This window comes from Procambarus clarkii, chromosome 33 (genome assembly GCF_040958095.1).
Source record: "Procambarus clarkii isolate CNS0578487 chromosome 33, FALCON_Pclarkii_2.0, whole genome shotgun sequence".
Classification (NCBI taxonomy): domain Eukaryota; kingdom Metazoa; phylum Arthropoda; class Malacostraca; order Decapoda; family Cambaridae; genus Procambarus; species Procambarus clarkii.
In genome coordinates, this window is record NC_091182.1 from 11,877,209 (window position 1) to 11,943,365 (window position 66,157).

Here is a 66,157-nt window from a genome sequence, read left to right on the forward strand (position 1 = left end):
AAATTTTCCCGGAAGTGGGGCGTGTCGGACGGGTGTGAGCGTCCGGTGTTTGGGTATGTGGTCAGGAAAGATGAGAGGTCATGTTATTGGGGGGTGTAGGAGAGTATGTGGACTATGTGGTAGAGTAAGAAATACAAGGATATGAGTGGAATATGTGGAAAGAGTAAATGAATATGTATGTGTGTTTGCCGTAGACTTAATCCTGTGAGTAGATAATAGTTTTGATGATAGTAAGTAAGCTATGTAGAGGCTGTGTGTAGGTGTGAGGGATCCCAACATAGGTGGATATGTCGTTTGGGGTTGGTGGAAGGGTGTTGGAAGGGTGAGGGGGCTTCCCCTCGGCGTGAGAGTGCTTAGGGGTCATTTGTGGTTTTGACATCCATTATTTTCTTGGAGCTATGCTCACAGCTGCAAGTGGGAGAGGAGGAGGGTAGGAGAGAGCAGAGTCCAGCAGGAGGGATGTGGTCCATTTGCCTTAATCGTTTTTTCAAGTCTATTTTCTTTGAGTTAAGCAGCTGTGTTTGGAGATGATCCATGAGGGTAATAGTTCGACCATACATGGTAGGAAGTGTGGAGGAGAAGGAGGATGAGAAAGAGAGAGCAGTCACTCTTAAGTTGTGAATGAGATGAGGCAACAGTTGGTGGAGAAGGTCTGTTTTATGTAACAATGCATGGTAGTGTAAAGGTGACAGACCTGGACGGATGTGAACCATTACCCACTTACCCTTAAGCGTTTTTCAAAGTCCGCAGAGGGGTGTGTGTACTGCCCACTGGTCAGAGGGTAACTGAAGAGCATTTCCAAGTAGGTAGTTATATCTTCCCCTCCCAGAGGGTACGCAATGACTGCCATTACTTCCTCAGACACGGGCAGAAGTGGCCGGGTATCCATTACCCACTGCGTTTTGTTAAGGAAAGGGAGATGTAGTTACGGTCAGCGACTCCGTCTGTTCCACTTACCACCCCCCTCTCTCTCTCTCTCTCTCTCTCTCTCTCTCACTCACTCTCTCTCTCTCTCTCTCTCTCTCTCTCTCTCTCTCTCTCTCTCTCTCTCCCTTAGACGAGCAATGTTCCACACATACAAAGTAAACATATATAAGACAATGCGGAAAAACAAAGTTTTGAGACTATTATTAAATTGACTTGTTCATTATCCTCGAGTTCAACTCTCACACACTCTCTCTCTCTCCCTTAGGTGAGCAATGTTCCCCACATACAAAGTAAACATATATAAGACAATGCGAAAAACATAGTTTTGAGACTATTATTAAATTGACTTGTTCAGTATCCTCGAGTTCAACACTCTCACTCTCTCTCTATCCCTTAGGTGAGCAATGTTCCCCACATACAAAGTAAACATATATAAGACAATGCGGAAAAACGTAGTTTTGAGACTATTATTAAATTGACTTGTTCATTATCCTCGAGTTCAACACTCTCACTCTCTCTCTCTCTCTCTCTCTCTATCCCTTAGGCGAGCAATGTTCCCCACATACAAAGTAAACATATATAAGACAATGCGGAAAAACATAGTTTTGATACTATTATTAAATTGACTTGTTCATTATCCTTGAGTTCAACACACACTCTCTTTCTCTCTCTCTAAGACCTACATTATCCAATGTAAACAGACCGGATGAGACGATAGTGAAATAGCTCTGGGTTATGTCTGTTTTCAGTTCTTATAACATTTGAAAATGTATGCGTGGTTACTCATTCCGTCTCGTTAGGGTCTGACCTTGTGTCTTTCCAAATCGTGAGTTTTCACTCAACATCAACCATTAGCGATCGTTCGATCCAGCAGAAAAAAAACAGAGACTGCTGACTGTGTGATAGTTTCAGCCCTCTGTAACGTAACGTAACGTAACGTGGAAATCATCAGCATCATCTTTCTGTCTGATGTCCAAATAACATTTTTGTAAATTTTATTTTTTAAACAAAGGTGAGCCACCAGTCCACGAACTAAGAGGGGAGAGGTGTTCACCACACCTACAAATTCTAATATATTGTTTTGTTAACTGCGTGATCCCAACATATACCTCCTGATCTCTTGTTCTGCCTCACACTAGTCAATAAACACAATTTTGTGTCATTTCTTGACTAAAATAGCACTCCGAAAACATCTTTGCCCCTTTTTTTATTTTAAAATTGTTAGCTCTAGTTATGACTGTTTTAGCAGACTATCTGATAGAAAAAAACAGAGACTAGTGTTAGCATAATAGGTGAAAAATAGTTGATCATTCTCTTATTACGTTTTATTCAATAACTGGTAGACATAACATATATCACATATTTATCTTGGTAAAACATAATAACTGACAGACATAACACACAGCATAATGCAGTCACATGGTGTTAGCATAATGGGTGGAAAATAGTTGATCATTCTCTTATTACGTTTTATTCAATAACTGGTAGACACTTACATATTTATCTTGTCATTTTTTTTTCAATATTATGAGTTGTTTTCCATGTTTCTTTAACACCATGGCTAAGTGAGCCAGAGCTGAGTAGTAGTTGACCTCCCATTCAAGCTTTTCATCTGGATTCAAGTCATCACTGTCAATCATTCCCAACCCATAAGGAATTTTGACGCGCTTGATTGAATTATGTCGCTTAGTCATGCTTAAAATTTGATTAATGCATAGTTTAAAGCTCCATCGTCTCTTGATCTTAGTATCGTTGCGGAGACCCTCCATTATACAATCTATATCCTCCCCACACTGCTCTAATATAATTTTTTGGCTAACAGCGTTATTTTCTATTGGCGGTCCTGCGCTATACCAGGTCACAATAGCTATAACATGTGGTAGTCTTTCTGGTGAGGGAGAAGGAGAAAAGACAGCTCCTCCTACTTTGACGCGATCAGCCACCACCACATAGTTACTTAATGGTTGGATCGCACGCTGTAGTCGTGTATAAGGATACCTTTCCCAGGTCTCGCAAGACATTCCTCCTGAATGGGTGTGAATTGAAGGAATATCATACACTATACAGTCACCAGGATGGAACTCATCCGTTGCCAGATAATCACCTTCTACTTTGCAGTCTTTAAGACAGGATAGCTTATGAAGCATATACCTTGAACACATCTCGTCAGTTATTAATCGCGAGTTTGCGGATGTAAAAATTATATACAGTATAGAGTTACCATTTACTCTTTCATTCCTTTATTACATCTATAAACGCACTCAACAAGTGGGAAGATAAACACAGAGTATAATATTATTTTTTTATTATTATTAATTGCAGGAAGGGAAAAATGGTATCAATAGTTTATATATATATATATATATATATATATATATATATATATATATATATATATATATATATATATATATATATGTCGTACCTAATAGCCAGAACGCACTTCTCAGCCTACTATTCAAGGCCCGATTTGCCTAATAAGCCAAGTTTTCATGAATTAATGTTTTTTCGTCTACCTAACCTACCTAACCTAACCTAACCTAGCTTTTTTTGGCTACCTAACCTAACCTTACCTATAAATATAGGTTAGGTTAGGTTAGGTAGGGTTGGTTAGGTTCGGTCATATATCTACGTTAATTTTAACTCCAATAAAACAAATTGACCTCATACATAGAGAAAATGGTTCCTTTATCATTTCATAAGAAAAAAATTATAGTAAATATAATAATTCAGGAAAACTTGGCTTATTAGGCAAATCGGGCCTTGAATAGTAGGCTGAGAAGTGAGTTCTGGCTACTAGGTACGACATATATATATATATATATATATATATATATATATATATATATATATATATATATATATATATATATATATATATATATATATATATATATATATATATATATGTCGTACCTAGTAGCCAGAACTCACTTCTCAGCCTACTATGCAAGGCCCGATTTGTCTAATAAGCCAAGTTTTCATGAATTAATTGTTTTTCGACTACCTAACCTACCTAACCTAACCTAACCTAACTTTTTCGGCTACCTATCCTAACCTAACCTATAGAGATAGGTTAGGTTAGGTTAGGTAGGGTTGGTTAGGTTCGGTCATATATCTACGTTAATTTTAACTGCAATAACAAAAAATTTACCTCATACATAATGAAATAGGTAGCTTTATCATTTCATAAGAAAAAAAATTGAGGAAATATATTAATTCAGGAAAACTTGGCTTATTAGGCAAATTGGGCCTTGCATAGTAGTCCAAAAAGTGCGTTCTGACTACTAGGTACGACATATATATATATATATATATATATATATATATATATATATATATATATATATATATATATATATATATATATATATATATATATATATATATATATATATATTTCTAGTCGACTGTTAAATCAATGAGTTCGATATCTCCTGTAAGGTCTATTATAGGCACGGCTTTGCAAGGGGGGGTTTTGTACTTTCACCTCCAGCTTCGACCACATCTGCGTTCAAGTTGTTGTTCTTCATCCGATGATAAGCAGAGGCAACTCCTTCACTTAACTTATGTGTAAGCACACCGTGTGTAGGCAATGCTGCAGGGATTGCATTGCTTGCGGAGTCAACCATCACAAATTTCAACCCGCGACGCTGGTAATGCCGCTCCAACTTCATCATTATGGGTAGATATTTCAGTCTCCATACTTCCTGATTGTAGCTCTTCCAGTACAGACCACAGCCCATCCCAAGTCCAAAAGGGAAAATTATGTGATTAATTTTATATTCTTCTTCTCTTGTTAAGATGACTGCAAAGGCCTTACGCAAAGATTTTGTAAACCAATAGCGACGCATTTCTTCCGTACCCAACTGTAAGCCTCTGTAGTAGTTCGGGTCAGCAGCATATAATGTCTTGATTTCCTTCATCGACATGTTTAGGGGTTTAGATGATTTCCCTCCGGCGTGATGTTATTAATCCGATGAGATGAGGTAGATGAGGGTCATCACCAATTCGATTGTTGAATTGAGGGGGTTCACCATAGATAATCTCTCGAGGCAGGGCTCGGTCTCTTCTCTCTGCACGATTTTTGTAGGGTAGTTTGCTCCGATGAATGCAAGCATAGGGATAACGAGTCCATAATTCTTCAACCACCCCACTCATCATCACGCTATTGGCGTCCATATCGTAGATGATGCAGTCGGAGTAAGAGTACTCCGAAAAAGATGAAAGGCTACCAGCTATAGTCGTCAACATCTTATCTGATGAGTAGAGTAGAGGAAATGAGTCTGAGAGCGGAGAGCAGCCACCCCTTTATACGGTCATGCGAAGGTTAGTGGGTTTCCTGTTTTGTTTCGTCCCTGTTTCCCTGGGGCGGACTAAAATCACTTTGACGTTATAAGGTTTTAAACTCCCCTGCATATTTTGAATAATTGGGAGGTGAGTACTTTCCCACTCTGCATCTTCACACCGACCTGTCATACCTACACCCCAGGGAAGAATAACTTTCTTGATCTCCTCAGTATCTTCAATATACAATAAGAGTTCTTCTAATGATTTCGTCAAGTATAACAAGCGGTTTTCTTTCGTATCAGCACACAAACCTTTAACCATAGAGTAATCTTTTGATTTATCGGTAATGGCTTGAGCAATATCATTCCTCTCAATAGGCTTCCCTAATCCATACTGAGTTGCCAAGGCTACTATGATTGGTCCTTGACTGTCTCTGCTGATGTGAATGGATCCCGGTGTTGGACGGTCTTCTCTGATGCATCTCTTTAGATTATACAATTGCGTTCTGGCGTAAGCGGTGGCGTGAGAATATTTATCAGCAATGTCCTGGGACATGCCGTAGGGGGAGCATGATATACAATTTACAGAGTAGACAATGCAGCACTCTTGATTGTTAAACTCCTCATCCGTCATGTATCTGTGATGAATTTTTACAGAGTTCATTTTGGCTATGGAGTTCATTTTTTTCCCCCAACGCAATATAGATGAAACACAGGGGTGCGATGAGCGGGCAGTAATGAATTAGTGTGATCTACCCACTCCCTTTTATCCTCATCGCGTGTGTGGCGCGCGTGCGCGCATGCTCCCAGGATAGTTTCCAATTAATGATTAACCACACTCCGTAGCTACGTATTTTATATTATTTATTTATTATTTATTTATTATTATTTAATAAACGTGGATTATAGTCCATTCTAGCAGTAAGATAGGTGTAATACTATAATCTCAACAATGAGGTTTTATATTGACTTTGTACCAGGCTACGATTTTTTTTTCTAAGTTGAGGAGAGCTTGATATATCCCTTCACATCTCGTTCACTATAGAAATTAGTCTAAGGCGGTGCTGTATATATATACATATATTTTTAAAGACTTCACAAATACACAACTGATTAGAAACGCAAGTTCTAATCAGTTATATACATATATATATATATATATATATATATATATATATATATATATATATATATATATATATATATATATATATATATATATATATTGGTGTATACTGGCAGCAGGTTTTCTTTCAAACATGTTTCATTGAATATGACCGCATATTCTGTATTTATTATTTTCTGGTTTAGGGCTTCTATCCCTCTAACTATTTTCTTAGCATCAGGGCTTAATTTCAATTAAGCCCTGATGCTAAGAAAATAGTTAGAGGGATAGAAGCCCTAAACCAGAAAATAATAAATACAGAATATGCGGTCATATTCAATGAAACATATATATATATATATATATATATATATATATATATATATATATATATATATATATATATATATATATATATATATATATATATATATATATATATGTAGTGAACATATAAAAGAGGAAAGAATAATGAAAGAAATAATCCGTAAAGGAGTAAAAATCACTACTCCTAACCAAAACATAGACCTGATAATATTGTACACAACCAAGAAGACTTCCGAACTCCTTATCAAAACAGCCCGAAGCCGACGGAGAACCCTCTACAGCAGTCAAGCGTTGTATACATGTACACTTGCCCCCCACGAAGGATGTAACCTTCAATCTAAGTACATAGGTATGACGCGACCAAGCTGACGAGGCGTTTGACCTGCTAATCTTCAATCCGGTGCCCCTAGGAAACACATGAGACAAGCCCATGAAATCACTCTAACAAGAGAAATGTTGAACAAGAATACCTGCATAATAGACAAAACCCAAGATGAAAGAAGATTACAAATTCTTGAGGCAATTCACATAAGAATAGAGCGACCTACCATGAACACCCAAATCACGGAACTATTTACTCTACCCACCATGAGAGTAAGGACAAGACAAGAACATATCGATGCCAACACAGAAGACAATGTCCAACATAACAGGCCAATTACACTGGATTAATCTTTGTGTTTAGATAGGAGATGCCTCGTATGGGCCAATAAGCCTTCTGCAGCCTCTATGTTTCACCTCACATTTATCCCTTATGTATCCCCCCATGTTTTCACCTTCATTGTATTATCACCTGACCTAATGCGGGTATAAAATCAACTAGTATTGTAAGATCTGTTCACTTGAGAATGAACCATGGAGGTTCGAAACGTCGTGCAAATTATACAAATAAGTGTAATACACTCTATAGTAAATCACTTCTTTTCTTCACCTTAAAAGTACGAAAATGAGTTTTGGAGAACTCCTATTTCAATTAAGCCCTGATGCTAAGAAAATAGTTAGAGGGATAGAAGCCCTAAACCAGAAAATAATAAATACAGAATATGCGGTCATATTCAATGAAACATGTTTGAAAGAAAACCTGCTGCCAGTATACACCAATATATATATATATATATATATATATATATATATATATATATATATATATATATATATATATATATATATATATATATATAATATATATATATATTATTATTATTTGTTTTAATAATTGCAGGTGCTGTGGACTGGAGCGCGGAAACCTCGGGAATTCTACCATTCTCTATGCCCATATACCCGGAGATGGCGGAGTATAAGTCTTGTTTGGCATCATTTGGAATCATCTGGCCTGATATGTGTGGTCAGTCTCCAGCAGAATTGTCCCGTGCTGGCTTTTTCTCTTGTGGTGAGTAGTGGAAGATAATAATAATATTATTATTATTATTATTATTATTATTATTATTATTATTATTATTATTGTCTTAATGTAATCACACGAGCCAAGTCTGTCTGAGACGTACTAGTATTTGCTTTCTCATTTATTTATTTATTTATAAAAAAATATTTATATATTTTTCTTTTTTTCTTAGGAGTTGGAGACCATATACGATGCTTTTATTGTGGTGGTGGACTTGTTAACTTCATACCTTCGGACGACCCCTGGATGCTCCACTTCCGTTATTACCCCAACTGCATCTACTTAAACTTGAAGAAGGATCGAACTTTCATTAAAAATGCGGTTCCTTTCTCCTCTCCTCGACTGACAAAACCCATTGACGAAACACTGATTAACGCGCTCCTGCATGTACTTGATTATTTCAATGGACTCGCTGCTACAGTAAGATTTCCGTACACCGCCCTGCGAGGTGCGCTAAGAGAATACCTCAAGATTAAAAAGGATATATTACCTCTCCTTGGCGAATCTAACTGTGAAGAGGTGTTGTTATGGTTTTTAGATCGAGTGGATGAAAGTGAGGACACAGATGCGGTAACTGAATCTCCCTTAGAAGTATTATCGTCCCAAGGTGTTATTTTCCCCCGCCCAGTTCCCCCAGTAGTGGAGGTAGATGAACGTGTGGAAGAGAATGCAATGCCTGGTGTAGCTAGGTTTTATTGCAAGGTGTGTTTCACTCAAGAAATAAACACTGTTCTCATTCCGTGTAGGCATATGGTAATATGTTTGGATTGTGTAACAAGATGTGACAAATGTCCTGTATGTCGAGGAGATGTAGTACATCTACTTCTTCCTATTATCTCTTAATAAACAAATCTAAAGTTGATTCTTTTATATTATCCTTATTAATTATTTTTATTATTATTATTATTAACGCTGTGGGAGGTGGAGGTGTGTGGTAAGGAGGCACCCTCTTGAAAGGGGGTATATAGCTCGCCCCTGACCTGGTAGGGTAAACACTCATCCAAAATCCAAGATGACCGCACGAGCCTCTGCCGCCGGTGTAGCCTCTCCTCCTCACTCAGATGGCGATGAACGCTTAGGTCAAGCCCTAGCAATAATACGTGGTATGTTTCCCTTAATTCGAGTTATATTGTGCTAAGATGCTTCTTGTTGTTGTTTGCTAATATTGATGTAACAAATAATAACAATAATGGGAAGAGTGAGTGAGTGTGTGTGTGTGTGTGTGTGTGTGTTTTATGCTAGTAATGTAAACTTTTATTTTTTAGATTACCTGGAGAAAGCTAGTAGCCGCGGTGTGAGCAGCAGCAGCAGCAGCACCACCAGAACCACCTCCGGAGGGAATATCTTCATATTCTTGGGAAACACACACATACACACAAACACCGAGGAGGTGGTTGTGTCCTCCCCCCTACTCCAGTCGATTACGGTGATAGCCTCCCCTCACACATTGGTGCAGGTGACCGTAACGACCAGGACGTGGCTGGTGTAACCCCTGCTGGTGCCACACGCACTGCACGTGCTCGTCTCCCTACACACACCACTACCACGCCCGCTACTGCTCCTGCTGATGGAGATCGTGGTGATAGAAGTAGTAGTAACACCATCCCTCATTGTGTACTAGCTGGTCCGACTGCTGATCAGAGGGGGAATAACGCATTATATTTTATGAATACCGTTGAAGAGGTGCTGTCCCCCAGCCTTTTAACTGGGGGGTGTAGAGTAGGTAGTGACACTACTATTAGTAGTACTACTGGCAATAATAGGACTGAAGAAGAAGTTGTAAGAATGAGTGTGGATATTTCACAGGTGTGTGTTGAACTCGAGGAAAATGAACAAGTCAATTTAATAATAGTATCAAAACTATGTTTTTCCGCATTGTCTTATATATGTGTTTACTTTGTACGTGGGGAACATTGCTCGCCTAAGGGATAGAGAGAGAGAGAGAAAGAGAGAGAGAGAGTGAGAGTGTTGAACTCGAGGATAATGAACAAGTCAATTTAATAATAGTCTCAAAACTATGTTTTTCCGCATTGTCTTATATATGTTTACTTTGTATGTGTGGAACATTGCTCGTCTAAGGGAGAGAGAGAGAGAAAGAGAAAGAGAGAGAGAGAGAGAGAGAGAGAGAGAGAGAGAGAGAGAGAGAGAGAGAGAGAGAGAGAGAGAGAGAGAGAGAGAGAGAGAGGGGGGGTGGTAAGTGGAACAGACGGAGTCGCTGACCGTAGCTACATCTCCCTTTCCTTAACAAAACGCAGTGGGTAATGGATACCCGGTCACTTCCGCCTGTGTCTAAGGAAGCATTACGTACCCTCTGGGACGGGAAGATATAATCACCTACTTGGAAATGCTCTTCAGTTACCCTCTGACCAGTGGGCAGTACACACACCCCTCTGCGGACTTTGAAAAACGCTTAAGGGTAAGTGGGTAATGGTTCACATCCGTCCAGGTCTGTCACCTATACAATACCATGCATTGTTACATAAAACAGACCTTCTCCACCAACTGTTGCCTCATCTCATTCACAACTTAAGAGTGACTGCTCTCTCTTTCTCATCCTCCTTCTCCTCCACACTTCCTACCATGTATGGTCGAACTATTACCCTCATGGATCATCTCCAAACACAGCTGCATAACTCGAAGAAAATAGACTTGAAAAAACGATTAAGGCAAATGGACCACATCCCTCCTGCTGGACTCTGCTCTCTCCTACCCTCCTCCTCTCCCACTTCCGGCTGTGAGCATAGCTCCAAGAAAATAATGGATGTCAAAACCACAAATGACCCCTCAGCACTCTCACGCCGAGGGGAAGCCCCCTCACCCTTCCAACACCCTTCCCCCACCCCAAACAACATATCCACCTTTGTTGGGATCCCTCACACCTACACACAGCCTCTACATAACTTACTTACTATCATCAAAACTATTATCTACACACAGGATTAAGTCTACGGCAAACACACATACATATTCATTTACTCTTTCCACATATTCCACTCATATCCTTGTATTTCTTATTCTACCAAATAGTCCACATACTCTCCTACACCCCCAACAACTTGATCTCCCATCTTTCCTGACCACATACCCAAACACCGGACGCTCACACCCGTCCGACACGCCCCACTTCCGGGAAAATTCCCCCCAAACCCTTTGCGCCTATGACCGCGCGCCACACCTAGACCAGCTGGCTCTCATAGAGCCACCTGGCCAGATGGTGCGCACAGTCGTAGGCGTATATTTCACTACTTACATATAGGTGCAGTACTAGGAATGGAAATTTTTATGTTTTGATTTTAGCTTTTTAGGGACTGTGAAATTAATATTTTAAAAATTAGTTTACTGTTAGTCCATCACTACATAATGGTACTGTTGACCAAATAGGTACAAATAGGTAAGAATGATCAGGTAGTGAGGAAGGTGGAACAATGCAACAATCTGCACCAACCTATTTTGTTGCTGTGTCACACTTATAACCGTTCCAACTTTTGTCTAAATTAAGGCAATGATAAATTGGCCAACAAACTATATATCTCTATTAAACCTAATACTTTGGAGAGTGGAAGGTAAGCTTGGAGTGTTCTTGGCTTTGGACGTACCTCTGGTTATATATAAGCTTCCTCACTACTCAAGTGGAATTGTCTGGGTGTGAAGAAATAGTTTTATTGGTTTAGGTAATTCAGTTGGCTGTTTTGGCTATAGAATTACGACAATATTCTAGGTTAAATTAACTGTTAACCACACCGCATCCTGCCCTTGCTCAGGTTGTTTACAAGTCCCACTTGGTGAGGTGAGAGCGCCGAGCCAGCGAGCATCTTTTTTTATATATATAATGGAAAAATACAAATAAATACAATGATAAAAGCAAGGGTGCCGAACCACCAGAACAAATAAAGACAAAACCGTGAACAGTACAGTAACATGACAATAACAGAACAGCAAGTAACACAAACAGAACTGGGAAGCGTTAACACAAACAAAAATACAAAATACATACACATGATTAGCAGGCAGAAGCAAGGCACATAGAGTTAAGCATACAAGAAGAGGCACCAGAGTGCCACATCATAATTACAGAAAAATAACAGGAAGAATACACGAATACCATAATGGCAAAGACAAAAACTACAGTAAGAGCAGGGCACAACCTGCACATAGTCACCCATATCCATACTACTCTGGAAACAAAGTTCCTGGATATCTCGCTCAATTCACATACCATAACTCCCAAGGTTTTTTTTTTTTTATCCTATAGTATTGTGTTTGTGAGAAGACATTACCATTACTAATAATAATAATGTACAATGAAATCACTTTAACGTAATGTAACAATGAAAAAATCCTTTGTACATCATGCTTGAAACGCTAATTTTGCTTCAGTTGTAAGCCTCAGGAACCTTAGAGGATTCACTGGTATCATAAGTTGCATTGCTCTTGACCATGTTGTGGCGTGGCTTTTTTATGGTGATAGCTTGGGGGTACCAAGTTAGTGGGTATAGAATCCTCCTCATGGCTCCTACTCATCTATATAAATGAAAATGTAAATGTCCGTTTGTGCATAACCGCTAATCTCCAAAAGTTCTTCACCGATTGATTTGAAATTTTCACACAACGTTCCATTCGCATCTGAGCAGGTTTTATATATATACCATATAGATGTCACGTCTGTGACGGTAAAAAAACATGCTTTTTCTGAAAAGTTGTGTTTTTCATGTGTTTTTCATGGGAGGGAAATCTTCGAAACCTCTTTACCAATTTTTTTTGAAATTTTGACACAATGTTACATTTTCATGTCATTTTTTAACTGATTTTCTTATATTTCAGTGATGAGAACATCAGATCACCTGATGTTCCCAATTTTCTGATGGGAACATCAGACCACTTGGGAACATCGGACGAGGGAGTGGAGAATGGTGGGGATGACGAGGGGACGGAAGTGAGAGATGGTGGGGAGGAGGAGGGGACAAGGGAGGGGGTAATGGTGGGGAACGACGAATGGGCGGAGGTGTTTGGGATGGTGGGGACGAGGGGATGAGAGGAATGGAGAATGGTGGGGAGGAAAAAGTGGACAGAGGAGTTGGGAATGGTGGAAAGGAAGATGGGGATGGTGGAGTGGGGAATGTTGGGGGGGACAAAGGGACGGTGGAGTGAGGAATGGTTGGGTGGCTGAGTGACTGAGGAGACGGGTAAGGGGGAATGGTGGGGAGGACTGGGGGGACAGGAAAGGTTGCTGTGGCTCAGCAACGCGTGACCGGGTACTGCTAGTTTTCTCAATAATAATCAAAATAGTACAAATAATAATAATCAAAATAATTATCAAAATAATATTTTATTCATAACCCGGAGGCCTGGTCAGGGACAGGATCGCGGGGACGTTGATCCTCGGAATCACCACAATGCAGGCTGATAACATATGCATACATCTATACTATGAGAGGAAATATCAGTTTGTGAGTCTGATATCTGTGTGTCTGACCAAAGTTGGCGGCCAGATACTTGGGTTACCCTCACCCCACTTTGCAGCGGGAATAGTTTGGGATATGGGCTGGATGTAGGATGGTCGGGGATAGATTAAGTTATTTTTTTAAAAAATATCAGTATTTAAACCCCTCAGGTAATACGTTTGAATTTTAAAATGAAATCGTTGACGTGTTTTCCATAGAGTTTATCGTAAAAATTGTGACCCAGGAAAATGTTACACTGATGGGGAGACATGAGATAGATGAGGGAAGATTGGGACAAGGGAATAATAATAAAAGGAGAGGTAGTCAGGAGGAGGGGCGGGAGGGAGGGTAGGTGGGAGAGAGGGAGGGACGGAGGGAAAGGGGGGAAGGGGGAAGGGGAGGTAAAAGACAAAGACCCCTGCCTAATTCCCCTTTACATATTGATATGAATGTAAATAGCTGTCTGGTGGCGATTGGAGGCCAGACGGAGGAAAGCGGGAAAGAAGGGAGTGAAGTAAGGACAAGTGTGAGGAGGGGGATGATAGGGACATGGGGTGGGACTGGGGAAGATGCGAGGGAGACGGGGAAGACGGAGACAGAGAGAAGAAGGAAAGAAAGGGGAGGGGAGGGGAGGGAAAGGGTAAAGAGGGAAGGGAAGGTGTAGGAATAGTGGGGGATGTGAAGAGAGGTGGAAGGAAGAGGGGAGGAATGGTGGTTGGGGGTATGAGATTATCCTGGACACTGCCGGGCGCCCCTCTTGTAATATTGTAGTAAAGAGGCAAGTGAGAAGGAAGCCAACCTATGGAGACTAACCACACATCACTTGATATATGTAAAAGGGCCAAATCAAAACACTAACTGCCAGAATATGCCTAGAAGGAGTGGGCGTAGGCGTGTCCGCCCTAACCAGCGTTCTCAGCCTCCACACCTTCAGCCACAACATAACCATCACCAACCTCAACATAGCCCTGAACAATGTCAACACCTGCCTTCACACCCTCAACCACAACATAACCATAACCAGGCACTGCATCACCAACCTCAACATAGCCCTGAACACCGTCAACACCAGCAGAACACACATCACGGGTCTCAACTCGGCCTTGCTCAAGGGGGACTTGAACAGCCAAGCAAAATCTTTCACCAGTCGTATACTGGTGAAAGAGTTATATAAAGATCGGCAAGCATATTCATCTGAGCACACAATCCTGCCTTTATACCGGGAGGATGGAACTGTTGCAACCAGCAATCAGGAGAAGGCTGATCTAATGACAACCCACTTTGCTGCCAAGATATCGAGCTTGGGAGCTTTTAGGGTGTGTGTGTGCGATACATTACAGAAGCATAGAGTATGTGGGGCTAGAACAAAGAGAATTGTGTGTTTGAGGGAGATAGCTTTAGCAGTATGAGGAGGGATGAAGTGTAATCACATGCATAGATGAGAGAAGAGGGTTCTACCAGAACAGCAGTAGCAGACAGAGTTAACTATCCATTCATACAACTAACCATCCAACCAACCAACCACTCAACAAACTGAACACTTCCCATCACATTTCGCTCCCATCGTTCGCCTGGGATGCCTTCTTGCTTAAATCTAAAGTAGAACTCGATGTAGTGTCAGATCCTCTGGTATACGACTTAATCCTGCGGAAACTCCGCAGCGTGTTCCCCCAGCGTGCCTAGACAGTATACAAATGTTGTGGACCAACATACCAGGGCTGAGCCGAGTGATGACAGCGGTTACAATATTTACTTGGACATTAAGGCCACATTTGACCAAGAATGTTAACCTCAACAGTAAACAGTTCAGTAATAGCACGACCTGTACAAGGCCAGTGGACGTGGCATAAAGTGCTGGACTTAACTTTTCTTAGTAATAATTATTTACTTACAAGAAATTTAATTATATTCAACAATAAAGGCAACAAAAACAAGTACAAAAGGCTCATCTCCGAGCTTCAGCATCTCTCATATTAAGAAAGATTAAGAACATAATTGGATAATGGACAAAAAAGACACCAAGATTAGCCTGATGAGCCACATTTATAAGTATATATATAAGTTCCAAACACATATATATGTGGGACGCCGTAATACAGTTGATAGAGCGACTACCTCGAGTTCTTAGATCTGAAGATCAGGTCCCACCCCGAGGAATCTCTGTCACTGTCTCTGGCATAAACAGTGTTGTGACCACAGTAGCCATCATGGACCGCCGCTATGAGGTGTTCACCGTTGGCGATGCCCAGCGCCAGCTCGTGAGGCATGCTCTTCGAAAGACCAAGAGCCAGCGCCGACGCAGCAAGGAGCGAACCCAGGCATACTGGATGGCAAAGGTCTGTGGCAAGGAGGTCCAGACCCTTCCCTCCCGCGCCACCCACTCTCAGTGAGTCTCCTCTCCTCTACACTCTTGTAAAAAAAAAAAAAAAAAAAAAAAAAATCCCATAAAAATTAAAAAAAAAAACTTATATACCTTAAAAAAAAAATTAATTAAATTTATAAATATTTTTTTATTTTTGTAGTCATGCAAATTATGACATATACCACTACGGGCTCACCATAGCCGATGCTACTTGAAACTTTTTGTTCCAGGTAGCAAATCTTGAACAACAACAAATGACATATATTATTATTTGTATATTTGTCTTAGTTTATTTACTGATGAAGCCAGTGTGTAAATCCTTACAATAATTAAGAGGTAAGTAAAGGATGTGGTAATTGTAATAGCCGTAGTGTGTAGTGTATGGGGTTATTGTGATGAAGGTAGTGTGTAGTGTATGTGGTTATTGTGATGAAGGTAGTGTGTAGTGTATGTGGTTATTGTAATGAAGGTAGTGTGTAGTGTATGTGGTTATTGTAATGAAGGTTGTGTGTAGTGTATGGGGTTATTGTGATGAAGGTAGTGTGTAGTGTATGTGGTTATTGTGATGACGGTAGTGTGTAGTTTATGTGGTTATTGTGATGAAGGTAGTGTGTAGTGTATGTGGTTATTGTAATGAAGGAAGTGTGTAGTGTATGGGGTTATTGTGATGAAGGTAGTGTGTAGTGTATGTGGTTATTGTGATGATGGTAGTGTGTAGTGTATGTGGTTATTGTGATGAAGGTAGTGTGTAGTGTATGTGGTTATTGTAATGAAGGTAGTGTGTAGTGTATGGGGTTATTGTGATGAAGGTAGTGTGTAGTGTATGGGGTTATTGTAATGAAGTGTGTAGTGTATGTTGTTATTGTGATGAAGGTAGTGTGTAGTGTATGTGGTTATTGTGATGACGGTAGTGTGTAGTGTATGTGGTTATTGTGATGAAGGTAGTGTGTAGTGTATGTGGTTATTGTAATGAAGGAAGTGTGTAGTGTATGGGGTTATTGTGATGAAGGTAGTGTGTAGTGTATGTGGTTATTGTGATGATGGTAGTGTGTAGTGTATGGGGTTATTGTGATGAAGGTAGTGTGTAGTGTATGTGGTTATTGTAATGAAGGAAGTGTGTAGTGTATGTTGTTATTGTGATGAAGGTAGTGTGTAGTGTATGTGGTTACAGTAATGACGGAATAGTATTAATTATTACATATTTATATTATTATAATAATAATTGTTTTAATTAATAAATATTATTCTTCCTTGTGCTGGGTCATGAAGGAAGCGGGCCTCGGGTTAAAGGGGGCTGTGACCATCTATGTCTGGAACCCATAGGTGCTCGGTTCGAACGTCCACCTCCTGGGGCTCGTTTGGCCCAAGCTCTTCAAGTGGCTGAGATCGTTCTTGGCCTTGCTGGGGTGAGTCTTCTCGTCGGCCTCGACCACCGCGGTGTCCGGGTTTGTAGTCCCTGTGCCTCCTTTACCAACTACGAGGTAAACTCCGGTAGTGTCTTCATGCTTCACAGCATCACTGGAAACACTGACCTGGTCAAAATCTCAATAATGCCACCTGGTCTTCAGTACTATTGTCTAGGGTTAAGTAAAAGTAACCAAAATTTACCGGTTTACTGGGGCATATCTAGGCAAGACACTGTAATATAAGTAAACATCTCTACAACTGCTACTCCCAAAGTATATAATATAGCTTCAATCAAAGCTTTTCGGAATCATTATCATGCACACATCAATTGTACACCCTATGAACTAGCTGTCACTAGGCTCCAATCCTAGTACAATGGTACACTAATTCTAGCATGCTACAATATCAAGGATACAGGATGGTGGTGCCACAATAATCAATTAGTGGGTGAGGAATCAGTATCAATCAGGATACATAATAATCAGTCAAGGTCCTTAGATTCCCACCACATATATGTCATTCAAAAATATCACCTACCACCTGTTCCACAAAAATGGTGTAGACCGGTAGTTACGATCCATCACACATAAACATGGTTACATTACACCCCAGAAGCTTACAAGGTCCTTAGACCGAAAATATGTGCCACAACCAGGAGCAAGATCAAGTGCACCTGCCCCGGCTGACAAGCCTGAGAACAGTAAGCTGGCGACGGGCGCCGAGCCGCGATAGGCACTGTATTACGTTGCAAGTAGACCATTAGTACTCTTTAAAATATTTCAACCACAGAACAAAACATTTTCAAGTAAATAAATCCTTGAGCATGCACCGAACTAATTAAATATCACAAAATACAACTGCTGGTATAACATAAGAGCAGTATATAAACACACAAGAGAACACATAATCATATGCCAAAATATACAGAGATAATTTCTATCTTCAGAACTTGGTACTATTGACTCTGACCGGTAAACATTGGGGGAGGGAGTTGGGGGGAAGGGGGTTAAGGAAGGATTCAGAGAACTTTCCAAGTCAAACCGCCGCTCTATATAGTGGCCAAACCGCCACTCCACAATGATCACTCCAACTACAATACCAAGTCACAGAACCCAAGAGCTCAGACTGTTCACACCACATCGACTGGAGAATCTCAAAGCAACTTTCTAACCCAACCAAGTTAGCCAGTACTTGTGCCCCTCCCTGTTTATTCAGTAGCTGCCCAAAACAGATTTGAACACTTGACAGAGGAGGACACTGACAAAAGACGAGTTGAAGATGTTGACGAAACCCAAGTGAGTTTGACCCCAGACAAGACGCAGACACCCTAAGCAACGTAAGTTACAAACAGTGAATTGTACAGTTTTTAGTGATGGTCTTCAAGTGTCGGGTCTTGTCCATGGTCTTCGTAGATACAGGTGCCAAAATAAATATTGTCAAGACTTCAGCTCTTAGAGATATTGCAAGTAAGCACTCTGTTACAGTGAGTGAGTCACCAATGACTTTACTGAGTGGTGTTTCTGGGAATAAAGTAACAGTCAAAGGGAAAATAAACCATCCACTCATGTTAAAGGACATCATGCTTTCTATAACATGTCTAGTTGTGAACAGTATCAGCTTTCCTGGTGACATATTACTAGGGTTGTACACCATAATTGATGAAAATGTTGCATTGTTTCCCAATCGTTGGAACATTAGTATTAAAGACAATGTCATTCCATTGTGTAGTATGTATAGAAGGGATCATGAGTTCAACCATCAGGAAAATTATGTTTATTTTGTTGACAGCCGACTTGCCAGCGTTGGTTTGTCAGGCCCATGTCACAGTAACATACCCGAAAAGCAGGCATTCAATTGAAGCATCGTAGTTGTGTGGTTGCTCAGGAAGTGAGTATGGAGACTTTCTGGACGGGACGCCCTAACGTATTGTCAATGTCTTGCTTGCCTAGCGGCTTCCATCTCTGATTTCAGTGGTTCTACGGCTGCTGAAACTGTGTTGCACTCTCACTCGCTCACAAGAGTTAAAGTTAAGATTGAGGGAGTGCATGAGTTATTGGATATCATTGCAAACAGTGAAACGTGTAAGTATGTTGAGCCTTCCTCTCATGTAGTGCAGGATGGTACAGTTACATTGTAACGTTGCAAACACTAGCAGTGCCAACATCCATCTCCAGTCTGGCACCCACATTGTAGATTTTTCCCATTACTGGTTAATGGTGCGAGTGGTGAATGATGTCTCCGTGGAGCATGTTGTGTGTGCACTGACATCAGGAGAATGTGGATCTCAGACAGAGGTGCAAGTGCAACACCTCATTCCTTCTGATGTTCCCTGACTCCGTGATTCATCTTATAGGAAATTATAAACAAGAATAGCGCAGCTTTAACTTTACTTTACCTCTAACTTTACTTTAACAGTAACTTTACTTTATCAGTAACTTTACTTTAACAGTAACTTTACTTTAACAGTAACTTTACTTTAACAGTAACTTTACTTTAATAGTAACTTTACTTTAACAGTAACTTTACTTTAACAGTAACTTTACCAGGCGAAACGTTTGATCTTACATCTCTTATTACTCATAAAATTCCCCCTGTGCCAGGAACTAGACCAATTACGTACCAGCTTATCGTTTACTACATTCTCAGAGAGCAGAAACTGATAGACTTATATAGGAAATGCTACAGGATGATGTAATATAGCAAAGTAATTCACCAAGGAACACTCCATTGATTATCGTTCTAAAACAAGATGGGACATAGAGACCAGAAACGACTATCAGAAGCTGAACAGAGTAAGTATACCTGACTGTTTCCCACTTCGTCCTAAATGATTTGTTGCAAAACATAGGTCGAAAAAAGGTATTCTCAACTTCAGATTTGTTGCAAGGATTCTGGCAAATCCCATTTGATGAGGAACGTAAACAGGTGAAAGCCTTTCGTATTCCTAATGGACATTTTCATTCAAAGAGAATGCCATTTGGTTTGCAGAGCAACCTAATAACCTTTTCCAGGCTCGTGACGAATCTATTTCATAGATTGATAGGTAGTACTCTTCGAGTGTACCTCGATGATCTCATAATAGTGATGCAAGATGTTCAGACACACTTCCAGAAGCTTGAGAAAGTACTTGCAAAAGTAGCAACAACAAATTAAAAAAAAACTCTCAAAGTGCTAATTTTTAAAGAAGATTAACTTCTTAGGTCAAGCAGTTAATCTTCAGGAAATACCTTGAATGAATACAAAATTATTGCTGCCCATGATTTTCCATAGACATGTAATGCAAAAGCCGTAAGACCTTTCACAGATCTTTTGGATTTTATCGTTCATTTATTACTGGGGTTTCTCTGTCATAGCAGCCCAACTTTACAGGTTGCAAAGAAATGACGAACATTTTGTTTGGGAAGAAGCTCAAGAACAGTCATTCAATAAACTCAAAGCAGCACTGATCACTGCACCTGTCCTTAGGTACCCAGATTTTTTTAAATCTTTCATGTTAGTCATAGATGCTAGTGATGTTAGCTTGGGTGCTGCATTACTTCAAACAGGTCACAGAGATCATGCAATAGCTTATGCTAGCCGTACAATATCTAAAGAAGAGTAAAATTATAGGGTAACTGAGCGTGAAGCTTTAGCGGTTGTGTGGACTCTGAAATATTTCAGGAATACAATTTATAATTATCCTGTCCATGTTCTTACAGATCATCAACCATTAATTCCTTTTTTTCAAGAATAAGAATCACGTGGAAAAATTTGCTAGATATTTGCTCACAATTCAAGAGTTCAACCCAACATTTGGTTATATCCCAGGAAAACAAAATGTTGTAGCTGATGCTTTTTCTTGATATATAGCTGCAATTCATGTAAATTACCCAGCATTAGACGCTACAGAAGTTGAGACAGAACAGAGACAAAACCCCATATGGGCACATATCATTATGTTTCTGACTAAGCAAGATTCTCGTCTAATTCACTAACCCCCCAGTACCATTGAAAGAGTTAGTGTTGACAGACAATTTACTGTGTAGAATAGTGAAGCTAGAGACCCCCCAAGGAAGTCCTGTCAGTTAGTCTGACAGTCTGACATCTGTCATCAACTAATATCTGTTGTTAGTCTGAGATCACTATTAGTACAAAATGTATTAAAGATTATCAATGATGCTCCTGCTAGCCATGCTCAAATGGCTAAAAAGATTGCTTATTATGTTGATAGATGTTTGAACTGTTGACAGCATTAAAGGCAAGTCATGGGACCAAACCCTATTCATGTGTACCGAGCGACTAAAGCACCATGGGAACGAGTATCAATGGATTTGTTGAAAATTTTTGCAGAAACAGAAAAGGGGAACAAACACTTGCTCGTAATGGTTGATAACTTTTCCCAATATTGTAAATTAGTTCCTATCCAGAACAAAACAGCAGAAACTATAGTCAGTGCAATCCATGATCAAATAATTTGCAGATACAGTATACTTAAAGTTATCCTTTCAGACAATGGTCCTGAGTTCAGTAATATTATATTAAACAGTTTGTGTGATTTATTAATTAAACAATCAAAAAATATTGTATTATGCCATATAATACAGCAAGTAAGGGTTAGCAGAGCGTACTAACAGGAAAGTGTTAGATGTTTAGAGAGTCACTTTGAGTTTTCATAACAGTAATTTGGATCAGTTCGCTCCCATAGTACAGTGTGGCATAATTTTTCAATTAATGCCTCAACAGGAGAAACCTCTCATGCTATTCTTTATGGCACAGATAAGATCCTTCCTAATGTATTGATTAGTGCACTCAGAGTTCCTTTGTATAACTCAGATGATTATGATCAAGTAAAGCGTAGACATATGCAACTAGTTTTCAAGAAAATACGAGAACACTTGTCTAATGCAACAACAGAGTTTTCTCGAGCAAGAAATTCACAAGCTAAGCCCAGTAAGATAACTGTGGCATCTGTAATAATGGAACTTGACCAACACAGGTCTGGCCCTGTGTTCAAGATAACTAAGAAATTTTTGGGTCCATATAAGGTAATAGAGCTAATCAAGAGTAATAAGTACAAACTTAAGAATCTGTTAAGAAGAGAGTATATAAATGAACACCTAGACTACATGAAGTAGGCTAAAATGACTGTTGATGAGGCTGATGCAGAAGATGATAATGAAGTTACCCAGACAGAATCTTCTATTGTGACACCATCTACAGTGGTTGACAGACCAGTTGACATAAAGCTACCTCATGCCAGCAACTATAATCTTAGATCTAAAGCTTTAGTCTCTACTGTGCACACACCCCAAGTCCACTGTCTAGATGCTAACGAGATTAACTACCCAGTTGAGAGTCTGACACATGCAGTTTCATAAGTTCCTGGCCTTCAGTCAGAGCCAGAGTTGTATAGTGCTCTTGAACTAGGTGTTAACATTGACAGAATGTGTAATTAAGTGCAGTCATCGTTCCGTTTTTGTTTCGCCAAACTAGAAAACTATAGTCTCCTGGACGACTGAGTTCTCTTGTTTGTTGCCTTACTTCCCAGTACTCTACCTCGTGTCCTATTATTGTCGTGAAAAGCATTTACTTTTGCTATGTATTTAATCTTTCAACTTTGTTTTGTTTCTTAATCATATGCCAGTGTGAAGTCTACTGTGCCATTTGTATTGTTACAGTTCATGTCTTCAGGAGTTTTCTTAGTGTTCAAGCAACCACATTAAGGCTTGGGATTCCTGACAAGGAATAGCTCCTGTCACCCCAGAGTTGACTGACTGACTGCTTTCACCAAGATGTTAGCCTTCTCGGTCCAGTCCATGTAAATATTTTGTAGGGTACATATTTGTTTTCTTTCTTGAAATATTAATTCATTGTAGTTATTAGGTCATGCTCGTGATCCATTTAGTTTCAGATTAGTGTCTTGTATTATGTCCATACACAGATCATTGACACAAGATGTGGATAATTTTTTGGACACAATACTTTCTGAGTATGTATTGTTCATACCTGATGATTAGACATGCATATTTTCTTCATGCTCTTGTTCTAATTAAGCATTGTTACTATCACCTTCTGTCACAAGGTGTTTCACTGAGTAAGACTATGTTATAAGTTTTATGTGAACATGCCAAACTGTCTCAGTATAAACACACACCTGTCCTGTCATTTATTGTGTTATTTGGTCTTTTACATTGTAAGACATTAAGCAAGCCACCGAGGTCCTTCAGAATCTATGTACTAGATAGCCAGAGATTTGTCGACAAGGGACGTCGACTTGGTAGTGTGTCCGAGAGGTGTCAGTCTTCAAATTTTAGGTTGAGTATAACCAATCACAGAGGCGGTAGGCCTCTAACGTCACACACCATAGAGCTGGTGGGTGCCTGCTCAAGTGGACGGCACCAGTACTTAGCCAGGACTAGAGCACGTAGAACCTAGGTTGTGCTGGACCTATATTATTATCTCCTCTCAATAAAGTCCTGTGAAGCAATCTAGTGTGATCTCTTCAGTCCCAAGTAAGAGCCATCTCCAATACTCCAACCAACAAACAATAAAGTTGAATATATCTTGTATTTAAACACTTACTGTCTAACCTTGTAATGTAATGCTGCCGAACCTTGTATTGTAACATTTACTGCAACACCTTGTATTCTAACACTGCCACACCTTGTGTTGGTACGCTTACTGCCACACCTTGTGTTGTAACACTGCCACTTCTTGTATTATAACACTGCCACACCTTGCATTGTTACGCTTACGGCCACACCTTGTGTAGTAACACTGCCACTTCTTGTATTATAACACTGCCACACCTTGTGTTGTAAATCTTACCACTTCACTTTGTATTGTAACACTTCTTGCCACACCTTGTACTGTTACCCTTACTGACACACCTTGTGTTTTAAAACTTACTGCCACATCTTGTGTTGTAACACTTACTGCCACCCCTTGTAATGTAACCCCTACCACATCATGTATTGTAACAGTTACAGCAACACCTTTCATTGTAACACTGACGGCCATAACTTGTTTTGTAAAACTTACTGACACACCTTTTATTGTAATACTTACTCTTTTACCTTGTATTTTAATAAATTACTTCCACACGTTATACTGTTACACTTACTGCTACACCTTGTATTATAACACATACTGCCACAGCTTGTATTGTAACATTGCCACACTTTAAAGCACTGCCACACCTTGTATTGTATCACTTATTGTCCACTTTGTATAATAACACTTTCTGCCACACCTTGTATTGTAACACTAACTGCTACACCTTGTATTGCAACACTTACTGCAACACCTTGTATTGTAATACTGCAACACCATGTATTGAAATACTTCCACACCTTGTATTGAAGTACGGCCACACCTTATATTGTAAAACTTAATGCAACAGGTGGTATTCTAACACAGCCATACTGTGTATTGAAATATTTACTGCTACAACGTATATTGTAACACTGCCATGCTTATAATTTATCGTTCATTATTTTAACAGAAACTTGGCTAAGTATAGACTATATCCAACTCTACTACTTAGCTGGATATAAAGCCATTCACAACTGTAGGCCTAATAAAAAAAATGTGGCGGCACAGCTATATATTACTGAGATACATTTATCTGCAACAGTGTCATTGTGATAGAGATGACTACTATGAATATACTTTTGCTCAATTTACAATTAAATCCCTTAAATCCTCCTTGACTATTGGAACCATCAATACATTTCTCAATACTAACATAGCTTCATTCTCAGATAACCTAAGGAATCTTATTATAAACAACAATCTCAACAAAAACCCTTCATTCTGGGAGGAGACTTCAATATTGACCTTGGTCAACAAAATTGCTCTCAAGTTGACTATTTCTTTAACAGCATGAACTCCTGTATGCTAATCCCCACAATCACCAAACCTACCCGAGTCACTCAAACATCAGCCACTACCTTGGATCACATATGGACTAACATAACAGCTCCCCTTGTATCTGGTATAATCTACGACAGAACAACTGACCACTATCCTACCTTTCTCATAGCAAACATGGACATAACACCACCAAAAAGCAAGAAACTTACATTCAGGTTACACAGTGAATCAGCTTTAGGCAATCTTACAAATGCACTTCACAATATTAACTGGGATTCTGAATTCAATAATTCTCAGGATATAAATTCATTAGCTAACCTCTTCCTCTCCAAAACTCTAAGCCTCTGCAACCTTCATGGTTCCCTTCTTACCAAGCAAGTAACTGACAAAAGATTAAACAATCCATGGCTCACAAGTGGTATTCTCAACTCAAGCAACAAGAAACATGAATATGAAAAGAAACTTAGGATTGACCTAGTTACAAAGGAAGTAGTTAAAAGGTGCTCATCAATGCTTACCAGTATCATAAGAAAGGCAAAACTTTCATATTATGTGAATAGATTCAATGAAGCAAAAGGCAACATGAAAAGCACACGGAAAACTATCTCTAGTATCCTAGGAACTAAACAATACTCACATAATCAAATAAAACTCAATATGGATGGGTATACACCGCCAACTGATTTAGAAATGGCAAATGAATTTAATAGCTTCTTTTCATCGGTTGATGCTAATCTTGCCAGAAAAATCCCACAGACTCAGACACATATTACCACATATCTCTCAGGCAGATATCCAAACTCTCTTCTCCTTTCACCAGTCAGCCCGGCAGATGTTGTGTCCATCATACACTCACTAAAAACCAAGGCAGGGAACACCAGTGAAATTCCGTCCATTGTATACAAGAGCGCCTCCCATGCCCTTGCGCCACCCATAGCTCTACTGTTCAACAAATTCATAGAGTGTCATACCATCCCTTGTATCCTTAAAAAAGCAAGAGTAACGCCAGTCCATAAAGGAGGCAATCTGGCAGACATAAACAATTAAAGACCAATATCAAATCTACCCATTCTATCAAAAATATTTGAAAAAATGATCTACAAACAGCTCTATTCCTACCTCCTAAAATTCGACATACTCAGCCCCTGCCAGTTTGGCTTCCGGTCCCAAAACAGCACCAATGATGCAATCATTAGTCTCCTTGACGTAATCTACTCTGCCCTTGACAAAAATGAGTTTCCGATTGGACTCTTCATTGACCTAAAAAAAGCCTTTGATACTGTTAATCACAACTACCTCCTACTTAAACTCCAGCATTATGGAATCCGAGGCCTTGCCCTGGACTATATCCGATCCTATCTTAGTGACAGACACCAGTGTGTAACCATCAATGATACAACCTCTTCCACTCTACCAATAACTGTTGCAGTGCCACAGGGCAGCATCTTGGGACCTCTTCTATTTCTTATATATATCAATGATCTGCCTAATGTCTCTAATATTCTTAAACATATATTGTTTGCTGATAATACTTCCCTCATCTATTCATACCCCAACCCACATACACTAAATAATGTTGTGAATAATGAATTAAAAAAGTCCACTTATGGATGTCAACTAACAAACTAAACATAGAAAAGACCTACTACATCTTATTTGGAAGCATATCATCGAATGTAATTCAGCTTCATATAGACAACATTAATTAACATCAGTAATAAAAATGATTGAAAGTTTCTTGGCCTGTTCCTAGACAAGAGACTCAACTTCAGCACCCACATTCAACACATAACTAAGAAAGCCTCTAAAACAGTTGGTATACTCTCCAAAATCAAATATTATGTTCCTAACCCTACTCTCACTATATTATGCACTAATCTATCCCTATCTTAATTATGGTATCTGTGCATGGGGTCTACCGCTGCAAACCACCTTAAGCCCATCATCACCCAGCAAAAATCTGCTATCAGAATAATAACAAATTCTGCTTTCAGACAACACTCGGCTCCCAAGTTTAAATCCCTTAACTTGTTAAATATTAAATTCCTCCACACATTCTCTTGTATCAACTACATTTACAAAACCCTGTTCTTAAATGCAAACCATGCTCTGAAACTCTCCCTGGACAGATGTAATAGGACCCATTACCACCACACCGGAAATAAATATCTCTTTGATATCCAAGGGTCAAACTTAATCTATGTAAACACTCTATGCAAATTAAGGGACTTAATCTTTGGAACTCACTCCCTAGTGAATTGAAAAGCTGTCAAACTTTGCCTCATTCAAAAAAAAAAAAATATCTAATTTCATCTTCGTAGTTTCCTACACTGTGCTTTAAATTTGCTTTGTATCTAGTGTTACCCAATCTCCCAATCTTTATGTACTTAATCCAAACATCTTTATCATTGTGTTCATTGCTGTCTTCTTTTATGTGCTAGCCATATGCTGTATTGTGCCTACTAATTTTTGTTAAACTACCATTCAAGCTGTCATTGCAATCAATCTGAGCTACCTATGTACTCTAATATACCTACAATTTTCTCTCATCTTTTATTTTTGTTCTTGTTATGTAACTTATCATTTTTATAAATTTTGCACGTATTTACCTACTTAAAATTCTCTTAGTTTAAGGACCTGCCCGAAACGCTGCGTGTACTAGTGGCTTTACAAGAATGTAATTATTATGCTATGTATCCTCACAATCCCAATGTACCTTCTTGTATATATATATATAAAATATATATATATATATATATATATATATATATATATATATATATATATATATATATATATATATATATATATATATATATATATATATATATATATATATATATATACATTATACCGGAAACATACAACATACCGGAAACGTACAAAATCAGAGCACAAATCACCAAGAAAATTGAAGAGGGAAATACCGCAAGTGCTATTAGAGTCCTCACCAGTGACGAGAAAATTGCTCCTCGAAACTCAGCCACAGCACGGGCCCTGCAAAGCAAGCACCCACCCAGAGCCCCTCAAGGCGACAACATCGTTCCGCCATCAGCCGACACCATTTCAGACCCATTAACCGTTGGTGAATCTGAGGTCTACAAAGCAGCCCTTTCTTTTCCACCTGGGTCAGCAGGCGGCTTTACAGGGTTAAAACCTCAACATATCAAGCAAATGTTAAATCCTGCGGTTGGTGATGCTGCACAAGATCTTCTTATGGAACTCACAAGGTTCGTCAACATGTGTCTGGCTGGTGAGATACCTGAGGCCATCAGGCCTCTCTTTTTTGGTGCCTCCCTCTGTGCTCTCAAAAAGAAGGACGAAGGAATCAGGCCAATCGCTGTTGGCAGCACTCTCCGACGCCTGATTGCCAAGGCTGCTACGAGGGTAGTCAGCCAGCAAGCGGCTGAATTGCTGAAACCAATCCAGCTAGGATTTGGAATCCCCCAAGGCTCTGAAGCGGCTGCTCATGCAGCACGAGCATACATCACCAACATTTCTGATGAAAAGGCCCTGCTCAAACTGGACTTTAAGAATGCCTTCAACATGGTAAGAAGAGATGCAGTACTTTGTGCCGTACATCGCCATTTCCGGCCCCTCTATCCGTTCATACTATCGTGCTACAGTGGCGAGTCAAAACTGCTCTTTGGTGAACATGAAATCAGATCATGTGAAGGTGTTCAGCAAGGTGATCCTCTTGCTCCTCTTCTTTTCTGCTTAGTCTTAAAAGAAATCACCGAAAGCTTGTCCAGCGAGTTCAACATCTGGTTTTTTGGATGATGGCACTATAGCTGGCACCGTAGACCACCTCTTGTCAGATATCAGGAAAATAAGGGAGGAAGAAGTAAGCCTGGGTCTCGTCCTGAACCCTTCCAAGTGTGAAGTAGTCTCCTCCAACCCAGACATCGTAGCTAGAATAAGGTCTGCCTTGCCTGGAGCCCATGTCATTAGGGCCGAGAACAGCACCCTCCTTGGAGCTCCCCTCTGGTCTAACGCCATTGAGGAGATCCTCGACAAGAAAATCGCAGACCTTAGGAGGATGGAAGACAGAATAGGTGACATCGATGCCCACGATGCTTTTTATCTACTCACCAAATGCCTATCCCTGCCTAGGCTAACCTACTTTCTGAGGTGCGCCCCATATTACGACAACCCAAAGCTTGACGAGTATGACCTCCTACTGAAGACCATGCTGGAAAAAGTTGTTAACCTCTCCCTCAACGAATGCCAGTGGAAACAAGCCACTCTTCCTGTCAGGCTCGGTGGCTTGGGTGTCCGCACCGCCACCCAAATTGCTGTCCCAGCCTTCCTGTCTTCGTCCTCAGCATCAGATGACCTGGTTAAGGAAATTCTACCCGACACCCTGAGTGATGTAGCGGGGATACAGGACCCCCACTACACGGAATGCGACACAAAATGGGGTGCCATGACAGACCCAGCACTCAGACCAGCCATGCCGAAAGCCAAGAAACAATCCAGTTGGGACAGCCCCATTGTAGACAAAGAAGCCACAGCTTTGCTGGAGGCAGCAACAACCCCCAGTGATCGTGCACGCCTCGCAGCTGTGCAGGCTCCCCATGCAGGGGACTTCCTTCAGGCAGTCCCTATGTCTGCGACAGGCACACGTCTTGATCCGCAGGAGCTCCGTATTGCAGTCGCTCTCCGCCTTGCTGCCCCTATCCACACTGTTCACAGGTGTATTTGCGGCGAGGCAGATGCTGACGAATATGGATTGCATGGCCTGCACTGTAGAAAATCGGGTGGTTGGCACACTAGACACGACGAAGTCAACGACATCATTAAAAGAAGCCTTGCCTCTGCTCAGTGTCCAGCGGAGAGAGAGCCCCGCAACCTACTGAACCGTGACTCTGTTAGCTTTGCCGGCCGACCAGACGGAATCACACTGCATCCGTGGAAGGGTGGCAGGCAGTTAGCATGGGACTATACTTGCGTATCCACCCTGGCAACGACATACATCACCCTCTCTGCCGGCACAGCAGGAGCCGCAGCGACACACAGAGAAAAACAAAAGTCAGTCAAGTACAGGCAATTAGATCAAAGGTACAACTTCGTTCCAATAGGGTCTGAGACCCTAGGCCCATGGGGTGAGAGTGCAAGAAGGTTTCTTAAGGATCTTGGTTCCTTAAGTCATAGATCAATCATAGATCATAGATCTATGATTGATACTCATAATCGTATGAGTAATCATACGATTGATACTCATAATCGGATTGATACTCATTGATTGACTCATAATCATAGATCATAGATCATAGATCAGTCATAGTCATAGATAGTCATAGATCTTGGTTCCTTAAGTCATAGGATCTTGGTTCCTTAAGTCATAGTTAAGATCTTGGTTCCTTAAGTCTTGGTTCCTTAAGCCTCAAGTTCCTTAAGTTCCTTAAGTTCCTTGTCAATTGCTCATTGACACCACAAAGACACCCTAGAGCAGCAAGTTTTCTCTTTCAGCGCCTCAGTGTCGCGATCCAGAGGGGAAATGCCTGCTGCATCCTCGGTTCCTGCCCGGCGGCGGAGGAGTTCGAGGAAATCTACAGCCTATAGGAAGCGAACTTTTTCTTGTGTCCTCTTAATGTTCATTTTTTGTATAAAATCAGATATGCAACTGTATAACCTCGCATAATAAAGTGTACATCATAATAAAAATAACAAGGGGGGTGGTAGAAGAAGCGAACACTCTTTCGTATTCAGAGTTAAATGGCAAGTTTTTCCCTGAGTGCTCTGTGTTCCCTTCTCTGAGGCTGTGGGTCCCTATAATTGCACCAGTGGTGGTACCCCCCTATATATATATATATATATATATATATATATATATATATATATATATATATATATATATATATATATATATATATATATATATATATATATATATATATGTCGTACCTAGTAGCCAGAACTCACTTCTCAGCCTACTATTCAAGGCCCGATTTGCCTAATAAGCCAAGTTTTCCTGAATTAATATATTTACTATAATGTTTTTCTTATGAAATGATAAAGCAACCCTTTTCTCTATGTATGAGGTCAATTTTTTTTTATTGGAGTTAAAATTAACGAAGATATATGACCGAACCTAACCAACCCTACCTAACCTAACCTAACCTATATTTATAGGTAAGGTTAGGTTAGGTAGCCAAAAAAAGCTAGGTTAGGTTAGGTTAGGTAGGTTAGGTAGACAAAAAAACACTAATTCATGAAAACTTGGCTTATTAGGCAAATCGGGCCTTGAATAGTAGGCTGAGAAGTGCGTTCTGGCTATTAGGTACGACATATATATTTATATATATATATATATATATATATATATATATATATATATATATATATATATATATATATATATATATATATATATATATGTCGTACTTAGTAGCCAGAACGCACTTCTCTGCCTACTATACAAGGCCCGATTTGCCTAATAAGCCAAGTTTTCCTGAATTAATATATTTTCTCTAATTTTTTTCTTATGAAATGATAAAGCTACCCATTTCATAATGTATGATGTCAACTTTTTTTTATTGGAGTTAAAATTAACGTAGATATATGACCGAACCTAACCAACCCTACCTAACCTAACCTAACCTGTCTTTATAGGTTAGGTTCGGTTAGGTAGCCGAAAAAGTTAGGTTAGGTTAGGTTAGGTAGGTTAGGTAGTCGAAAAAACATTTATTCATGAAAACTTGGCTTATTAGGCAAATCGGGCCTTGCATAGTAGGCTGAGAAGTGCGTTCTGGCTACTAGGTACGACATTATATATATATATATATATATATATATATATATATATATATATATATATATATATATATATATATATATATATATATATATATATATATATATATATATATATATATATATATGTCGTACCTAGTAGCCAGAACTCACTTTTTGGCCTACTATTCAAGGCCCGATTTGCCTAATAAGCCAAGTTTTCATGAATTAATTGTTTTTCGACTACCTAACCTACCTAACCTAACCTAACCTAACTTTTTCGGCTACCTAACCAAACCTAACCTATAAAGATAGGTTAGGTTAGGTTAGGTAGGGTTGGTTAGGTTCGGTCATATATCTACGTTAATTTTAACTCCAATAAAAAAAATTGACCTCATACATAATGAAATGGGTAGCTTTATCATTTCATAAGAAAAAAATTAGAAAAAATATATTAATTCAGAAAGACTTGGCTTATTAGGCAAATCGGGCCTTGAATAGTAGGCCAAAAAGTGAGTTCTGGCTACTAGGTACGACATATATATATATATATATATATATATATATATATATATATATATATATATATATATATATATTATATATATATATTATATATATATATATATATATATATATATATATATATATATATATATATATATATATATATATATATATATAAATGCCTTGTATTGTAATATTTACTGACAAACCTTGTATTGTAATATTTACTGACAAACCTTGCATTGTAACACTGCTACAACTTGTATTGTACCACTGCCACCTTGAATTGAAATACTGCCACACCTTGTTTTTTACACTTATTGCCACATTTTGTATTTTTACACTTATTGCCACATCTTTTATTGTAACACTTACTGCCACACCTTTAATGTAACAATGACTGCCTCACCTTGTTTTGTAATTCTAACTGCCAGATCTTTTATTATAATGTTTACTCTCACTCTTTTTATTGTTACACTTACTGCCACACCTTGCTTGAAACACTGTTTCACCATGTATTGTAGCACTGCCACACCTTGAGGAGGTACTACTAACCTTATTGTATTGAAGCACTTCCTCACATTGTATTGTAACACTGCCACACCGTGTACTGTATCATTGGCACACGTATTGTGTTGTAACACTTCCTGCCACACCTTGTGTTGTAACACTTCCTGTCACACCTTGTGTTGTTACACTGCCTGTTACGGCCTCCTTGAGCTGGTATCCGGTTCACGTCACCTCTGTGGACATAAAAGTCATTAGCCTGACAGAGAGCATACAACGAGAATATTGGATGGTAACCTCTCACCGTGGAACTGTGAAATGTAATCGGATGCACAATCTAGATGGCGTTGATATCATTACGTCACTCACCAGTGGACATCATCTTTGACCTCACCTCCTAACTGAGGTATGAAACAGGAGCCTTTCTCAAACGCAACACTTCCACCAATAGATGGCGTTGTCTTCGTCTCACTTAATGCCTTGGAGTTGGAGTGAAGGTCCGTAGATGGCTTTGATATCGCCACTCCTCACTTGATATCGTATTACTGCCACACTTTGTAATGTAACACTTCCTGTCAGACTTTGTATTAGAAAACTTACTTCTACACCTTATACTGTAACACTTAGTGCAAGGCCTTATATTGTACACGGTGTGGTTCCAAGGGGTTGTCATAGCCAGAGGGTGGTAATGGGGGGACGAGCTCCCCATGACCTTTAAAATGCTCGTATACGGCATGCATCTCAAATAGCCTTTGACAACCAAGTCCAACTCCTGGCCTGCACGGGTAGCTTAGTCTAAGTCCGGCGGAACTGCTTTTTACCGACAGGAGAAGGGGCGAGGGCGTGCCTCTGGCGCCTTAGAACCAGTTGCTCCAGGTAGATGGGACTCGATAGCCTGGGAACGCAGCCCATCTAGGGGGAAGGAAAACCCTGATTTTAAACCTCTGCTGCCTTGCGGCCATATCCCATTTTTGGGATACGCTTCAGGAGTCAACCTCGAGGAAAAATCCGGAGCTGGAGCCCCTAAGGCAGTACGTTGTTGACGTCGACCTCGTTCTGGCAGCTCCTGCGACGTTGCTGGAACCATGTGTATTGGCATTTGCCTTTCTATTGGATAATTTCAGCAACGTGGAGAGGGGAACCTGCTGCATGGGTAGCAGCTTCTCCTCCATATCTACCTACCCAGGCTTTGCGCCCTGGAGAGGGCACTCTAGCTTCGCCTCACAGCGTCGAACCAACACGGGAAGCGACAGTCTACCGGTTTTAAGTCTTCTGCTCGATTGGCGAGGAGTGTGACGCCAGGGGTTGCTTCCGACGGTGGGAGGGGTCATCGTGCCCCACTGGGCAGCTACTACCCGCCTCAAGCTGGGCAACAACCACAGCCAATAAGGTGTTGCCTCGCCACGGTCCGTTAACCTCACTGGGTGCGTGGGGTTTAGGGTGAAAACCGACAAGCGGCCCGACAACTTTGCACCAAACAATACCAAACCTAAGAAGAAAATATCAACTGCCCTAAAGCTGGGCACATGGAACGTCAGGACACTGACACCAGGTTTCTCTGACGACCTGCAAGAAATCAATGACGCCCAAAAACCAGGCAATCATCGATAGCGAGCTGAGCAAACTGCAGATGGATATTGTTGCTCTCCAAGAGACCAGGCTCCCTGGATCAGGATCTGTGAGAGAGAGGACCTTCTCTTTCTTCTGGCAAGGAAAACCACCTGATGAGACCAGAGAACATGGTGTGGGATTTGCCGTCAGGAATGCACTGTTGGGACACATTATGCCACCGATGGGGAAACCGAACGAATTCTGTTTCTGAAACTGCACTCCCAAACAGGACCAGTCAATGTAATTAGTGCATATGCACCAACCCTGACTTCTCCAGCAGAGGCAAAGGAAAAATTCTACGATGACCTCAACAGAGTCATAGCGAGAATCCCTGTAAAGGAGCCACTGTTTATCCTCGGCGACTTCAACGCCAGAGTGGGTGCCGAGCACAACATTTGGCCCACTTGTCTGGGTCAATTCGGCATAGGGAGGATGAATGAGACCGGGCAACGTCTGCTAGAACTCTGCTGCCTTCATGGTCTTTGTGTCACCAACACGTTCTTCGGCACAAAGCCTCAACACCGAGTATCTTAGAGATACCCCAGTTCCAAGCACTGGCACCAGCTTGACCTAATTCTTACCAGGCGTGCAAGTCTACCCAGCGTCAAGATTACGCGTAGCAACCAGAGTGCTGTCTGTGACACCGACCACTCCCTGGTATGTAGCAGGGTCAAGATGCAACCAAAGAAGATTCATCACTCGAAAAAGGCGGGCAGACCTCGCATCGACACCACCAAGACCTGCAACCAGGACAAGGTGGAAGATTATTTTGCACGCGTGCTCGGGGAAGCTCTCATTGGCCCAGCCGGGGTCATTGCCTGTAAAAGAGGGGAGCACTTTAGAGATGCTGTGTTCAACGCTGCCATTTCCACCTTTGGCAAGAAGACCAGCAGGTCGGCAGACTGGTTCGAGGCTCACTCAGAAGAGATGACACCTGTCATCGAAGAGAATAGAAACGCCTTGGCAGCCTACAAAGCCTGCCCAAGTCAGCGCAACTTACAGATCCTTCGGGCCGTCCGCTGCAAAGTGCAGAGAGCGCCAGGCGATGTGTCATCAACTATTGGCTCCAACTCTGCTCCCAGATACAGAGTGCAGCGGATACAGGCAATGTAAGGGGAATGTATGACGGCATCAAGCAAGCCCTCGGCCCAATCTAGAGGAAGACCGCTCCTCTGAAATCTGCCACTGTCGAGGTGATTCAGGACCAGACACTGCAGCTGAAGCGCTGGGTCGAGCACTACTCTGAGCTATACGCCAGGGACAATGTGGTCACCGAAGACGCCCTGAGCGCCACTGAGCGTCTGCCTGTGTTAATGGAGCTCGACAGCGAACCGACCCTGGAAGAACTCAGCGATGCCCTAGACTCCCTTGCTACTGGTAAAGCTCCTGGCAAAGATGGCATTCCTGCTGAGACCTTAAGTGCTGCAGAGGTAGCCTGCTCATGGAGCTGCATGAAATTCTCTGCCTCTGCTGGGAAGAAGGAGAGGTGCCACAGGACATGAGGGATGCCAACATCGTCACGCTGTATAAGAATAAAGGTGACAGGGGCGACTGCAACAACTGCCGTGGAATCTCCTTCCTCAGTATTATCGGAAAACTGTTTGCTCGAGTCGCATTGAAGAGGCTCCAAGTACTTGCAGAGAGAGTCTCTCCAGAATCACAATGCGGATTCAGAGCTGATAGGTCCACCATCGACATGGTCTTTTCCCTCAGACAACTGCAGGAGAAACGCAGGGAACAAAAGCAGCAACTCTTCGCAGCCTTCATAGATCTGACTGAAGGCCTTCGACCTCGTCAGCAGGGATGGCCTGTTCAAGATCCTCCCCAAGATCGGATGCCCACCCAGGCTCCTCAGAATCATCAGATCTTTCCATGAGAACATGAGGGGCACCGTGGTCTTTGATGGCCTAACATCAGACGCCTTTGACATCCGAAGTGGAGTAAAGCAAGGCTGCATACTGGCTCCAACCCTATTCGGGATTTTCTTCGCAGTTATGCTGCGGCACGCCTTCGGATCTGTCACGGAAGGCATTTAGCTCCGGACCAGGTCGGATGGAAAGCTCTTCAACCTCGCCAGGCTGAGAGCCAAGATGAAGGTTCGGCTTAGGTGTCTGCGCGACTTCCTTTTTGCCGACGACGCAGCAGTCACTGCCCACTCAGCCGAAGACCTCCAACGGCTCATAACCCGCTTCAGGGGCCATGTCACCCGAAAATCCGATGAAAAATGGAATATTTACGAAAAATTACGAAAAATACTACAACGTTCTGGCAACACTGTGGTGGAAACCGCTCTATATTATCTTGATAAATAACGTAATTAGAGTCAAATTTCCCGCTGCAACTTTGCCAAATCCGGCCTCGCGGCCTGGGTGCGCTGCGGAGTAATGTGTTTTACGTTGTAAAGGTCTTATATTTCGTAATAGCGTTGTAAATAACATATTATGCATAACACGAATATAAACCCACTCATTGGCAACCGTTGTCTGAGGCAGAGGACGGCGTGTGGCTGGGCAGTCAGTAACTCTCTGTGTCCAGGAGGAGGTGGAGCTATCATTGACGCGCGCTCACAATATCTCCCAGAACGCTCGCTATTTCTGTGCTATTTGGACTGCAATATGACTTACCAAACGAAGAAGAAGGAAACAATGAAAGCTAAATGCATGCGAGCTGCCCGTAGAAGGTTACAGCTGGCTGCAATGCGTAAATCACGCAGTTCGTCGAGTGAAGATCGTGGTGGGCTCTCAGCCGCGAGTGTGAGGGGCCTGTCGCAGCCCGCAACCACCCCCCCCCCACAATCCTACCTTCTGCCACCGCACGTCTTGGAGCTGATACTCCAGACGTTGGACCTGCTACTCCAGACGTTGGACCTGCTACTCCAGACGTTGGACCTGCTACTCCAGACGTTCTCGCTCTTGATGTTGCAGGGTCCACCACCTCAGGTGCTGTTGCAGGGCCCACCACCTCAGGTGCTGTTGCAGGGCCCACCACCTCGGGTGCTGTTGCAGGGCCCACCACCTCGGGTGCTGTTGCAGGGCCCACCACCTCGGGTGCTGTTGCAGGGCCCACCACCTCGGGTGCTGTTGCAGGGCCCACCACCTCGGGTGCTGTTGCAGGGCCCACCACCTCAGGTGCTGTTGCAGGGCCCACCACCTCAGGTGCTGTTGCAGGGCCCACCACCTCGGGTGCTGTTGCAGGGCCCACCACCTCGGGTGCTGTTGCAGGGCCCAGCACCTCAGGTGCTGTTGCACGTCCCAGCACCTCAGGTGCTGTTGCACGTCCCAGCACCTCACGTGCTGATCTGGCAACTCCAAACATTTCCAGAAAGCGTAAACGTATCCAGAGCAGTGCCAAGAAACGAATCGGTTTATCTGGAGAAGAAACAATTGGAAGTGACAAGGACACTGACCAGGGCAGTGACAAGGAAACCGACAGTGACAGTGAAGTGACACATAGGAAAAAAACTAGCGAGTCTGCGCTAATGGTCACGGATAAAAAACTGAAACAATACCTTGATAAACATTGCATATGCCAATACTGTAAATTGGGTACAGTTTGTCACACAATTACGATTTTGCAACATGATGTAACAGTGAAAGGAATCTGTAATCGTTGTCATTATGAAGACGATGAAGTATTGTCTGGAAATAATGAAAATATGATAGCCTTAGTGTACACCAACATGCTAAATGGACACGGATATACATATTACCGTGGTATGTGTAACATACCAAACATGAAATGTGTATCCTATAAGACATATAATAGGGTCCAGAAAATGATAAAGAACGCTGCCAATGTGAAATGGGCGACGTTGCAAGAAAACACTCGTCATATCATCTTCAATCATTACAGAGAAAAATTTGATAGGCACTCCGTTGATGGGATCCTGGACATTGATGTATCGTTTGATGGATCTTGGCACACAAGGGGCCATCATTCACAGATTGGGAGTGCCTTTGTTGTGGAGATATTTACAGGGTTCGTTGTGGACTACAATTGTTTCTGCAAAAACTGCAAAAAGTGCAAGTTATTACTGAATAGAAAACAACAAGGAAAAATAACACAGACGGAGTTTGACAATAAGATGCGTGAACATGTATCTGATTGTGATAAGAACTATGACGGCACTTCCAAAAATATGGAGGCTGATGCTGCAGTATTGTTGTGGGGTCGATCTAAAGACCTGAAATTCAGGTATACAACCTTGGTTTGTGATGGGGATTCATCAGCCTTCAATAGAATTTGTGCAATGAATAATGGTGCTGGTCCATATGGAAATGTAACCGTGGAAAAGGCTGAGTGTATAAACCACTTCAGCAAGAGACTGGCTACACAGCTCCGGAACTTTCAGAAAACAGCGGTGGAAGTGAGAGAGACAAAAGGGAATGTCAAAAAGACAAGACGAGTGTCACTGGTGAAAGGAAAAGGTAAATTGACAGATGCTACCATTGGAAGGTTGGCAAGTTACTTTACAAAAGCTATCAGAGATAATGTCAACACAGACTGGAAGCGAATGAGGGATGCCTGTTTGTCCGGACTGTTGCATACTACGTCGACTGATGAGAAGCCAATGCACATGCATTGCCCTAAGGGGAAAGAGTCTTGGTGTTTTTTCCAGCAAGACATTGCAAATGAAACGACCCCAAGATCACACAAGACGATGAAGGTACATTTCCAGCTTCCTAGTGTCCACATGACAGAAGTCCTCAAGATATACTACAATCTGATATCAGAAGACAACATGACGAGGTGTCTGAAGGGGAAGACACAGAATCCAAACGAGTCTCTACACCACCGACTTTGGAAACTCGCCCCCAAAGACAAGTTTGTCGGTCGTGTAATGGTCGACTTCGCAATGGCAATCACAGCTGTCAACTACAACGTCGGATATGTGGCCGGATCTCTGACCAGCCTCATTGGTCTACCACAAAGTGACCTACGAGACTGGTACTTTGAAAGGAAGAACAAGGAGATGCAGATACCAACGAAACGCACCACCAAGCCACGACAGGCCCCTGAGGGAGCTGACCCAGGTTATGGGGCAGGGGCCTACTAGTGCCAATACAGTGCCACCTGCAGGACTCATATTTCTGACCAATTATATTAGGTTAGTATGTTTTAGTGTTATATTGTGATATTCATAAATATTTGTACATATACAACTGGTGACAAATATTAATTGTTTTTTTTTTATTTTATTTTTTTTTTTTGTATAATAATAATTTTTTTTTTTTTTATTATTCAGGCGATCTTCATGGAACTTTCACACCATATTGAACCCATGCGTTTCTACAAGGGTGCAAATTTTGAATGATATTGGTCAACATCAACCTCACCCACAGGTGGCTCAACTTTGAACTTTGTTTTCTGCAGGTAAGTTTTTTACAACTAAATAAAATTTCACAGCCTTTATTTATTATTCAATTTACATGAAACTTGCACATTATATGTAGAGTTTATGCCTCTAAAAATGCATGTCAGGATGTTTATCTAGGTAGATTTATTGATTTTATAAATAATGATAAGCTTCAGTTTGTTGCATACTTTTGGGGGGAAAATTTAATAAATCGGTATCATTGCACTAAATACATCTAGGATAATAATGTGACATGCAAATCTTTATTATATAGTAAGGTCATAGCTGAGTGTCATAGAAGTGATTTCGGTTTAAAATTGTGGGCTGTGAAACAAATTGAACATTGTTGGAAAATTGTCTAAAAATTCGTTTTTTTTTTTTCTCTCCCTCTCTATTTAGGCTGAGATGCTGAAACTTGGCCCAGTTGCAGTACCTTTCACATGTATCAGGATAATAAATTTTGAATACCCTACGACATTTTTTTATATCCTGGTGACATGGCCCCTTCAGCGAGGCCTCTCAGGCTTTCGGACTCACCATCAGTCTGAAGAAAACACAAGTCATGGGACAAGGAGTGGACTCCCCACCTGACATCGGCATCTCCGATTCCAAACTGGAATTCGTTCACGACTTCGTGTATCTGGACTCCACAATCTCTGACTCCCTCTCTCTTGATATGGAGCTAAACAAACGCATCGGTACGGCATCTACTACCATGTCCAGACTGACAAAGAGAGTGTGGGCCAACAGTAGGCTAACTGAGTATACTAAGATTCAGGTTTACAGAGCCTGTGTCCTGAGCACTCTCCTTTATGGCAGTGAGTCTTGGACACTCCGCGCCCGTCAGGAAAGACAGCTGAATGCCTACCACATGCGCTGCCTTAGACACATCTTGGACATCACCTGGCAGGACAAGGTGACAAACAACAACGTCCTGAGGAGGGCAAGAATCACCAGCATGTACACAATGCTGAAACAGAGACGAATGCGTTGGTTCGGGCACGTTGTGCGAATCGGCGACGGTAGGATCCCCAAGGATCTCCTGTACGGAGAGCTGAGGCATGGAAAGCGTCCAACAGGCAAGCCCCAGCTACGGTACAAAGACGTATGCAAGAGGGACCTGAAAGCCATGGACGTCGATCTTGCTATATGGGAGACACTGGCTGCAGACCCTTCAGCCTGGAGGCAGTCTGTTCAAAGAGGTCTCTCCAAGTTCGAGGAGTCACTTGCCAAGGAATCGGAGGCAAACAGACAGAGAAGGAAAGTCGGTAACCAGGAAGACAGACTAGAATCGGACTTCGTTTGTGCTCGGTGTGGGATGGACTGCCACTCTCGGATTGGCCTCATCAGTCACACCAGACGCTGCACCAGGATTGACAACTAGGACGCAACTCCATAGTCTCCCGAGACTAAAGGATGCCTACTACTACTACTACTACTATAATATAACACTTACTGAGGCACCTTGTATTCAAACACTTATTGCCATACCTTGTATTGTAACACTTATTGCCACACCTTGTGTTGTTACTCTGCCACACCTTGAATTTTAACACTTCCTGCCACATCTTATATATATATATGTTCAACCTCCTGCCACACCTTGTATCGTAACACAATACAATGTCACAATACTTTCTGTCACTGCTTGTAATGTAACACCTTGTGTATAATGCCACGTCTTGTGATGCAACAGTTACTGTCAATTTTTATTGTAACATTTACTGCAAATCCTTTGTTGTATCAGTGACTGCCAGACCTTGTTTTGTAAAACTAACTGCCAACATTTACTGTAATACCTACTGCCACACCTTATATTGTAACACTTACTTCACCAGATTAAATTGTTACACTTTCAGCCACACACCTTGTTTTGTAGCTTACTGCCACATCTTGTATTGTAACACTTACTGTCAAACCTTATATTGAAACACTATCACACCTTGTACTGTAACAATTTCTGCCAATCCTTGTATTGTAACACATTCTGTCGCACTTACTGCCACATCTTTTATTATAATATTTACTGTCACAACTTTTATTGTAACACTTACTGCCACACCTTGTATTGTAACAATGTCACTCATTGTATTGTAACACTTATTGCCACACCTTGTTTTGAAACACTTACTGCCACAACTAGTATTGTAGCACTGCAACGCCTTGTATCCTTGTATTGAAATACGGCCACACCTTGTATTCTTGTATTGAAATACTGCCACATCTTGTATTGTAACGTTTACTGCCACATCTTGTATTGTAACATTTACTGCCACATCTTGTATTGTAACATTTACTGCCACATCTTGTATTGTAACATTTACTGCCACATCTTGTATTGTAACATTTACTGCCACATCTTGTATTGTAACATTTACTGCCACATCTTGTATTGTAACATTTACTGCCACATCTTGTATTGTAACATTTACTGCCACATCTTGTATTGTAACATTTACTGCCACATCTTGTATTGTAACATTTACTGCCACATCTTGTATTGAAACTTTTACTGCCACATCTTGTATTGTAACATTTACTGCCACATCTTGTATTGTAACATTTACTGCCACATCTTGTATTGTAACATTTACTGCCACATCTTGTATTGTAACATTTACTGCCACATCTTGTATTGAAACTTTTACTACCTCACTTTGTATTTTACTATCTCCCCCCTCTTGTATTGTAACTCTGCTCTACCCTTATCATAACTCTTTCAGTCTTATCTTATATTGTAACACAGTCAGTCTTTGTATTGTAATATTGCAATACCTTGTATTGTAAAACTTACTGCTGCACCTTGTATTGCCAAACTTAATGTAACACTTAGTATCGTGAAACTTACTGCAACACCTTGTATTGTAACACTGCCCCACCTTCCTTTTATTCAAACACTTACTGCCACACCTTGTTTTGAAACATGCCACCCCTTCTATTCCACATTTACTGCATCACGTTCTATTGTAACACCTAGTGCTTCACCTTGCATTGTAAAACTTAGCGCCACATCTTGAATTCTAGCACTTACTGCCAAACCTTATATTGTACCACTTACTGCCATACTTTGTATTGTAAAACATACCGCCATACCTTGCATTGTAACACTGTCACACCTTGTATTATAACACTACAACACCTTTTATTTTAACACTAACTGTAGCACATTTTATTGAATCACTTCCACACCTAGTATTGTAACACGTACTGCTACAACTTGCATTGTAAAACTACCACACCTTGTTTTGCAAAACTGCCACACCTTGTATTGTAATACTTTCTGCCACACCTTGTATTGTAACACTTACTGCCACACCTTGTATTGTAATACTGCCACACTTTATACTGTAACACTTTCTGCCAAACCTATATTGTAACACATGCTGCCACAACTTATATTGTAACACTGCCACACCATGTGTTGTAATACTTACTGCCACACCTTGTTTCAAGGGTTGTCATAGCCGGGGAGGGACGTTTAGGGTTGTGGAGATAAACTCACACAGTCTGCAAAGTGCCCCTGATTGCGTAAGTCTCAAATAGCCTCTGACAACCAAGACCAGCTACTGGCCTCCTCGTGTGGCCTAGCCTCTAGGCCCTACGGAACTACTTCTACTAACAGAAGAAGGGGCGAAGGCGGGCCTCTGGTGGGAAAACCAGTTGCTTCGGGCAAATAAAACCCGTTAGACTGGGATGGTAGCTCATCTAGGGGAAGGAAAACCCCGAATTTAAACCTCCGCTGTCTTGGGCTAAACCCATTCATGGGAATGGTTACGGGAGTAAACCTCTAGGAAAAATTCGGAATCAGAGTCCCTAAGGCGATTTGCAGCTGTTTACAGCTACATTCCGGCATCTCCTGCGACGTTACTGGTACAACTCCTGCCCTTCCCTTGGATTGCATCGGTGGCGTGGAGAGGGTGGATGTGCTGCATAGGCAACAGCCGGTTCTCCAATAACTACTGGCCAGGCCTATGCCCTGGAGAGGACACTCCAGCGCCGCCTTGACGATTGCTCAACACGGGAAGCGAGTTACCAGTGATAAGCCTGTCACTCAATTGGCGTAGAGTGAGGCGCCAGGGGTTGCTTCCGTCAGTGGGAGAAATCATCCGAATGCATAGGAAAGCTACTGCCCGCCTCAACCTGGGCAGCCTCCCAGCAAATAACGTACTGTCCCGCCACGGTCCGCCTGCTCCACTGGGTGCGTGGGGCTTAGACCACAATCCAACAAGCGGATCGTCAACCATGCGCCAGGCAAAAGAAAAACACAGAGCCACCCAGCTCACAAACTGGGCATGTGGAATATTAGGACCATGACACCGGGTCTCTCGGAAGATCTGCTGGAAGTGAACGACGCCCGCAAGACAGTTGTGGTCAACAATGAACTCCTCGGGATCCAGATGGGCGTAGTCGCCCCGTACGAAACACGTCTGCCCACAACCGGCAGCATTCGGGAGAAGGATTTTACCTTCTTCTGGAAGGGCAAACCAGAAGAAGAGGTAAGGAAGTATGGCGTTGGCTTCCCTGTCAAAAATAGATTGCTAGGGTCCATAGTACCGCCCACGGAGGGGTCTGCAAGTATCATCAAACTTCAGCTTTATACAGCAGCAGGAATGGTCAGCGTCATCAATGCCTGCATACTATGTTGGTAATCTCTTTCAAGAGAGATTGAGCCTGCTCTTCCCTACGTAAAGTTACTTATATATATACAACACTAAGATGCTACCTTCAAGATACATCTACCAGTAGCACAAAACGTTTTGACCAGATGGCAAACGTACCCTAAACTCCCCCCCACTCCTCACTCCCTCCATGCCGGTTCGCCACCATCGTCAACCAGCAAACTACCATTCCAGCCTGCCTGCTTCTGACAGGTGACCCGCCATCTGCACACCTGCACCTCTGCACCTCAGCGCCCTCTACCAAGTCGATGTCTGGTCTTGAACCAGCCATTGAAGTTAGAATATCCTTGTGCTCCCAAGCTGTGAACTGATATACGCTCTGTTTATTGGTGTAGGTTCTCAGCTAGCGCTATATTCTCAGCACCTGTTAATCATTTTTCAGTCTTTATTTTATTTGTAGAGTAACGTCACCCTTGTTCTTAATTTTTATGTTATATTTTTTGACTTGTTTGTTTGCACTGTACATAGCCAAGGAATTGTCTTATTCATAATTTTTAAAGTTAATTAAAGTTTCATTGTTCATACTATGTGTTTTGCGTGTCTTTCCTTACTTTACCACAGACAACAGCCAAGCAGTTGATCTTTTTTTTCTAAAATGTGATAGGCATTGACACCAGCCATTAGGAGGACTGCCGAACACCTACACTTCTACACTTTCCCGTCACACTGACCTCCTCTACCGAAGCGAAGGACGAATTCTATGATGATCTCTGCCTAATTCTTAGAGACCTACCTCAACAAGAGCCAGTCTTCCTCCTGGGAGACTTTAATGTAAAGGTTGGTTCTGATCACAGCTCTTGGTCTTGCTGCCTGGGCCAGTTTGGATTTGGGAAAATGAATGAGAATGGGCAGCGCCTTCTGGAGTTCTGCTGTCGTTATGATCTCTGTGTCATCAATTCCTTCTTCGACACGAAGCCCCATTACAAGGTTCCCTGGAGACACCCCAGGTCTAAGCATTGGCACCAACTCGACCTGATGCTTACGGGGCGTAGCAATCAGAGAAGCGTCAAACTGACCCGCAGCTTTCAGATCGCATATTGTAATACCGACCATTCCCTCGTAATTTGCTAAGTAAAGTTCCAAACCCGGAAAATCCACCGAGCAAAGAAGGAGGAAAGACCACACATTAACGTAAACAGTACCCGTGACCTTCATAAGGTGGGTGAGTTCACTGCTGCGCTGGTAAATGCCCTTCTTGGACCACCCTGAGATAGCGCAAGTGAGAGGTAGTCAAACCTCGGGGGGGCTCTATTTTCAAAACTGCCATGTCCACCTTCGGTAAGAGGCAGAACAAGTCAGCAGACTGGTTCGAGGCCAGTGGAGCGGAACTGTTACCCCTCGAACACGAAAAGCGACGAGCTCTCTCAGTCTACAAGAACCTGCCCTCAGAAAGAAACCTACAGGTCCTCCGAACTGCCTGCAGAAGAGTTCAACAAACTGCAAGGCGCTGTGCTAACGATTACTGGCTCCGACTTTGTTCCAGCATGCAGACCGTGGACACTGTCGGCAACATAAGAGGCATGTACGAAGGGATCAAACAGGCAACATGCCCTACACAAAACAGGACGGCTCATCTGAAGTCAGCCACTGGAGAGATCATTAAAGATCGTGATCAACAGATGAATCGCTGGGTGGAACGTTACTCCGAACTCTACTCCATAGAGATAACTTGGTCAGCATAGAGGCCTTGGATAAAATCGAGTGTCTGCTCATCATGGAAGAACTAGACTTTGAACCGATTGTGAAAGAAGTTGAGAAAGCACTGCACTTTCCTCTGGGAAGGCGCCGGGAGACGATGGGATTCCGCCTGAAGTTCTCAAGTGCGTTTGAGGAACACTTAAAACTGAGCTTCATGAACTTCTATGCCAGTGCTGGAGGGAGGGCTGTTGATCCGCAACATTTATATAATAAACATCATAATTCCAGTGCCCGGCTCTGTTGTGCAGCGGTCAGCACGTCCGCCTTTAAAGTGGCAGACTCGGGTTCAACTCCTGGCTCAACTTTCATCTCAGGTTCAACTTTTTGTCTCCAGCTAAATTTTCACCCTGATAAATTTACTAATTAATGTTTACATTATCTTCAACAGAGTATTAGTAAATGTGAATATGTATATTTAACTAATTATAGCATATATGAGAAACTATATTAGGTCTACAGTGTCATGATCATTTGTTATTTTTTTTTTTAACTTTTAAATAACAAACATTGAAGAATTTGTTCTGTAAAACTAGCAAAAATAAGAAGAATAGTAAAACTGATGATGGTACATTACGTTGGTGCCAAATACAGTATGTGGGACGTTACGTTGTTAGTCCAAATACATTAGGTGGGTCGGTCCCATGGGTTCCAAATACAGGAAATAGCGCGTTTGTTGGTTGTTCAATTAATGTATGTGGGGCGTTATATTAGTTATTAATATGCAGTATGTGGAATGTTACGTTGTTAGTCTAAATACAGTAATGGGAAACTACATTGGTTGTTCAAATACAGCAGGTTATATGTTTTGTAATCTATTCAAATACAGCAAGTAGAACGTTTCTTTATTGTAATCTTTAATGCCACCCCGTTTATTGTGACGTTTAGTGGTGCACCTGCTATTGTAACACTTCCACACCTTGTAATATAGCTCTTACTGCCACACCTTGTATTGTAATACTACCACACCTTGTACTGTAACACTGGCCTACCTTGCAATGTGACACTGCCACACCTTGAATTGTAATACTTACTGCCACACCTTGAATTGTAATACTTACTGCCACACCTTGTATTATAACTGCCACACCTTGTATTGTAACTCTGCTAAACCATGAATTGAAACACTACCACACCTTGCATTATAACTCTGCCACACCATGTGTTGAAACACTTCACACCTTCAGGGGAGCCGGTGGCTGAGCGGACAGAACACTGGACGCGTGATCCTGTGGTCCCGGGTTCGATCCCGGGCGTCGGCAAGAAACAGTAGGCAGAGTTTCTTTCACCCTGATGCGCCTGTTACCTAGCAGTAAATAGGTACCTGGGAGTTAGTCAGGTGCTACGGACTGCTTCCTGGGGGTGGAGGCCTGGTGGAGGACCGGGCCCCGTGGACACTAAGCCCCGAAATCATCTCAAGATAACCTTGTATTGTAACACTTACCTACTTGTTGACTGACGGCGCCGTGGAGAGGGGGGGGGGGGGCTGCTGCAAAGGTGACAGCTTCTCCCCCGTATCAACACATTAACTTTGTGTTGTCTTTGATACTTTAACGTATCTATCCTGGCTTTGCACCCTGGAAAGGCCACTCCAGACCCACAACCAGAGCGCAACTTTATAGTCTCCTGAGACAGAGGGATGCCTTCTAATACTACTGCCACACCCACCTTTTGTTGTACCATTTACTGCCACACCTTGTATTGTAATACTGCCACACCTTGAACTGTAACACTGCCCCACCTTGCAATGTAACATTTGCTGTCACACCTTGTATTGTAATACTGCCACACATTGAACTGTAACACTGCCCCACCTTGCAATGTAACATTTACTGCCACACCTTGTATTGTAATTCTGCAACACCTTGAATTATAATACTTACTGCCTCACCTTGTATTGTAATCCACCCACACCTTTTATTGTAATATTTACCGTCACACATTGTTACATATGATCATTTATATTGTTTATATATAACCATTTTATCCGCAAAATTTATATAATAAACATAATAATTCCAGAGCCCGGCTCTGTGGTGCAGCGGTCAGCACGGCCGCCTCTAAAGTGGCAGACTCAGGTTCATCTCCTGGCGGAGCCTTTTTCTCTCCAGCTAAAGTTACACCCAGATAAATTTACTGATTACTATTTTACATTATCTTCAGTTAAGTTTATGTGAAATATGTTAACAAATATTTAGCTAATTATATCGTATAAAAAACTTAATTAACCCTACATTTTCATAATAAATTTTTATTTATTTAACATTGAAATTGCAAACACTGAAGCATTTGTTCTATTAAGAAGTGCAAAAAAAAGTATTGTTAAACTGATGTTGTTACATTATGCTGGTAGTCCAAATACAGTATGATGGCCATTACATTGGTAGTACAAATACAGTGAGACGTTATGTTCGCAGTGCAAATACAGTAATACCGCCACACAGTTTATTGTAACACTTACTGCAACACATTGCATTGAAACACTTGCTGCCAGACCTTGTTTTGTAACACTTACTGATACACCTTGAATTGTAACACTTACTGCCATACCTAGTGTTGTAACATATGCTTCTACACTTTGTATTCTAAGACTACTGCCCCTTGAAGTATAATATTTCCAAAAATATTTTATATTGCAATACTGCAACACCTTGTTTTGATGCACCACCACATTTGGCATTTCAACATTTTCTACAACACCATGAATTGTAATACTTATTCCACATCTCGTGGAATATAGAATATAACGAGAATATAAACAATATTTAACTCCCAATAATTGTGACCCTTTTCTCATTGACGTAAGTTGAGTAATTACAAGGAAAAAAAATTCAGTTTCTACTAAAATATGTTGCGCATGCACGAGAGAGGGGTTGAGGGAGGAGAGAGTCGGACACGAGACCTCCATGCAGGTGGACGACGCCTGAGACAACGTGGCGGCCATAAGTCCAGGGACAGGCGAAACTTTCATCAACTACATGGTCGGCCCTGGAGTGTGCAATTACTACATTAGCAATCCAAGGATAGCATCGGTGGACAACCAGCAGGTTAAGTGGTCTAGTTTTTTTTATAGGAGCTCACTATATAATAACTTTTCCCTTAGTTCATCATTACGTCGTGATACCTCCCCTAACAACAAGTGCGTCCACAAGGAATTTAATTGGTCCCTTCCATTGAATCGTAATGATATAATTTAACTTGTATAGACAATTTTTACACCCCATTGGGTTTCCAGCGTGTGTTGGCGCTGCCGTGAGTGCAACAATTTCCCAAGCTACGCTAGCGAGTCACGTGTTCCAGCAAGTTCCAGATGATGCCATCTCGACACCACGCTTCCTTTTACTGTCTCAGCTAAGCAGCTGAGATTATTTCAATTTAGTTATTACTTACTTATGAACAGTTGAAACCTAATAAAAATTAAAAATTATATTTCATTTACATGAGCTAGGAAGTCAAGTATAATTTCATAGCCTCATGAACTTTAGATAGGAACAATTTTCTTATCTAACCATTATTCAATATATTCTTGGAAATAACCAAATTATCAAATGTTTATATCATTTATATATCTTAGTAAGAGTTACTAATTTTATTCGAGGAAGAACCAGCCTGATGAAGTGTACTAGGAGTAACTCAACTTCTGGTATTAACCCCCCATTTGTGAGGTTTGGGAAAGTTTACCTCTTGAATTGTAATCTAATCTACAGTCCATTAATATTCAAGGAATAATTCTTAATGGTTACATTATCCACAGGTATTGGTATTTCAGTCCTTTTCTATTGTTTATTTATCTGTTTCCCTTTTTAGTAAAAATAGGGAGGTCCTTCGAGTAATTCAATTAAATATCAATATATTGAGAGTTAGCTTTCCTTCATGACACAAATTTGGTCCTTTTCGAACCGGATACATCCAAATTAATATTAAATTCGATATCAGTTCTCAGAGAACAACACAAATTTAGTCCTCTTCGAATCTGATAGATAGCTGAGAATCAAGCTATCCTAATTACCCATTACTAATTACCGTGTGTAGTAACCTAGACTAACCATATTTCATTATCTGTGGCTAGCAACAGTGTACCACATATGTTAGCCAAACTCACACCAATTTATTTGCTGTCTATACCTCATGTATAATGTAGCACTAGTAGGACATAGTCAGTTACCCACAACACTCAGACCTATACCTCACACTGAGGTAAGAATCTTCAAGGTCACCAAGAGCAACAGCTCACAATTTCTACAATAACTCCACATTAACACCTGCGTTAGATTGGCCTCACCATCTAACCATTATTTATCTAGGTGATAATGACATCCATCCTACTCGACACCCAGCTGAGGTAATTAATCACCTCAAAACAACAATTTCCTCATTTAAACTTGTTAGCAGTTCAGTAGTGTTCACATTAGTGCAACCTCGTCAACTAAGTCATAATAATCGTTGGGGAGTAAGTCAAGAATATTACCAAAAGGCTGCCAAATATATAAACTTTCGACTGAGGAAAACAGTATGATTGGATGCCACTTACATTCAATTTACAGCCAGACCATACAGGCAAAACCTGGCTAGAGATGGTATACACCTGTCAGGTGAGTCTAGGTCACATGTAGTTGACAAAATGATCAACACAATCAACCATCATAAAAGGTTGTGGCTAGCAAGCCAAAATAAACTATATATTTTATATTTTTACTTGTGTGTTCAAGTGCACATTTATATATTATAATATCTAAAAAACCCAAAAACACAGCACATATTCACATTACCACACCATTAATTAATTTACGCCAACCTTTATTAGGTAGGAATTTAGGCTGTGATTGTGCTGAGTTTTGCACAAATGCAGACTAAATAACTTAGTAGTTTCTTTAGTAGAAATTATTTCAACTAGTCTTGAACTAGTCAATAGTGCATTATATTATTCATTATTATACGGATCCTGCAACAGGGTGGGATTCAAGTACCTTATACTGACTCTGATTACAGTATATATACATATATATATAAATCATTTTGTGTATTCACTATTTGCATATATAAATTTTGAGTGCTGCTGAATGTTCACTATTACATCAAATGGTGATAATGAAGAGCTAGCCAGGAGAATTTCTAATAGTGACATTCAAGTATTGCTCAAAATTCTTAGCTGCTTGTTGTTAGGTAGGTGCATTTAACTCGGAATGAGGAAGAGTGCAACTTAGCCAGAATAATTTAGGCTATAATCAATTTACTTGCCAACTAATGAACAAGTACCCAAGCTACATTAGCAATAACTATTCAAGTCCTATGAAATTTGGACTTAAAGCCACCATGGCTACTCCTGAAAAATTAAGGAGAATCTATATTGGCCTTAAAGGTCATTTAACCAGACAGATCAATAAGTCTGAAACTTTATCTAAAGCAACTCCCATTGATTACCATCAATTAGAAATATCATTGACAGTAGCTGATCTCAAATTTGATCAAGTCAGATCTATAATCAGGTCTTATCTTGATATACTGAATGCAGCAGAAACTGATCCTGATGAAATCGATCAAACTCTAGCTGAGACATCTCAATATGAAGATGATACTCAAGACAAGCTTAATGTACTATGTAATATAGTAATTCAACATAAATTCAATGCAAATAATACTGTGTCTCATTCCAGTGTACAATTACCTGAGGTTCGTTGACCTACTTTAGACTTACCTACATTTGCAGGACTGGATGAAGAAGATGGGACACATTTTGGACTTCATTTGAGTTCATATACATGCAAAACCTTCTCTTGATAAGGTTTCTAAATTCTCTTACCTAAACAGTCTTCTCAAAGGGAAGGCTAAAAAGGTCATAAATAACCTAGCTCTTGCTGAGAGCAATTATGAAGAAGCTATAAAACTACTAAAGTTGAACTATTGCAACAAAGAGTTAAGTATTGCTAACCTATATTATCAGTTACTGGATCTGAATGCACCAAGTAACTGACCAGACTCACTTCAAAGCTTCAGGCTAGAAGTAGAGTCTCTAGTGAAGGCCTTAGATACTAAAGTTGATGTACCAGCCTCAGAATGGTCAATTAAGTTACTTTTACAGAGGAAATTACCTCGAAATATTTTAGCAGAAATATTCTCACACCATAAAACCGAGTTTCTCACTCTCGAGCAAATATTCGAGGGGTTAAGAATAATGGTCAACAGGTTGAAAACTGATGATAAGATTAAACCTGAGTCTAAGCAACCTAATACTGACAGTTCAGTTAAACCAAAATCGACTTTGAACAAGTCTAGTAAATTCAAGCCTAGGACTGCTCCATCCACGGGAAAGAAGAGTGGTAACATAGGTATTTATTCTGTATCTCCCTCTGAGACTGTAGTTGATGTGTCTGCTAAGAAGACAAACTCAGCAAGAGAGAGAAAGTGTCTGTTCTGTGAACAAGAGCATGTCACTTATAAATGCAATGTTTATCCTAACTTTGATACCAGGATTAAACGCCTACAAGAATTACATAGATGCACCAAGTGAATGGGTTCTCATGACCCCAGTAAATGTGTAGTCCATCTACGGTTGTGCAGTAGATGCAACAAAGGTATGCATCATTATGCCTTATGTAGAAAGACATCACAATCTACCACACCTCGGGAGGATTTTATGAATTCTCCCACAGTTCAATACTGCAAAGTACACCAAGAAATTAATGTACTTGCAACTGAGTCAGGCAGTAATACTACTCTGCCTAAAGCTCAGCTTAAACTAATTAATAGGAAGTATAGAGTCAATACTAGAGGTCTTTTCAATCAAGGATCACAGAAGACCTTCATCACACAACAGTTAGTTGAGCAGTTGAAATTAAAACCTGCCAAACGTGTGAAATTAAGTATCTCTGGGTTCTTGACTAACAGTGGACCTCATGAATACCAAGTAGTCAAGGTATTAGTACGACTTGGAACTTCCACTAATTCAATGCTAGCGGAAGTAGTGGATAAGCTTCCTTCAGACCTGCAGGTCACAGGAATCGTTCACACTGCAAAATATCTCAGACGTAACCGCATGAGGCTAGCGTATCACAAAATAAATTCTGACCGCCTCACAGACGTTGGTATCCTAATAGTTGCTGACTATTATTACAGATTTATAAATGGATGCACCCGACAACTAGGGATGAATTTGTTGTCATCTGCTGGAGGCAAATTGCTAACAGGACCTGTGCTTTTTCAGCAAAAATCTGTGTCAACCAACAAACAACCAAATAATTCAATAGTATCGTGACTAGGCTCGGAACAGTCTCCCCTACATTTCAGAGAAATATCTGAAGATAATGAGTCTGATCCACCTGTATTTAGACTGTGGGATTTAGACACTTTAGGTATTGTCCCTGATAAGCCAATCCCTGATGATACGTGGACTTACAGCAATATCTGGACACAGTTGTCTATGGAGATAAACAATACTGGTTGAGACTGCCAAGGAAGTTGAATCATCCCCAACTTCCAGTGAATTATTTCATGGCAGAATCCCAATTAAAGTCTCAATTAATATGGCTACAGAAACAGCCTGATAAACTGAATATGTATCATCAATTAATTCAACAACAACTCGACAGTAAATTCATTGAAGTTGTTGATAATGATGACCAAAAAACAGGTTACTATCTACCCCATCACGCTGTAATGAGAGACTCAGTGATGACACCAATACGTATCGTTTTTAACTGTAGTGCTAAAGTGAAGGCAAACAGCGTGTCCTTGAATGAGTGTCTCCAAACTCGACCTAGCCTAACACAAAGGCTATATGACATATTATTACATTCCGTACTGGTATTTTTGCTTATACTGCTGATATCAGTAAAGCTTTCCTTAGAGTAGGCTTACAAGAGGAGGATCGTGATTTTACCAAATTTCTCTGGATTAAGGATCCACTGGATCCTGACAGTAATGTCATAACCTACAGGTTTGCCTCTGTGCTATTCGGCGCGACCTCTTCACCGTTTCTACTTCAAGCAACGTTAGATACACATTTGAAGAAGTCAAATAGCCCTTATAAAGCAGAAATTAGTGGCAACTTGTATGTAGACAACATCCAGGGTACCACTAATGCCAAATTTAAATTGGTAGAAATTTACAATGAGGCTAATTGGTAGTTGCTAGGAGCCAATATGCCACTACAATCATGGGCCTCAAACAATAAACAATTAAACCAGATAATCGAGAAAGAGTTTCCTGGTTATCGGGTACCTAAGCAACTAAAAGTTCTGGGCATGGAATGGAACACAGTTACCGATGAGAAGAATGTCAAGTCAGTACAAACGAATAATTCAACCCTTACCATGAGAAAATTACTCTCGTATCTCAGTCAACCATTTGACCCTTTGGGCTTATTTAGTCCTATTTTAATAGGGGGCAAACTCCTCATGCAGGAATGCTGGCAGAAAAATATGGGATGGGATGATCCGTTGCCAATTGAGTTGCAAGATAAATGGCAAACACTCACAACTGATTTCAATCAATTAGGTGTTTTTAAATTTCCTAGTAATGCTTCAGGACAAAACTTACCCACGAATTTGCACGTCTTTTGCGATGCCTCTGGTAAAGCTTATGGCGCTGCAGCCTACTTAGTCAATAATGCACAATCATTTTTACTCACATCCAAAGCAAGAGTTGCTCCAATCAAGAAGAGATCTTTACCTCAAATGGAGTTGACTGCAGGTTGCTGGTGGGAGTAAGATTGGCGCATTGCCTGACCAAGACACTCAATAATATTCACTTTGGTGAGATTGTAGTGTGGTGAAACAATGAGGCAGTCTTACAATGGTTAAGAAACATTAATAATAAAACTCCTTACGTCAGCAATCGTGTTAGGGAAATCCATGAATTATCTGCAGGATTTAAACTCAGACATGTTCCTACCAAGGACAATCCAGCAGATTACCTTTCGAGAGGTTTATCATTAAAAGAGCTGATCAAGTCTCCGATGTGGTTTAATGGACCTTCATGGCTTGTTAGTGGTCCGTGGCCTAAACAGAAACCACAAGTCATCGTGACCAATATCACTACTCCCATGACAGACCCAGAACCTCATCAGACCTTAGCTATTAACCCTCACAATTATTCCAACTTGAGTAAGTTACTAAGAGTAACGGCACATGTATTTGATTTTCTTGCGAAGATAGGAATCAGACATAAGTTTCCCAATCCTATCCTCTATTGGATCAAACGTGCACAGCAAGAGACGTATGAAAGTGAATATAATAACCTTCCAGATAAATTAACCAAGTCTCTAGGTATCTGGTATGATGCCAACACCTATAATATATTAATAAGTATCATAATAATAATATTATTATTATTATTATTCAAAAATTAGATTATTCTAATATCTGTATTTATATGATAGTCATCCACACCTGTAATCATTCATTATGCAGTGATAATTTCACAACTAAAATAGCTACCCAAATATCGTACCCCATTTTAAGCAGAATTGTACATCTGACAGCAAAGCAGATAAGCTGTTCAAGTATTCATGAGAGAGTAAACTGTCCTCACATCCATCAAATAGCAGCCCATGTGGAAAATCTTAACTCCTAATGTAAATAATATTTAATTTACTGAAATAGAAATATTCGAAGGACCACCCTCTTTGACAAAAGAGGGAAACAAATAAATGAATGTAGGAATTAGTGCCTATGGGCATTATAATAATTAAAAAGTTATTTAGGGAGCAATAATGAACTGTATTTGCAATAATGGGTTAAGAGTTCGACTTTCACAAGCATTGGGGGTTAATACTAAAGATTATTAAATCCCTAGTACAAATAGTTGACGCTGGTTCTTCGTCAATGAATTAATTAGAATTAATAGGAAAATATGTAAATCAAGTATTATGAAATATTCATTAGAATCAATCATCATGAAATAGAATAGGAATAACCATTGGCAGTAATAATGCAGTAATTAGCATCAGACATGATAATTATGCTTATAAAATTTGTTACTAAAGTGTTAAGAAATATATGCACTAATTATATAAGGCACTAATGATATAAGAATGATACTGGACAGAGTATACAGAGACGAGAGCACCCCCAAATTAGACATACCTGAGCCACACTTGAAGAGTCTTCTCGAAGCATGTACAAAGGAAGCCCCTTTCATCAGTCCACAAGGAGACATGTATTTACAAATAGACGGAGTAGCAATGGGCTCCCCCTTAGGAGTTTTATTTGCTAATTTTTATATGAGAACCATCGAAGACAGGGTCTTCAGTAGCAGACAAAAACTAACTGTATATTGCCGTTATGTAGATGACATATTCGTAATAGTAAAAGACTCAGATGAGCTAATTGACCTAAAAAGATATCTAGAGAGAAAGTCAGTATTCCGATTTACACATGAAAATAGTGAAAATAACAGTCTGCCATTCTTGGATGTACTAATAACAAAAACAGGAACCTCTTTAAGCACCAACGTATATACCAAGCCCACCAACATAGGATTATTCCTGAACGGTAGAAGTGAGTGCCCCAAAAGATACAAAGCCTGTGTTCTCAATGCTTATATTCGTCGAGCGCTTACCCACTGCTCTGAATGGAGCAACGTGAGTAGAGAGTTTGAAAGAGTAACTCAGGTATTGGTGAACAACGGATATAGCAATGCAGAAATAAACGCTGCTATAAGAAGACACTTGGACCGTTGGTATAATCCAGAACCTAGAACAGAAACCATAATACCTGCAATAAAATTATATTACAAATCAACCATGCACAGTGAACATATAAAAGAGGAAAGAATAATGAAAGAAATAATCCGTAAAGGAGTAAAAAGCACTACCCCTAACCAAAACATAAACCTGATTATATTCTACAAAACCAAGAAGACTTCCGAACTCCTTATCAAAAACAGCCCGAAGCCGACAGAGAACCCTCTACAGCAGTCAAGCGTTGTATATATGTACACTTGCCCCCCACGAAGGATGTAACCTTCAATCTAAGTACATAGGTATGACGTCGACCAAGCTGACGAGGCGTTTGACATGCCATCTTCAATCCGGTTCCCCTAAGAATCACATGAGACAAGCCCATGATATCAGTTTAACAAGAGAAATGTTGAACAAGAATACCTGCATAATAGACAAAACCCAAGATGCAAGAAGATTACAAATTCTCGAAGCAATTCACATAAGAATAGAACAACCTACCATGAACACCCAAATCACTGAACTATTTACTCTACCCACAATGAGAGTAAGGACAAGACCAGAACATAACGATGCCAACACAGAAGACAATGTCCAACATAACAGGCCAATTACACTGGATTAATCTTTGTATGCAGATAGGAGCTGCCTCGTATGGGCCAATGGGCCTTCTGCAGTTGCCTCTGTTCTTATGTTTTACCCTACATTTATCCCTTATGTATCCCCCCATGTCTTCACCTTTATTTTCTTTATCACCTGACCCAGTGCGGGTATAAAATCAACCATCATTGTAAGATCTCTTCACTTGAGAATGAACCATGGAGGTTCGAAACGTTGTGGAAATTGTATAAATAAGTGTAATACATTCTATAGTAAATCACTTCTTTTCTTCATCTTAAAAGTACGAAAATGAGTTTAGAAGCACTCCTATTTCAACTAAGTCCTGATGCTAAGAAAATAGTTAGAGGGATAGAAGCCCTAAACCAGAAAATAATAAATACAGAATATGCGGTCATATTCAATGAAACATATATATATATATATATATATATATATGTATATTGTGACGATAATCTTTTTCAAGAGAGATTGAGCCTGCTCTTCCCTACTTTAAGTTACGTCCCAAGACACAAGTATAAGATGCTACATTCAAGAAACGTCACTGGTAGCACAAAACATTTTGACCAGGAGGCAAAACGTATCCAAGATCCCCCCACTCCACACACCCTCCTCACGCTGGCTCGTCATCAAACCAGCTAACTACCGTTCACCAGCTTGTCTGCCTGTTATTGGTGACTCACCAGCCGCGCACCTGCACACAGCACCTCAGCACCCTCTACACGAATTGACCTCTGAGCCTGACCAGCAATCCACTTCAGAATATTCCTTGTGCTCTTAAGGTTGACACCTCTCTCTGGCATACTCGCTCTTTAGCTCGTATACGAAGGGAGGTTTCAGCCATAGCAGATATTCTCAGCACCATTTTAACATTGTATTTTCTATTTCACATGGTCTTTGAATTTTCTTTATTAATTAACTGTAATTTAATTTCCCGAGATTTGTCTTTATTTTCATTTATGTTTAAAGTAAATATATTAAAATTTCATTGTTCATATTTTGTGCTTTACGTGTTCCTCCCTCTAACTTATCACAGACAACAGGCAAGCAGTCAATAATTTTCTTTAAAGTGTGACCAGGCTTTGACACCTGCCATTGGAGGACTGCCGAACATCAACACTCCAACACTTTCCCGTCACAATATATATATATGTTGTACCTAGTAGCCAGAACGTCTTTCTCGGCCTGCTATGCAAGGCCTGATTTGCCTAATAAGCCAAGTTTTCCTGAATTTTTATATTTGCTCTAATTTTTTTCTTATGAAATGATAAAGCTACCCATTTCATTATGTATGAGGTCAATTTTGTTTTATTGTAGTTAAAATTAACGTAGATATATGACCGAACCTAACCAACCCTACCTAACCTAACCTAACCTATCTCTATAGGTTAGGCTGGGTTAGGTAGCTGGAAAAGGTAGGTTAGGTTAGGTTAGGTAGTCGAAAAAACATTAATTCATGAAAACTTGGCTTATTAGGCAAATCGGGCCTTGCATAGTAGGCTGAGAAGTGCGTTCTGGCTACTAGGTACGACATTATATATATATATATATATATATATATATATATATATATATATATATATATATATATATATATATATATATACATATATATATTAGTATATTTTGGTAACAGTCTTTCCTGTAGACATATATTATTAAATATGACCGAAAAAGTAAGATTAATAATTCTAACACGAATTTTCTCAATCTTTCGTACATTTCTTTTCACTGTTGGAAGTAAATCAAAAATCAATTCTCCAAAATTCATTTTTATTTCTAGTCTGACGCGACACGAGCGCGTTTCGTAAAACTTATTACATTTTCAAAGACTTTAGTTTACAAATACACAACTGAATAGAACTTACGCATCTCCGATTTTATATCTACATTTGAGTGAGGTGGATGGGGTGAGGTGGCATTAATAGGGTATTAATTTCATCAACACAGGACAGAACAAGAGGTGGCATTAATAGGGTATTAATTTCATCAACACAAGACAGAACAAGAGGTGGCATTAATAGGGTATTAATTTCATCAACACAAGACAGAACACGAAACAATGGGTATTGAATAGAATGTTTGTAGAAAGCCTATTGGTCCATATTTCTTGATGCTTCTATATTGGAGCGGAGTCTTGAGGTGGGTAGATTATAGTTGTGCATTAATTGGCTGTTGATTGCTGGTGTTGACTTCTTGATGTGTAATGCCTCGCAAACGTCAAGCCGCCTGCTATCGCTGTATCTATCGATGATTTCTGTGTTGTTTACTAGGATTTCTCTGGCGATGGTTTGGTTGTGGGAAGAGATTATATGTTCCTTAATGGAGCCCTGTTGCTTATGCATCGTTAAACGCCTAGAAAGAGATGTTGTTGTCTTGCCTATATACTGGGTTTTTTGGAGCTTACAGTCCCCAAGAGGGCATTTGAAGGCATCGACGACGTTAGTCTCTTTTAAAGCGTTCTGTTTTGTGTCTGGAGAGTTTCTCATGAGTAGGCTGGCCGTTTTTCTGGTTTTATAGTAAATCGTCAGTTGTATCCTCTGATTTTTGTCTGTGGGGATAACGTTTCTATTAACAATATCTTTCAGGACCCTTTCCTCCGTTTTATGAGCTGTGGAAAAGAAGTTCCTGTAAAATAGTCTAATAGGGGGTATAGGTGTTTTGTTAGTTGTCTCTTCAGAGGTTGCATGGCGTTTCACTTTCCTTCTTATGATGTCTTCGACGAAACCATTGGAGAAGCCGTTGTTGACTAGGACCTGCCTTACCCTACAGAGTTCTTCGTCGACTTGCTTCCATTCTGAGCTGTGGCTGAGAGCACGGTCGACATATGCGTTAACAACACTCCTCTTGTACCTGTCTGGGCAGTCGCTGTTGGCATTTAGGCACATTCCTATGTTCGTTTCCTTAGTGTAGACTGCAGTGTGGAAACCTCCGCTCTTTTCCATGACTGTTACATCTAGAAAGGGCAGCTTCCCATCCTTTTCCATCTCGTAAGTGAAACGCAGCACGGAACTCTGCTCAAATGCCTCCTTCAGCTCCTGCAGATGTCTGACATCAGGTACCTGTGTAAAAATGTCGTCAACATACCTGCAGTATATGGCCGGTTTAGAGTTCATGTCGACTAAGACTTTTCGCTCAATGGTACCCATGTAGAAGTCTGCAAACAGGACACCTAGGGGAGAACCCATGGCGACCCCATCTACTTGCTTATACATGTGCCCATCCGGGCTCGAGAAGGGGGCCTCTTTAGTACAAGCTTGGAGTAGTTTCCTCAGAATAGTTTCTGGTATGTCAAGAGGAGTACAGGCTGGATCACGATACACTCTGTCGGCTATCATCCCGATTGTCTCGTCCACAGGTACGTTGGTAAACAGCGATTCTACATCCAACGAGGCTCTTATCCCTGTGGCCCGTGTGCCCCGCAGTAAGTCAACAAATTCCTTTGGAGACTTCAGGCTGAAGGCGCAGGGAACATAAGGAGTCAGCAGGCCGTTGAGTCGCTTCGCCAGTCTGTACGTGGGTGTGGGTATCTGGCTAATGATTGGCCGAAGTGGGTTTCCAGGCTTGTGTGTCTTGACATTTCCATACGCATATCCAGGTTTATATTCCCCAATGATCTTTGGCAGGTGGAGTCCGGATATCTTGGCGTTCACAGTTTCGATCAGTTTGTTGACCTTTGCTTTTAATTCGGCTGTAGTGTCCTTCGTTACCCTTTGGAACTTAGTTTGGTCAGAGAGTATGATGTTCATTTTCGCCAGATATTCGTCTTTTTTAAGAATGACATATATTGGCGACTTGTCACCTCTCCTGACAACTATCTCCTTGTTCTCACGAAGGCTTTTAGCTGCCGCTTTGAGCTCGGGGGACAGTATGGTGCTTCTGTAATTGCCTCGATTCTTTCCTCCTTCTGCAATAAGTTCTGCTTGTAAGGTATCTTTGGTAGTGACCTTCTTTTGTGTCTCGAGGTCGAATATGTCGTCGAACAGAATTTCCAACTCTACTTTCCGGGCCATCTCACTCGGTCTGGACATAACATGACAGTTTATGCCCAGATTTAGGAGAGTGACTTGGTCCTCAGTGAGGTTAATTCCTGCAAGGTTCAGAAAACCATCTCTTGGTCGTGGAATTGCCATAGGTCCTCCATATAATGTTGTTAATGTTGATACAACTGACGATTTACTATAAAACCAGAAAAACGGCCAGCCTACTCATGAGAAACTCTCCAGACACAAAACAGAACGCTTTAAAAGAGACTAACGTCGTCTATGCCTTCAAATGCCCTCTTGGGGACTGTAAGCTCCAAAAAACCCAGTATATAGGCAAGACAACATCTCTTTCTAGGCGTTTAACGATGCATAAGCAACAGGGCTCCATTAAGGAACATATAATCTCTTCCCACAACCAAACCATCGCCAGAGAAATCCTAGTAAACAACACAGAAATCATCGATAGATACAGCGATAGCAGGCGGCTTGACGTTTGCGAGGCATTACACATCAAGAAGTCAACACCAGCAATCAACAGCCAATTAATGCACAACTATATTCTACCCACCTCAAGACTCCGCTCCAATATAGAAGCATCAAGAAATATGGACCAATAGGCTTTCTACAAACATTCTATTCAATACCCATTGTTTCGTGTTCTGTCTTGTGTTGATAAAATTAATACCCTATTAATGCCACCTCTTGTTCTGTCTTGTGTTGATGAAATTAATACCCTATTAATGCCACCTCTTGTTCTGTCCTGTGTTGATGAAATTAATACCCTATTAATGCCACCTCACCCCATCCACCTCACTCAAATGTAGATATAAAATCGGAGATGCGTAAGTTCTATTCAGTTGTGTATTTGTAAACTAAAGTCTTTGAAAATGTAATAAGTTTTACGAAACGCGCTCGTGTCGCGTCAGACTAGAAATAAAAATGAATTTTGGAGAATTGATTTTTGATTTACCTCCAACAGTGAAAAGAAATGTACGAAAGATTGAGAAAATTCGTGTTAGAATTATTAATCTTACTTTTTCGGTCATATTTAATAATATTTATATATATATATATGTATATATATATATATATATGTATATATATATATATGTATATATATATATATGTATATATATGTCGTACCTAATAGCCAGAACGCACTTCTCAGTCTACTATTCAAGGCCCGATTTGCCTAATAAGCCAAGTTTTCCTGAATTAATATATTTTTTCTAATTTTTTGCCTATGAAATGATAAAGCTACCCAATTCATTACGTATGAGGTCAATTTTTTTTATTGGAGTTAAAATTAACGTAGATATATGACCGAACCTAACCAACCCTACCTAACCTAACCTAACCTATCTCTATCGGTTAGGTTAGGTTAGGTAGCAGAAAAAGTTAGGTTAGGTTAGGTTAGGTAGGTTAGGTAGTCGAAAAAACATTAATTCATGAAAACTTGGCTTATTATGCAAATTGGGCCATGCATAGTTGGCTGAGAAGTGCGTTCTGGCTATTAGGTACGACATATATATATATATATATATATATATATATATATATATATATATATATATATATATATATATATATATATATATATATATATATATATATATATATATGTCGTACCTAGTAGCCAGAACGCACTTCTCAGCCTACTATGCAAGGCCTGATTTGCCTAATAAGCCAAGTTTTCCTGAATTAATATATTTTCTCTAATTTTTTCTTATGAAATGATAAAGCTACCCATTTCATTATGTATGAGGTCAATTTTTTTTATTGGAGTTAAAATTAACGTAGATATATGACCGAACCTAACCAACCCTACCTTACCTAACCTAACCTATCTTTATAGCTTAGGTTAGGTTAGGTAGCCGAAAAAGTTAGGTTAGGTTAGATTAGGATGGTTAGGTAGTCGAAAAACAATTAATTCATGAAAACTTGGCTTATTAGGCAAATCGGGCCTTGCATAGTAGGCTGAGAAGTGCGTTCTGGCTACTAGGTACGACATATATATATATATATATATATATATATATATATATATATATATATATATATATATATATATATATATATATATATATATATATGTCGTACCTAGTAGCCAGAACTCACTTCTCAGCCTACTATTCAAGGCCCGATTTGCCTAATAAGCCAAGTTTTCCTGAATTAATATATTTACTATAATTTTTTTCTTATGAAATGATAAAGCAACCCTTTTCTCTATGTATGAGGTCAATTTTTTTTTATTGGAGTTAAAATTAACGTAGATATATGACCGAACCTAACCAACCCTACCTAACCTAACCTAACCTATATTTATAGGTAAGGTTAGGTTAGGTAGCCAAAAAAAGCTAGGTTAGGTTAGGTTAGGTAGGTTAGGTAGACGAAAAAACATTAATTCATGAAAACTTGGCTTATTAGGCAAATCGGGCCTTGAATAGTAGGCTGAGAAGTGCGTTCTGGCTATTAGGTACGACATATATATATATATATATATATGTCGTACCTAGTAGCCAGAATGCACTTCTATGCCTACTATGCAAGGCCCGATTTGCCTAATAATCCAAGTTTTCGTGAATTAATTGTTTTTCGACTACCTAACCTACCAAACCTAACCTAACCTAACTTTATCGGCTACCTAACCTAACCTAACCTATAAAGATAGGTTAGGTTAGGTTAGGTAGGGTTGGTTAGGTTCGGTCATATATCTACGTTAGTTTTAACTCCAATAAAAAAAAATTGACCTTATAGATAATGAAATGGGTAGCTTTATCATTTCATAAGAAAAAAATTAGAGAAAATATATTAATTCAGGAAAACTTGGCTTATTTGGCAAATCGGGCCTTGCATAGTTGGCTGAAAAGTGCGTTCTGGCTACTAGGTACGACATATGTCTATATATATATATATATATATATATATATATATATATATATATATATATATATATATATATATATATATTTATATATATATATATATATATATATATATATATATATATATATATATATATATATATATATATATATATATATATATATATATATATATATATATATATATATATATGCATCCGAGGTCCCACACTATCTCATTGCCTGGGAGAGGATTGGAATTCTGGTTGGTTAAATACCCCAGAATTCCTACCTCTCTTAATGGCTTTGAAGTATAGTGTAGTGGATACAGCATGCAACTGCCACCTTGTTGGCCAGTGTTCGAGTCCCCTGGTGGGTTGAGTGTCTAAAAAGTTATATACATATATATATATATATATATATATATATATATATATATATATATATATATATATATATATATGTCGTACCTAGTAGCCAGAATGCACTTCTCGGCCTACTATGCAAGGCCCGATTTGCCTAATAAGCCAAGTTTTCCTGAATTAATATATTTTCTCTAATTTTTTTCTTATGAAATGATAAAGCTACCCATTTCATTATGTATGAGGTCAATTTTTTTTTATTGGAGTTAAAATTAACGTAGATATATGGCTGAACCTAACCAACCCTACCTAACCTAACCTAACATATCTTTATAGGTTAGGTTAGGTTAGGTAGCCGAAAAAGTTAGGTTAGGTTAGGTCGGTTAGGTAGACGAAAAACAATTAATTCATGAAAACTTGGCTTATTAGGCAAATTGGGCTCTCATAGTAGGCTGAGAAGTGCGTTCTGGCTACTAGGTACGACATATATATATATATATATATATATATATATATATATATATATATATATATATATATATATATATATATATATATATATTTATACATTTTATACATATATATATTTATACATACATATATATATATATATATATATATATATGCATATATATATATATATATATATATATATATATATATATATATATATATATATATATATATATATATATATATATATATATATTTATACATTTTATACATTTTATACATATATATATATATATATATATATATATATATATATATATTTATATATATATATATATATATATATATATATATATATATACATATATATATATATATATATATATATATATATATATATATATATATATATATATATATATATATATATATATATATATATATATATATATATGTGTGTGTATATCACGAAAATAAACACGTGATTAAGAATGTGACAATGTCAGACCACGGAGGAAAAATGAAACAGGAAATTTCCTTAAGTACTTTCGTATATTAAATACATCTTCAGAAGGTCACTTCTTCTGAAGATGTATTTAATATACGAAAGTACTTAAGGAAATTTCCTGTTTCATTTTTCCTCCGTGGTCTGACATTGTCATATATATATATATATATATATATATATAGGGGGGTACCACCTCTGGTGCAATTATAGGGACCCACAGCCTCAGAGAAGGGAACACAGAGCATTCAGGGAAAAACTTGCCATTTAACTCTGAATACGTAAGAGTGTTCGATTCTCCTACCACCCACCTTTTTTATGGTGTACACTTTATTATGTAAGGTTATACAATTACATATTTGATTTTATAAAAAAAATGAACATTAAGAGGACACACAAAAAAGTTTGCTTCCTAGAGGCTGTAGATTTCCTCGAACTTCTCCGACGCCAGGCAGGAACCGAGGATGCAGCGAGCATTCCCCCTCTG

At 40.1% G+C, this 66,157-nt stretch overlaps 3 protein-coding genes across 3 annotated transcripts; 2 read left to right on the top strand and 1 right to left on the bottom strand.

The window, feature by feature from the left end:
• Positions 1–7,935: 7,935 nt before the first annotated feature.
• Positions 7,936–8,893, top strand: LOC138370725 (baculoviral IAP repeat-containing protein 8-like). Its single transcript, XM_069335323.1, has 2 exons — positions 7,936–8,038; positions 8,223–8,893. The coding sequence occupies exons 1-2, from the start codon at positions 7,936–7,938 to the stop codon at positions 8,891–8,893; spliced, it is 774 nt and encodes a 257-aa protein (XP_069191424.1).
• A 27,872-nt stretch (positions 8,894–36,765) lies between these two features.
• Positions 36,766–37,789, bottom strand: LOC138370726 (uncharacterized). The gene is made up of 2 exons (XM_069335324.1): positions 37,276–37,789; positions 36,766–36,848 (listed from the first exon to the last, which is right to left on the bottom strand). The coding sequence occupies exons 1-2, from the start codon at positions 37,787–37,789 to the stop codon at positions 36,766–36,768; spliced, it is 597 nt and encodes a 198-aa protein (XP_069191425.1).
• LOC138370686 (uncharacterized) lies at positions 36,998–40,302 on the top strand. Its single transcript, XM_069335298.1, has 3 exons — positions 36,998–39,581; positions 39,720–39,847; positions 40,230–40,302. Exon 1 carries the CDS (start codon positions 37,953–37,955, stop codon positions 39,528–39,530), a length of 1,578 nt encoding a protein of 525 aa, XP_069191399.1. The 5' UTR covers positions 36,998–37,952; the 3' UTR covers positions 39,531–39,581; positions 39,720–39,847; positions 40,230–40,302.
• Positions 40,303–66,157: the final 25,855 nt, after the last annotated feature.

Coding starts and splice junctions, on each gene's coding strand:
- LOC138370725 (XM_069335323.1), top strand. CDS start 7,936: ATGGCGGAGTATAAGTCTTGTTTGGCATCATTTGGAATCATCTGGCCT. Junction 8,039..8,222: donor TGCTGGCTTTTTCTCTTGTG/GTGAGTAGTGGA, acceptor TTTTTTTCTTAG/GAGTTGGAGACCATATACGA.
- LOC138370726 (XM_069335324.1), bottom strand. CDS start 37,789: ATGTTTGGAGTTGCCAGATCAGCACGTGAGGTGCTGGGACGTGCAACA. Junction 36,849..37,275: donor AAGACGTGCGGTGGCAGAAG/GTAGGATTGTGG, acceptor ATTACTCCGCAG/CGCACCCAGGCCGCGAGGCC.
- LOC138370686 (XM_069335298.1), top strand. CDS start 37,953: ATGGTCACGGATAAAAAACTGAAACAATACCTTGATAAACATTGCATA.